Source organism: Caenorhabditis remanei, chromosome V (assembly GCF_010183535.1).
Source record: "Caenorhabditis remanei strain PX506 chromosome V, whole genome shotgun sequence".
Classification (NCBI taxonomy): Eukaryota; Metazoa; Nematoda; class Chromadorea; order Rhabditida; family Rhabditidae; genus Caenorhabditis; species Caenorhabditis remanei.
The window spans coordinates 17,551,445-17,612,392 of NC_071332.1; the positions used below are offsets into that span (position 1 = coordinate 17,551,445).

Here is a 60,948-nt window from a genome sequence, read left to right on the forward strand (position 1 = left end):
GTGGCGAAAATGTTGGGTGGATACCATAAACTAGACGGAGGCAACCCGACATCAGCGTTCAAATATCTCACAGGTTTGGTCTATGAATATTAAAATGAATTTCACATACTTCTAGGAGCCAGTTGCCTAGACATTGCGCTGAATAAAGACACCGATTTGGACAAGTTGTGGACAAAATTGAAAGAATATCAGTTAGTTTTTCTTCAGCATATAACACACTATTCACACTGTCTGTTATTAAAGATCCTCTGGGTTCCTGATGGCAGTTGGCTCTCATAAAAAATATGAAGACTTTTCAAAGAAAGGTCTTGAAAATAATCACGCATACTCACTACTCGACACTTGTATTCATGATGATCATCGATTGGTTTTGATTGGAGCTACAAACTTCACTAATTGGAAGGGAAAGTGGTCGGAGTTGCCTGCATTCAATGAAGAAACTACGAGAACTTGGAGAAATTTTGAAAAAAAATCAGTTGAACAGAGATTCTCTTGGATGGAAATCAATGATTTGTGCCAGAGATTCGAGAGACTTGTAGTCTGTAGATATCATGAAGATTGGTTCGAGCTGAGAACCGAAGAAATTCAATTAGATTCTACCAAACCTGAAAAGTAGGAATTCGGTTTCTTTTGTTTTTCTAGGTGCTGCCACGATTCAGAACTACCCTAAAAAGAACCATTCGACCTAAAATTGACGGTTCTGAATTGTACCAGTTCTATTTAGAACAGTTCTGATTTGGGGCTGTCCCTTTTCTAAATAAAATTTTAAGAACTCTTCGTGTTACTCTGAAGAATCGATGCACATTAGTGATCAAGTTGAGTGATCAAAACAGACACAAAAGAAAATCCGACGCACCATTGGTAAGTTTTTTTGTTATCTATCAATTAACCAGTTTAATGGTGCTTTGTGGTCTGTTATGATATTTTGACATCATAATGTGTGCGTTTCGGCGAGTTCATTTTTATGTTTCAAGAATTTTTAAATTCGGCCCACAACACGCTGAAAGCGAGCGGCGGAAAGTTTGGTCAGTGAGAAAGTTATAGAAATTTCACTTTGGTAAAGTTGGTTTTTTTGCAATATCCTGCTATTTCTGCTGTTCTTTTCGATAGTTGTTTAGTGTTTTTCTATCAATATTCGCCGTATTCTATCAAAATAATTGAAAGAATACAACGAAAATGTTGAAAATACCGTAAAAATTCAAAAAAGCAACGCGGCCGAAATAGAATTTCCAGAAGGTTGCGCACCGAATCAAATTATCCTTAAAGTATGAAAATGAATCAAATTCGCTGAGACGCACACATTATGATGTGAAAATATCATAAAAGACCAGAAAACGCCTTTAATTCAATTTAAACTTATAGGTGGTCGGATTGATAAACATCCATGAAGCCACCAAAAATAATCAAATTGGAAAGCTTCTTCTGTCGTATACGGTTGATTTAGACTGGTTGTTTCAGGTATGACTTGAAATGTTTTGACGATGGCAAAGAAGTTGAAAAACTATTTTCAGGATCCAGAAATTGGATTAGTCGAGACTGATTCTTTTGATTTGGACCCGGGAAACTACTTTATTATCTTCACTTTCATATCAAAAAAACTCACTTTCGAATATGAATTAACCATAAAAAGGTACTAAACATTATCCGATAATTCTGACATATAAAATTTCAGCTCATCTCCAATCGACCATATTTCGTACGAGTTTGTGACTATCGAGAACAATTCAGCCTCTCATAAATCACTTTTGAAAATGATTGAATCTGAAAAATGTGGAATAGAGATACGAGAAGGATTAGTCCTTCATGAATATTCTCGTGATAACTTTCTGTTACTTATGGCTGAAAACAAAACAAAGGATCCAATTTGTATAAGGTAGGAGACCTTATATACGTACTACAGAAAACACAATGAATTACATTTAGTGTAATTGCAAAGTGTGATTTGAAACTTTGTTCGATTCATGGAATTGACACTGACGATCTTGTGAAAATCGTCAAAAACGTAATGGTCCTGCAGACTTATCCGCTATTTACCTCACCATCCCTGCCAAATCGAAATGTGTTATTGGAAGTGCATGGACTTTTTCTACTGGTATCAAACTGGAAAAGCAACCAAAGAAACCTGAAATCAATTGTAAATATTGGATTCGGGTAAGTCTCTTCTAAACTTTCGAATCGTTTGAAATCTTCAATTTTAGATTTTCGAAGAGGAAATGAAAAAGAAAACCAAACGGCAGATGATATTAATGAAATCAAAAGAACTGAAAAAATATATATACAGAAATACAATCTACAAACCAATTCCTATTGATTAAAAAGTTCATACAAACTATAGAATAAAAGTATTCGATGCAGTTTTCTCTGAATCAAAGAAAATTAATTATCAAGCACCGCCCACAAAACAGGGAAGGGACTAGTCTCTTCAAACTGTTAGTTTATTTTACTATAACAATTGCTGCAAAATCTGCAAGTTCAAGTTTTTTGAAAAAGCTAAGAGCAGATGTGAAACAGAGTTGAGCGGAATTCCGCCTTCCGCCTTCCGCCTTCCGCCTTCCGCCTTCCGCCTTCCGCTTTAAGCCAAAAATTTTCCTATTTCCGCTGTTTGAAGATATTTTCCTCAGCTTGAAAAATTTGATCACCTATTTCAATTTACTGATATTTTTGAGGTTTTTTGCAGCAAAGCTATCAGTGTTTATCGTATATAATTCCGCCGTCCGCCTTCCGCTTTCCGCCCAAAAATGTTCATTCCGCTTTCCGCCTTTCGCCTTCCGCCATTTCAAAAACCGCATTCCGCTCAACTCTGATGTGAAATCAATAAAATAGGAAATTAGGTCAATTGACTTTGTTTCAAAACGAGGCAGAATGTCGCGGAGCCATTGAAAAAAGTTTCATTACAAATACAGTTTTCACGTGAAATATCAAATTAGATACGAGTGGATAAGAGTTGCAATTTATTTCCATTTTCATATTCAATCGTATCGATGATGGTTTGTACCAATAAGCCATATAAGACAGGCCAAATTTGAAAATTTTTTTCCTCGAATCACAAGAAGATGGATTGCCGAAGGAATGCGAAGAATGGGTTCGACTATTCTTGAAGGATTTCGGGTATGTCATAATTGAGAGGTATCTTAAAGTTCACATAATTTTCAGCCCTGACGATATATTTTTTGATGCGGAATTCGAGTACAGCGATGGGAGCTTAAAATGGGATGAATATGGAACGGTTTTGAATTACAAGTGGTTGAAACGCCGGGCAATAAGTATTTATAATGATGCAATGCCATTTAATGTTTATCAAGGAAATATCGGAGACTGCTGGTTGATAGCTTCGTTGATGACAATTGCAAGAAGACAAAAGTTGTTGGAATGGATCATACCACCTAATGATTACTCTCTGGAACACGGAATTTTTCTTGTCAGGTTGACTGGTTTTCGGTGTAAAACTGACACAGTTGGAATTATTTTTAGATTATTCTTCTACGGAGAATGGCAGATCGTTGTTGTCGATGGTCATTTCCCTTGTAATGAACTGGGTTATGAAGAATTCGCATCTGTATTCTATGATAGACTGTGGCCCTGCTTAATCGAAAAAGCGGTGGCGAAGATGTTGGGCGGATACCATAAACTACATGGAGGATCCACAGCAAAAGCATTCGAATATCTCACAGGTATGATGCAAAACTATTCAGATAGATTTCAAGTATTTTTGAAGATTCCAGTTGTCTAGAGATCGCGCTAAATAAGGACACCGATTTTGACATGTTATGGACAAAATTGAAAGAATATCAGTTAGTTTTTTCCAGCATTGATAAAAATAGTCACAATGTCTGATATTATAGATCTTGTGGTTTCCTGATGACAATTGCAACACCCAAAGAATACAAAGACATTTCAAAGAAAGGTCTCGCAAAGAATCACGCATACTCACTACTCGACACTTGTATTCATGACGGTCATCGATTGGTTTTGATTGGAGCTCCGAATGAAACTGGTTGGAAAGGAAAGTGGTCGGACCTTCCTGTATTTAGTGAAGAAAGCACGAAAACTTGGAGAAATTTCAATAAAAAATTCGCTGAACTGAGATTTTCATGGATGGAAATCAATGATTTGTGCGAGAGATTTGAGAGACTTGTAGTCTGTAGATATCGTGAAGATTGGTTCAAACTGAGAACCGAAGAGGTTCAATTGAATTCTACCAAGCCTGAAAAGTAGGAACACCAACAGTGCCGACGATAATTCTAGCATCTTTGGCTGAAATTCGCCATCTTTGAGAGTGCGTCTAGGTTTTGCTGATCATCTCACTGAGTGAATTTTGTAAAGACTGAACAGATCAAAAGTAGCTCTTCATTTTTGAAGTTTAGTGCAAAAGTGTGAACACTATGGCAGGTTTATTTTCATTGACTGTAGCTGTTTGGAAAATGAGCCTGCAAAAAAATGGTAAACTGCCAAATTGAAGAGCTACTTTTAATCTGTTTAGTCTATACAAAATTCACTCTGTAGGTTAATCAGCAAAACCACGACGCACTCTCAAAGATGGCCAATTTCAACTGAAAACAGCCAAAGTCACGGGATCTGGGGGTGAGTACTGAAATCGAACGCGCTCCACTAGACATTGGCGGCAAATTCAAACCGTAATTTTCTCAACAGCGTAGCGCGTTTACTTGCAGTACTCACCCCAGTACCCCGTGCAAAGTTAGAAATATTATAATTATGATCAGCAGTGCACTTAGATTTATTTTTTCTAAATAAAGTTTTAAGAACTCTTCGTGTCACTCTGAAACGTCGATGCACATTACTGATCAAGTTGAGTGTTCAAAACAGGCTCAAAAGAAAATCCCACGCATCATTGGTAAGTTTTTCTGCTGACTTTCAATTCAGACACTTGATTCTATTTCAACTTATAGGTAGTCGGATTGATAAACATTCATCAAGTGACCAAAAGTAATCAAATTGCAAAGCTTATTATGTCGTATACGGTTGATTTACACTGGACAGATCAGGTATAACTAAACCTGTTTTGCCGATGGCAGAGAGGTTGAACAACTATTTTCAGAGTCCAGAATTCGTCGAGACAGATTCTTTTGAAATGGATCCGGGAAAATATTTTGTCATCTTCAATTTCATTTCAAAAAAACTCCCTTTTGAGTATGAATTCATTATAAAAAGGTACTAAGCGATGGCTGATAATACTGATTTATACAATTTCAGCTCATCTCCAATCGACCATATTTCGTATGACTTTGTGACTTTCGAGAACAATTTAGCCTCTCATAAATCAATTCTGGAAATGATTGAATCTGAAAAATGTGGAATAGAGATACGAAAAGGATTAGTCCTTCATGAATATTCTCGAGACAACTTTTTGGTTCTTATGGCTGAAAACAAAACAAAGGATCCAATTCGTATAAGGTAGGAAACATTATATATTTACTACAGAAAAATTAGTGTTATTGCAAAATGTGATTTGAAATTATGTTCGTTTCACGGAATTAACGCTGACTATCTTGTGAAAATCGTCCAAGAACTCAACGCGCCATCAGATCTATCCGCTATTTACCTCACCATCCCTGCCAAATCGAAATGTGTTATTGGAACTGTATGGACTATTTCTACTGGTGCCAAACTGGAAAAGCAACCAAAGAAAACTGAAGTCAGTTGTAAATATTGGATTCGGGTAAGTCTCTTTTTGAACTTTTGAATCACTTAAAGTCTTCAATTTTAGATTTTCGAAGAGGAAATGAAAAAGAAAACCAAATGGGAGATGGAATTAATGAAAACAAAAGAACGGAAAAAGTATATGAACAGAAATACAATCTACAAACCAATCCCAATTAAATGAAAAGATCATGCAAACTATAGAATGAAAATATTTTATGCAGTTTTCAGAATGAGATTGTTTATATTGTCAAATGAAAAAACCAAACATGCACCGCCCACAAAACAGAGAAGGGACTAGTCTCTTCAAACTGTTAGTATCGCTCTTATTCTGAAACAATTGCTGGAAAATCTACAAGTCTAAATAAGAAGCTGAGAAACCTATAAAATAGAAAATTAGATCAACTTTCATCTTTCCAAAACATGTTTTAAAGTTGCAAAACGCCCTAGTTACAATGTTGACAGTTGCAAAACGTCGCGGAGCCATTGAACAAAGTTTCATTACAAATACAGATTTCGTGTGAACTATCAAATTAGATACGGGTAGATAAGAGTTGCAATTTATTTCCATTTTCATATTCAATCGTATCGATGATGGTTTGTACCAATAAGCCATATAAGACAGGCCAAATTTGAAAATTTTTTTCCTCGACAGATTTCTCTTTGTATTTTGCGAAAATGTGAAAACTCATAATTGTTCAAATCTGGAGGATTTTTGAAAAGTATGTGATTTTTAACAGAGTTTCATAAATTCTTAGCTAGTCGAATTTTTCTGGAAAAGTTAACTCATAGCTGAAACTATCTCTTTATTAGGATTTGATTAACAACAAGTTAGTAAGACTGGAATAATGTTCGCACTGTGACGATTCTGTTTTCTTTTTCAATAAAAATGGCCGATTTTTTACGTAACTCTTTTTGAAATTGTTTCAAAAAACCAATTTGACAGCTGACTATAGTCAATTTCTGCAAACCAGTTGAGGAAAAGTTGTAATTTCGTAGAAATTTTCTTAAATTTTTCAGAAACTCTACAATTTTTCAGTTTTCTAACAATTTTGGGAGATTCATTCAATTTCCACATCAATTCTTGAAATTTCGCACCTCTCAATTTTTCGTGTGAAAACTCACAGGAAAGTTGAAAATTAATCAAATTGGAAATCTTATTATGTCGCACACGGTTAATTTACACTTTCTAGATCGGGTATGACTTGAAATGTTTTGACGATGGCAGAGAAGTCAAAAAACTATTTTCAGAGTCCAGAAAATGAATTCGTCGAGACTGATTCTTTTGATTTGGATCCGGGAAAATATTTTGTCATCTTCACTTTCATTTCAAACAAACTCCCTTTTGAGTATGAATTCATTATAAAAAGGTACTAAGCGATGGCTGATAATACTGACTTATACAATTTCAGCTCATCTCCAATCGACCATATTTCGTATGACTTTGTGACTTTCGAGAACAATTTAGCCTCTCATAAATCAATTCTGGAAATGATTGAATCTGAAAAATGTGGAATAGAGATACGAAAATCAACTAAATTTAGTGTTATTGCAAAAGTTTCGGAACTTTGTTTGTTTCATGGAATTGACACTGACTATCTTGTGAAAATCGTCCAAAAACGCAATGGTCCTTTACACGAATCCGCCGTTTACCTCACCATTCCTGCCAAATCGAAATGTGTTTTTGGAACTCTATGGACTTTTTCTGGTGAAATGAAACTAGAAAAGCAACCAAAAAAACCTGAAGTTAGTTGTAAATATTGGATTCGGGTAAGTCTCTTTTTGAACTTTTGAATCACTTAAAGTCCACAATTTTAGATTTTCGAAGAGGAAATGAAAAAGCTAACCGAATGGGAGATGGAATTAATGACATCAAAAGAATTGGAAAAGTATATATACAGAAATACAATCTACAAGCCGATTCCTATTGAATGAAAAGTTCGGCTCTATTCCAGTTTAGATGTCCTTTGAAAACTTGAACGTCCCAAAAAACGTTTAGACGTCCCTTGAAGTCCGAAAATTTGGTTTTAGATAAAAAAAATGTTTAGACGTCCCTTCAACACTAAAAGTCACTGAAAGTGTTCAAGGGACGTCTAAATCTTTTTTGGGACGTTTAAATGTTTTGTGGGACGTTTAAATGTTTTGTGGGACGTTTAAATGTTTTTTGGGACGTTTAAATCTTCAGAACTGTATTTTGGGACTTCAAGGGACGTCTAAACATTTTACGGGACTTTTAAACGTTTTTTGGGACGTCCAAACTTTTGAAAGGACGTTTAAAAAAATTAGAGTTTGTAAGGACGTTTAAGTGTTTCAAGGGACGTCTAAGTGTTTTAAGGGACGTTTAAGTGTTTTTTGGGACGTTTGAGTTTTTAAAGGACATCTAAACTGGAATAGAGCCAAAAGTTCATACAAACTATAGAATAAAAGAATTTGATGCAGTTTTCAGAATTATATTGTTTTTATTGTCGAATGAAAAAACCAAGCATGCTGCTTGCGTCTTCGAATAAAAAAAAATTCAAAATGTCGCGGAATCATAACTCGGGAAATGTCGCCAAGTGTAGGCCAAACTCTGCGGCTGTAAGTCTAGGCGCAACCTTTCACCAGTTTTGCCCCCCCCCCTGTTCTGTTTTAACCCATTGTTACGAGTTTTCAGTTTTCCCTTGTTACATTTATCATTCCAAACTTTGTTTCGGAAGTATTCAGATTTTTATGTTTTGAAACTGTAGAGAAACTCAGCCTAAGCAAAATGAATGTTTGGTGGGAATTTCAAGAGTAGGTCGTTTATATAGATTAGGAATAGTAGAGGACCTAAAACAGTTCCTTGTGGAACACCCGAGGGAATAGGGGAAATTTTTATCATTACAGATTTTGCAAAATATTAAAGAATTTAGCCAAAAAAGACACCCGGAACTTCCTGCCATCCCTCTCCTCACTTTTTTCACACATTCCTCTCCGTATTCACAGATATTCCCATTCATTCCACGTCATTGACTTCTCCTTCTCTCCCTCTCTCTCCCTTTTCCCTGTTGTGCCGCCCGTGTGGTGGAGTGATTCGATTTGCGGATCATTGAATGAATGTACTCCGTGTTATTGTCATTCAGCAGCCAGATTCCCTCTACTCTATTACAATGTTAGGAGGGGTTGCCAAGTGAGCAATTCCTAGGCCATCATTTTTTCGTCACGACTTTAACCCCCAGCACCTCTTGAACTCTAGATGAAAACTAGTTTGTTCTCCATATGTTTGACTGTAACAATGTGCAAACACAAATAACTAACAAGTGACATTGTGTGTCAACAAAAAAGTGAGCTCTGGCGGTTTTGTGCCTTGTTTCACTAGTTTTTTTTCAAAATTTTTGGGTCGAAAGTTATATGTATAGAAAGCTGAAGACGTGAGAATTCTGAATCTGTTTTTTAATTTGATGTACGTGGAAAACTCATTAAGATACGAGGATTGGAAGCCGGAGCTGAAGTTCCCAAGGTGAGTAAAGGAAACTACAACTTCAAAGTCTCGTATCTCAAAGAGTTTTTGACGTAAATCAATTCTGAAATCGGATTCAGAATCTTCACGTCTTCAGCTTTCAGATCATGTATTAAAGTTACGACAAAACTCTAAGTTTTAAAGGAGTCATGAGTCTTAATGCAACCCTAGGTAATCAAGATGGCCTAGAAACCCAAGTTAGGCCACCATTTTTTCCTCTGTGTATCTCTTATTTTCACACTATTTTCCCCATTTTTTTCATTTTTAACACCTCTATCTATTCCCCCTCTCTTCCAAAAGTCATGACTGTTTGCGCAGTGGTTACCACTACTAGACGAGATGAGAGGAATGGGAGGAGGTGACTGAGAACTAGTTATTAGCATATAAATAAAAATATAAAGTAAATACAAAAAGGAATCGGGAGGAGATTGTTGATGACAATGGGAAAATGGGATGGGAGAGAGGGAAGGAGACTTGACTTTTCATAAGATTATTTTTTTTGTATGGATTTTTCCTTTTTTTTTAATTAGATTTGATTTTAAAAACTTTCATTAATTTTAGTGGAATATCATTCTGTTTCAAGAACCCTCTTCTCGATGTCCAAATTTTTCAAGTTTAGAATGTTTACGTATATCAAATTCAGACCTCTATTTTTGTAGTTGACGGTTTTTATAGTGCGATCTTTCTCTGGTTTGTTATGAGCTTTTGAAGATAGTTATCCACATTTTTCCTCGTACGCGAGCTCAGAGACCTGTACCTCTAGGGAGAGTTTGTGCAAAAAAATAATTAACTACAAAATTTGAGAACTCGGAGTGCACTATTAGAAAATGTTAATTATGGAACTGTGACACAAATTTTGACACCGTGACAAGCTCTCGAAAACTTTCGTTTTCAACTCATGACCCCGGAATTACGTTTTTTTATCAAAATATCATATCGGGCTCAAAATTTTGTGGGTGTTTTAAAAGGGATGTTTATGACGAGTCGAGTTTAACTTTTTCTATAAATTTGACCATATATACTTTTGACTCTGAGAATTCCAAAACTGCAAGAAAAATCAACCAAATGCTCACGTGGACCAAATTATGAGTCGTGAAACTTTTACTACTAAAAAACTTTCTGTTAGGTTAATCTGATTCCATACGTACCATCTGAAATATCTCACAATTTTCTTAACGACGAATTGTGGGACCCTGGCAAGAATGTTTTTCATTATCAGAAACTTATCAATTCGGCTCTATTTACTGGTATACTCTCCATGGCCTCATATTTTTCTTTGTTGAGTTTTTCAGGCCACGACCGCCATATTTTTAAACTGTCGCTATTCTAACTGTGACCGTGTCAAGTACACGGACCTGTCTGCCCGTCTTGTGGTCTAGCTTCCCAATATTGAGATTTCTAGGCCATCGAACCAAGGCCACTTTGAAAAAAAACACTCCTTTTTTCTTGTTCAACCCTCCACTTGAACCCCAATTCGTCATCGATATGAGTTCTCATTCCAAATATATTCATATTCATTTCTTCTCCTCCTTCTAGGTGTCTTCTTCTTTTTCATCTTCCCTTCATTTTTCTGTGAGTCAGAAAGTAAACACAGCCGACACCACCGATAGGGGGAGAGGCACATAGATAGGCATAACTAGCACCTGCAAGAGAGAGAGAGAGAGAGTGAAAGAATATAATAAAATATATTTTAATCGAGAGGCAGGACGACACCCTCATTTCTTTCTCTATTTCATTTCAAAATCGATAGAGAATTTTTCCTTTTTTTCCAAAACTTTTAAATTTATCTTTTTCTACTTGAAATTCCAGTTATGATTTTCCCCAATGTTGTATGACGTCACCAATAAAGCGGGATTTGCAGGATCCGCCCAGTTTTTCTGCAATTTTGCCGCACACTTCAATTTGTGAATTTCTAGAAAAGTAATAGTCGCGGTATCCTTTATCCAATTGAAAATTAAGATTTCAAATTTCCAAACGCGGTCATCAATTAGTTTTTAGACAGTATGACTCATCAATGAAACCATAGTTGTCAAGTCCCGGCTTCAAAAAATTACCCTTTTTTCCAATATTTTTTTTTCGAAATTTTTTCAAGTTTTCTCCGAAAATGTGACCATTTTTGTTTATTTTTCAGAATTTCTTCTAATTCTGAGTGATAGTCAAAAATTTTACTATTTGGCGAAAAAATTCAAAAAATTTCAAAAAATTTGAAAATTCGACTTTCGCGCCAATTTACCCGGGCCGGGCCTGGACAACTATGAACTATGAAACATATCTTACAGACTCCACCCATTTTTTTCACAATTGTCCCGCACACTTTAATTTTGACATTCTGAACATCAGGATGGCATAAAGCTCGAAATTTTTTTCATCAACGCGTCAAAACTGTGCAAAAAAGGGCGGAGTCATGGCCTAAAAACGTATTTTTAGGAAGTTAGGCCACGGAGGAATTTCTTTGGCTGTCGGATTTCCAGGCCATGCATTCTAGTCCACCATTTCTGGATTTCTAGGCCACCATTGGCCTAGAAATGGCCTAGAAATGTAAGACCACCAGATTTTTTAGGTTTTCTTTCTTAAAAAATATTTCTCCCCACTTTCTTCATATTTTCTCTCGATGTTTTTCTCACCAGTTCCACTTCATTTTTCCTTCTGTATTCCAGCTCCAGTTTACCCTCTCAAAAATGTGGTCGGCATGGCTCATCGTGATCTACACCCTAATGTGTCTCGTCGTAATTTTCTTCCTTCTCTCCGTGGTCTACTTCATCAATGCCGATAGAAAACGAAGGAAGATGATTGAAGGTTGAATTCAATCCTTTTTAAATTGTTTTATTTGTGAAATTTGCAGAAACCATCGTGAATCCTCAGAAGGCGACGGAAGTTTGAGGACAGATGAGACGGTGACGACGACGAATAGTCAATTTATAAAAAGATCTGTGATTTGCCCAAAAGAAAATTATTACGGTTATGATATTTGAGAGAAATGAAGCGATTTATCGAAAAAAATTGTGAATGTTTATTTTTCCACAAAAATTTAAAATCTAACAAATACAAGAAAAAGGTCCAAATTTTTATAAGTGCACAGTCTCCCAGACTCCGAGTAAGAACTGCAAGAAAATTTTTGATCTACCCTCATGAAACCAAAAATTTGAGAAATTAGCAGGTCTAAAACGTTATTACTTTAATTTTTTTTTTTCAGTTTTAGAATTATTCTGAGAGCATTATCCATTCATTCAATTCAAAAAATCCTGGTTAAATATATTATTATAGGTCGAAAAGGCAATTTTTCATTTTGATTTTGGAAAAATCTACGGGATTTGTTCATTTCTCAATATTATCCAACGAATGATATCTCAAAACGTGCTCCGGAGATTTGTACACATTTCTGTAGGACGGTTTTTTAATTTGTTCATTAGTTTTCGAGAAAATAACAAAAAATTGAAAGAAATTCGGAATTTGATCGATTTCTCAAAAACTAATGAGCAAATTGAAAAACCGTCCTACAGAAATGTGTACAAATCTCCGGAGCACGTTTTGAGATATCATTCGTTGGATAATATTGAGAAATGAACAAATCCCGTAGATTTTTCCAAAATCAAAATGAAAAATTGCCTTTTCGACTTGAAATAATATATTTAACCAGGATTTTTTGAATTGAATGAATGGATAATGCTCTCAGAATAATTCTAAAACTGAAATTTTCTTAGTTCTGACCTTGAGCTTTACGCTAAAAATTAAAGTAATAACGTTTTAGACCTGCTAATTTCTCAAATTTTTGGTTTCATGAGGGTAGATCAAAAATTTTCTTGCAGTTCTTACTCGGAGTCTGGGAGACTGTGAAGTGCGTGATTTTATTTATCGTTATTTAGTGAGACTAAGCACATAGCGTTTTTAGAGCTTTTTCAAAACCAAAGAAACTGACAAAATCGACGTGTTTATCAGATCAACAATTCGGAGATCAAAGTTTAACAGATATGCATGAGAAATATATTAAAGAAACAAATTAGAACAATAACAGTAACCAAATCTACATTCCTAAACTGTTTCAGATTGGTGTTTCATCTTCAGAATCATCAGAATCATCAGAATCTCCATGTTTCATGATGATATTCTTATTTCTGATTTTCATGCCAATCTTCTTTCCGGCCGCCTCTTCCACCTGCCTCTTCGCACCCTTCGCAGTTACATATTCAGCATTCTTTGGATCCATCGTTTCGGCAAGTAACGACTGAATCAAGTTGGATGATTTGGCGGAGAACAGATGGCTTAGTTTGGCGGGAAATTTGAATTTTCCAGAATATTTTACATGAGTATAGAGAATGAATGCTTCGAAACTAGCTTCTCTCCGGTTAGTGTCAGCATTCCGTCTGCGTTTCAGTGGCCGAGGCTCCTGGAAGAATTGGTGGCATAGAGCTTTGAAAAAGTTAGTTCTTTTCTCCTTACCATGATCCACTCGGCAACTTTTTCATATTTCAAAAATTTCCGTGTCATACCGCTGACCAATGGGTTGGCGAGTTCGAATTCCAAAACTGCCTCGTAGCGACTTTGACCTAGAGAAAAGAGGTATTCGTATGTCAGGATGTCGACCACTAACCTTTGCCGACCGGCAGCTTATTCCAAACTTCCAGTCGTTTATAACTCCATAAAAGCAAATGGACTTTCACATTTAATCGGAAACTACGGAGGAGATGAGTGAATAGCTTTTCTTCCAAACTGTAAGGTAAGACTATACATTTTTCAAAGGAAACATGATCAAACCTCGCCATGATTAGGTGGAAAATTCGATGATTCAAATGATCGAACTCAGGCAGTTCGCAATAAAACCCAGTGATGCCGTGGGATTTCATTCTAAAAAAATGTATAATAACGGGTCGTATTATATCAAAGGCACCTCGTACATGCACAAAATTCATCACTACTCCTGAGCTATTTCCATGACTCTGATTAAAATCAGCGCGTGATTTTTAGTGATCTTTTAAGAGTCTCAAAAACCCTAACAATTCTCTTGGAATGGCAGTTGAAAAATATTACGGCATGCCGTTATAGTACAGTTTTTACGATAACTCTCTTGTGAATTTTTGAAGATCTATAGAATACTTACAACTCTTTCATTTGCGTGCTGCGTCTCAGTGTAAACTTTGTATCTTCGTTTCTTGTATTTTGGCAGAAAATCTCGATAGCTTTGTAGCATTGATGCCTATCGAGTTCTGGTTTTTTGGACACCTCGCGTATCGCTTCACTCCACGCCACGTCATCTATTGCTCCGCCTTTTTTGGATTCTCGAAACTTCTCAAGAATCATTTTCAAGACAATCCTCAACAACTCGAAGCATCGATCATTGGAAATGTGAAGATGAAAACTGAGTTCCTTGATTTTCACATGCTGTCGTAGATTGTCGAGTTGTGTTTCCTCGTCATTTACGACGTGTTCACGAATTTTATCAGGATTCAGACCGGAAGACGTGGCGGATTCTGAAACGAAAATAATCAGATCTAGCTCGCCGAGAGTATCAAAATTCACCATAAAACTTCTGAATCATCGTCGGATCGTCCCGTTTTTCGCATCTCTTCAATTTGTTCATAATTGCGGCAGCTTTTGTCGCCGTGGTACCCATAATGCGAGCCACATCAATCGGTCTGTGTTCACCGTCAAGAAACTTCTTCCACTTTTTCAGCTCTACATCATCATGACTATCGGGTTTATGGTACTTTTCTCGAATTTGGTCCTCGGGCCGCTCCCAGTCGAGAGTTTTCAAAAAGCTATCCGTTAGCACATTTTTAGCGCGGTATTTGATAGAATGACCTGAACGATGTGGAAGACCTTCGCCTGCAAAATACATTTCTTTTTTTGAAAGAAAACACCGGAATCAGGCTTGGCCGGAGTCGGAGAAATAATCGAAACTCCGCGGAGCCCAAACTCTGTTTTTGTAGTATATTTACTGGTAAAAGCTTTTAATGATGATTAAACATGTTTTGAAAGGGAGCATTCTAAAAAATTGGAAAAAAGTGCAAGCAAGCTTACATTGTCCCTGTTTTAAAAAAATCCGTTCCGATTTACCGATTTGAGAATTTTCACCGGCTCGCATACTCGCAAAGGGCCGAGCCGGGCCGATTTGAGAATATTCACCGACCCGCCCGGCCCGGTCGGCCCGGGTCACAGTACAAAAATTTGAAAATTTGAATTTTTTTTATTTTTTCGCAATAAAGTCGAATTTTTGACGTTTTTACATTTCGATACAACACAAGTTTACATAGGATTTTTGACTGTTTTTGATGAAAATTTTTAAAAATTTCGAAAAATTTTGTGTAAAACTAGTGCACATTTTTTGGCTCAGGGCCGACCGGGCCGATATTTTGCAAGTATGGTGATCACTACTTCTTTGCGTCAGAGCAAACTCCTGGTTTTTTTAGTTCCAACGGTTGTCTAAATGTTTCTTGGGACGTTTCAACGTGTCTTGGGACGTCTAAACATATTTGAGCACTTTTACAACACCAAAGGACGTTTTAGGACGTTTGTCTTTTCAAAGGAAACTTAATATTACCCATTGGCCGGTGGCTGACCACTTGCTTAAAGTTTGGGCCGGGGACGCAGAGTGGGTCACGATGCGACTATTCCGAGAGCCGTCTTAAATCGAAATTACGCAACGAGACCCACTCCGCGTCCCGGGCCGAACTTTAAGCAAGTGGTCAAACAGCGGCAAATAGAGGCCGAACGTGTGAACTCCTCATCCTGTCACAGTGCTCACTTACAAAGTTTAACCCAAAAATTGTGGGTGTCCCGATGCCAGACGATGTGCCTATCCTCTTTCTTGCTTGTCTCCATATATTTCAGCGCTTTATCAACTTCCAGTCCGTTCTCCTCCGCGTATTTTCGCCAGTTTTGGAAGACTCTCACAGTTTCTTCTAGTGAGAAGTTCTTTTTTGACCGTAAATTGATACCGTGCGCCTCCGTTCGCTCGAATTGATCTTTTGTCAAAGGAAAAACGTTGGCATGATAGAAAAGATGACCTTCTGGAGTGTAAAGACCCTCCTGGAATAGGACTTTCGAAAACTTCGAGAAAACATTTTAAATACCTCAGGCAAAAAATCCAAATCGTGCTCTTCCTCTCGTTTTGTCTTTTTTCGATACGAATCGTTGTCTGTCATCTGAAAATGAGATTTCCAAGTAAAAATGGCAGACTTCCAGCGGGCCGGGCTGGATTTCAGTACAAAAATTTTAAATTTTCTGCAAAAAATTTCGAATTTTCGACATGTTTTTATTAGCGGTCCACGCCTTCTTACAACTGCGCCCCGCCGTAAACGAGAGAGAGTATCGGCGAGAGACGCAGAGTTTTTTTTGGCGCGAAACAGATTTTCACAATTTTTGATCTATTTTTGCATAATTTTCTCTCGGTAATTGACAAATTTTAATTAAAACTTGTGAAAATAGATTTAAAAAAATTGTGAAACCTCTGCGTCTCTCGCCGACACTCTCTCGTTTGCGATGGAGCGCAGTTGTAACAAAATTGCTCCGCTAATAAATATCGATGAAAACTCAAGCGTATGAGAGATTTGTGACCATTTTTGATAAAAATTTCGAAAAGATTTTGCAAGTCTGAAAAATGGGAAAATTGAATGAAGAAAGAATGTTTGACAAGGAAAAAACCTGTGAATTTTTGTGATAATTATGGGGAAAAAAGTGGAAAAATAGATTTATCGATTGAAAAATAGCCACAACAGAACAATTAACAATAATAACCAAAAACTCTAAAAACTATTTAAAAATTTTAAAAATTGTTTTTCTTCGAAGGCATCATAAAAATTTCCGTCGCCATCTGAATCCCGATTTTTTCGTTTTTTCTTCTTTTCTTCATTCTTGACAGCGTGCTCCTCGACGTCTTCTGAATCTCCCACGCCTTCAGAATCCCGATGCTTCCGTTTCTTCTTCTTCTTCTTACCCACAGCTTCTGAATTCATCGTGAAATCTTCAGAATCTTCAAGAACGTCGTCTGAATTCAGATTCTCCCGTTTTTTCTTCTTTTTCTTAGCCACAGCTTCTGGATTTATCGGGACGTCTTCTAAATCCTCGCCGACCTCATCTGAATCCTTGACGACGCCTTCTGAATCCCGATTCTTCCGTTTCTTCTTCTTCTTCTTCTTAGCCACAGCTTCTGAATCCATCGTAAGGTCTTCTGAATCCTCAGGGACGTCTTCTGAATCCATGACGACGCCTTCTGAACTCTCAATACCTTCTCCGATGTCTTCTGAATCCCGATTCTTCCGTTTCATCTTCTTCTTCTTCTTAGCCACAGCTTCCGAATCTTCAGGGACGTCTTTTGACTTCACTGGCTCAGAATCTTCCTGGGATTCTGAAGGCATGACGTCTTCAGAATCCATTTTTCTCTGTTTTTTTCGTTTCGTAACATTCCTGAATTCAGAATCCTCCACGTCTTCTGGAGCTTCTGGAACTTCTAGAGCATCGTCAGGGGTTTCTGAATCCTTGACGTCGTCATCTGAATCAGAACTCGAATCCTCCTCCACAAATTCCTTCGAGCAGATTCTCCTCTCCTGCTCCGTCGTCAACGTCTTCTGATTCTTCGCCCTATCCAAAACCTTTTTCTGTCTGCGTATCTCCTTATCCAACACTATTTCCTCCACATTTTCCTCTTCTCGATTTCTGAATTTTTTTCGAATTTTCGCCGGATCCGCCTTCTCCAGAATATCCTCAACTTCTTGCTCCAAAATCTGGCTTCTGACCGCCCGTGAGTGCTCCAGAAGCCTCGTGACGTCTTCTGAATCTCCAGAATCGTCGTCAGAGTCTCCAGAATCCTCCTGCCTCATCACAATCGCTTTATTTCGAATTTTCACAGAAATCTTCTCCCCCGCCGCTGTTTCCACTTGATTTTTGATCTCTTTTATCGATAAGAATTCCGAATTTTCAGAATCCAAAATTATCGATTTAATTGTAGAGCACGTGGAGTTTTCGATGAGTGGGCGGAGTTTGGCGGGAAATTTGAAATTTTTTGAAAAATTTGAATTCCCGCGCGACGTGTACAGAATAAACGCCTCAACCGCGGCTTCCACTCTGCGAGTCGCCGCATTCCGTCGGTTTTTCGGTGGCCGAGGTTTCTGAAAAAAACGGTGGCCTAGAAATCCAAAAATCAAAATTCTAGTCCGCGGACTCCCCTACCATAATCCACTCAACAACTTTCTCATTTTTCAAAAATTTTCGCGTCATTTTGCTGACCAGCGGGTTGGCAAGCTCCGCCTCCAGCACCGTCTCATAGAGAGTTTTTTCTGGAAAAGAATTATCGATTTTTAATTGAAATTTATTTTTGATCTACCATTCGCCACGCCCATTTTCTGCCAGACCTCCAATCGCTTATAACTCCAAAGAAGGCAATGAAGTTTGAGTTGGAATCGGAATCCACGTCGCAAGTGTTGGAAGAGGTCTCTTTCCAGGCTGAAATTTTCAGACTAAAAATGTGGACATCCGGACATGCGGACATCTGGACAGACAGACTTACGGGGACATTAACTCGAGACAACAACGATAGTGGAGATACTTGAATTCGGGTTGATCGCATTGGAAATCCGTGATTCCGTGCGTTTTCATTCTGGAAAATTGGAGGAAATTTAATGAGGAAAAGGCCTAAATAGGCCTAGATGAGCCTGACACAGGGCTAAATTTTCCTAAAATAGGCCTAAAATATCCTAGGGTTGTTTTAGACCGTTTTAGGCTCATATTCAGGTGTTTTCAGGTTGAAAAAGGCCTAAAACTGGCCTACATCGGCCTGAAATTTCAAAGTTTTGAAAACAAGGTTTTAGGCCTTTTCAGGCTTCTTTCAGGTATTTTTGCCTGATTTTGACCATAGCCGGACCTGAAAGGGCCTGAAACGAGTCTATCACATTTTAAGGCCTTCTGAGGCTCATTTAGGCTGGTCATATGGAAAATTCAGGCAATTAGCCGATTTTCAAAGCTTTGAAAGGCCTAAAGTGGGCCTAAACGGGCCTGAAGATAGATTTGGTCCGATTTTTGAGGTCAGGCGTTTTCAGGCCTTTTTAGGCCTTTCCTTACCTCAAAACAAGCCTAAAAATGCCTAAAACCTAACGTTTTGTTGCATTTTCTTTAAACGCAATTTCAGGCGTTTCAGGCCTGTCTAGGTCTGTCAAATAGGCATTTCAGGTTAGTTTCGTATGTAAAAACAGATTTTGAGGCCTTTTCAGGCCCCAATTCCAGCCTAAAACCCACAATTTCGCCAGTCGACTATTCTGTCTCAACGTGGCACTCGTATCGTCTTTCTCCGCATTTTGACAGAAAATTTCCAGCGCTTTGTAGATTTGGTGCTCTTCAATTAGAGGTTTTGACGACATCTGGAAGTGAAAATTTGGGATTTTTAAGAAATTCTGGAAAAAGAATTCCTGAATTTTTTTTTCAAATTTTCACAGGTACCTCTCCCAGCGCCTTTTCCCACGCTACGTCATCAGTGTCCCCATCTGTTTTCGCCTCTCGAAACTTGTCTGAAATCATTTTCAGACACGTTTTCAGCAGCTCTCGACACCGAATTTCAGGCAAATGAAGATGGAAACTGAGCTCCGTGATTTGGACGTTTTGACGGAGACGATCGAGTTCGTAGTCGTCGTCGAGGATGACGTGGTGACGGATTCTGGAGACGTCGACGCCGAACGACGTGGCGGATTCTGGAGAAATTAGGGAATTTAGAGTTTTGATTGAGAACGAAATATCGGTAAACACGCTCTACCGAACTCTGGTTTTCACATTTTTCGGTAGAGCGCGTTTACCGTTTTTTTGTTGTTTTTTTACAGAAAAAATGTTTTAAAATTATGAAAATTTGTTAGAAATCGTCAAAATTTTAAAATAAACTAGATTATGTATTACTCGTGGACAAGGTAGGCAAATGCGCTCTACGGAAATATGAATAAATAACGGATTTCGGTAGAGCGCGTTTGCTGTATTGTTTTTTTTTATTTTAATTTTTCAGAAACAAATTCAAAAAAGTTCAAAAAACGTTAAACTTGATAAGAACAAGTTGAGCGAGTGCGCTCTACCGAAGAATTGTGAAACCAGGGTTCGGTAGAGCGCGTTTACCGAATTTTTAGCGGGTTTTAATGATTTTTCCAATTTTTTTTGGGAAATTCGTTAGAAATCGTCAAATTTTTTGCTTAACTTGAAAAAAATGTTTTTTTTTGAATTTTAAATTTTTTTCGAAATTCCAACGTGGTGTACTACTCGTGGACAAGTTAGGCAAGTGCGCTCTACCGAAAAATGCGAAAAACGGATTTCTGTTGAGCGCGTTTACTGCAACACTCAATTTTTCGGTTTTTATAATGTTCAAAAGCGTCTTCCACTTGTCCACGAGGAATACACGGCGAGCTCCGCCGTGTACTTCTCGTGGACAAATTTTCCGCGATTTTTGATAGTTTTTGTTCTAGTTTTGAGAAAATGATGAAAAATTAACAAATTTCGAACAAAAAACTGTCGTGTACTCCGCGTGGACAAGTTGGATATTGAAATTTGAAAAAAAATTGAATTTTGGACTGTTTTTGAGGATTTTTCTGCAATTTTAGTTTTAAAAATACTTCATTTTTACCCCAAAACTTGGAAATCATCGTCGGATCCTCTCTTCCCGCCAAATTCCTCAATTTCGCTGTAATATTCACCGCTTTCGAGGCGGGAACATTGAGAATATCGGCTGCATACGTGGAAGCGTACCCTCTCTCCATTAGTTTCTGCATTTTTTTCAGTGTCAACTCATCGTAAGCCTCGTATTTGTAGAATTTCAGTCGGATTTCTTCAGGGAGACGTTTCCAGTCAAGAGATTCGAGGAATTCATCAGTAAGCATGTTCATGGCACGTGCTTTTATCCGTTGACCGGCTCGGTGCGGGAGACCGGTGCCTGGAAATACAAAATTTGAAATTTGACCCGGCCGGGGATCGAACCCCTGACCCTCCGCGCGTCGTCTTTTTCTTCCTCGGATTTTGAAATTTTGAAAAATTTTGAAAATCCGGGGAAGAAGAAAGAGATTCTGTATCAAAAATTCTAGATTCTAGTTCAGTACAGCTATAAAAGTAAGATTATTCTCAAAAATCTCTTTTTCATTCTTCTTTTTTCTTCTCCGGATTTTAGGAAATCTGGGGAAGAAAAAAGATTTTTTGAATTTTGGAAATTTGGGGAAGAAAAAGGATTATGGATTAGAAGTTATAATTTCTGCAACCTTCTCTTCTTAAACCCATTAGGTATGGGGGGTGAATGTTTTGTAATTTGAAAAACGTTACAATTTTTTCATTTCTCACTAGCCAAAATGTCACGCTTTGTTGATCGTTAATAACTTTGTCCGTTTTTCACATTTTCACCTAATTTTTATTTGACTATTAGGAATAGGCTGTCCCGTCATTCCTGGAAAATTTGGGGTTGATACCATCATTGCTGACCGAGCTATGGGCCGTAGAGTGAAAGTCACTTTTTTTAGCTTGAAAAGTTTGTATTTTTAAATGTTTTTCAGTGAAAATACATTCGTGACCTTTCAATGACCAAGACCAAACCAGTGACAATAACAAATTTATTTCCATTCATTTCAATTAGGAGTAAGTAGGCGGCGATTCCCTCTTAAAATCCCGGGAAACATTTCTGACACAGGGCAACAGGGCCGAAGGCCCGGTTTTACTCTGGCTCAGGGCCGCAGGCCCTGGAACTCTTGAAGACCCGGGAAGCATAGCGGACCCCGCCGGCAGGCGGGTGACGCTAGTCTACTTTATTTTAGATGTGTTAGTTGGTCTAGAATCGGAAGTTTATTTTTTCGTTCTTTTTTTTTCTTCTCCGGATTTTCAAAATTCGGGGAAGAAAAAGGATTTTGAGTCTTTTTCGTATTCAGAATCTGAAAAAATTGTGAATAATGATGTCAGATAACTTGAATTTGACACCAGAATCTCTTTTCTTTTTTCTTCCCCAAATTTTGAGAAATCCGAAAATCCTTTTTCTTCCCCAAGTTTTCAAAATCCGGAGAAGAAAAAAGAAGAACTAAAAAGAGATTTTTGAGAATATCCTTATTTTTAGAGCTGAACTGAACTAGAATCTTGAATTTTTGATTCAGAATCTCTTTTTCTTCCCCAAATTTTGAGAAATCCGAAAATCCTTTTTCTTTCCCAAATTTTCGAATTCCGGAGAAGAAAAAAGAAGAATGAAAAAAAGATTTTTGAGAATATCCTTACTTTTATAGCTGAACTGAACTAGAATCCAGAACTTTTGATTCAGAATCTCATTTTCTTTCCCAGATTTTGAAAATCCGAAAATCCTTTTTTCTTCCCCAAATTTTCAAAATCTGGGTAAGAAAAAGAAGGATTTTTGGCTGCCGCTATTCAAAAACTCACACATCTTAACCCAAAAGTGGTTCTGCTCCTGATGTTGAGCCATCACTCTGTCATTTCTCTTCACATTAATATAATCTAACGCTTTATTCAACTGTATATTATTCTCCTCGGCGAATTTCCGCCAGTTTTGGAAGATTTGAACGGACTCTTCCAGTGTGAAGTTCTTTCTCGATCGGAGGTTTATTCCGTGCTCTTCGGCTCGTTTGTATTGAGATTTTGTCATTGGGGCGACCGAGGCGTGGTAGAAGAGATGACCATCTGTGTCGTAGAGACCGGTCTGAAAGGGAAAAATTCCGAATTTTTTCAAAAATTATAAAAAAAAACAGAAATTCACAAATTTAATTTCAGTTTGTGGCAAACGCGCTCTACGGGAATGTATTAAAACCGCCAGAAGTACAATTTCGGTAGAGCGAGTTTGCATTATTTCTAGTTTTTTCAAGCTAAACTCGGTTAAAACTGTTAAAAACTTTAAAAATATCAAAATTCCTACGTTTTGTACTACTCGTGGACAAGTTAGGCAAGTGCGCTCTACCGAAAAATGCGAAAAAAACGAATTTCAGTGGAGCGCGTTTACTGCAACACTCAATTTTTCGGTTTTTTTAATGTTCAAAAGCGTCTTCAACTTGTCCACGAGGAGTACACGAGACCCTCATCGTGTACTCCTCGTGGACAAGTTCAAATTTGGACTTTTTTAATTTTGGTAGTTTTCACGCGATTTTCTGGCACTTTTCTACAAAACAACCGAAAAAATCTATCAATAATGCAAACGCGCTCCACAGAAATGTACTAAAACTGCAAAACAGACAATTTCGAACGAGCGCGTTTGTATTATTCTGATTTTTTTCCGGTCATTTTGTAGAAAATTGCTCAGAAGTTACTAAATTATTAGTAAAAATGACCGAAAAATGTCCAGACTCAGGCAACTCAATATTAATCTAATGAGACGCCACACTAATCTAATCGCAATCTCATTAGATTAGCGGATTTTGCTTGCGCAAACTTCGTTCGCGCCATGGATCCAAGAATAAGTCAGTACAAAACGCGCAAAATTTCTTTCAATTTTTGTTTTAATGTTTTTTTCTAAGTTTTAATTCTTTATTTATGTCTCGAAAGTCTGAAATCGTTGCGAACTAATTTCGTTTTCGGTTTTATCGACTTTTTCACGATTTTCCATTATTAAAAATTGTATTTTTCGGTTTCTATGGCTCTTCAAGTCTTCAACTGCAGTCTTCACTCTTCCACAACTTCCATCCGGTTTGGAAGAAAAGGCAACATTGCGATGAAATCATGAATAAATTCTTAGGTAAGCAAATTGTTTCGCTTTCAATTAGCCGTGAATAATAGTTTTTTGCTCAGGGATAATCGTGTACTTCTTCAACATCAGCGCTCTCTACATAGCTTCGAAAGAAGATTTTTTTGTGAGTTCAGACATCAAACAGTTTTTTGGTATTAATTTCGTTCATTTTACAGTAAAATTCGCTGAGTGGACGACAACGGGAAGCAACAGGACAGAGGACAACTTGGATTTTTTCCACTTGCAATGGATATGCGACTAATTTCTAAATTTTTTTCTGTTATATTTTTTGTACATTTTGATTTTTTTGTTAGAACTCTTGTTTTTATTCGAATAAATTTACTATTTCTTATTTTACTTAAAGAATTTTCAAATGCTACAACTAATTACACAAGATTCCACGTCAATCTAATGAGACCGCGCGCCAATCTAACTAGACGGTACGCTAATCTAATTAGCTGCGGCGCTAATCTTATTATGCCAACATTGCAGCTAATCTAACTGACGCCGTAGCTCATTAGATTAATATCGAGTTGCCTGAGGAAAGGGAAAAAATCGGAGCCTCAAAAAAGTTGAACTTGTCCGCGAGGAGTACACGAGTCCTTTCACCGTGTACTCCTCTCGGAAAAGACGATTTTTTTCTAATTTTCGAAGATTTTTATGATTTTTTTCAACAAAATCGGAATTTTTTTCACGAATTTTGCAGATCCTACCGCCGGCAAAATATCGTCATCAAGCTCCTCCTCTTTCTCCCGTTTCCTCCGCAACTTTTTCTCTTCTTTTGTCTCGAAATCGTCCATCTGAAGCAGAGAAATTCTCAAATTTTCCGATTTTTTTTGAAATTTTAATGAATTATAGCAGGAAAAAACCGATTTTCGGGGAAAAAATCGAGAAAAATTGGGAAATGGGGGCAATAAATAGATTTTATAAACATATTTTGAGAGAAAAAGAGAAAAATAAGGCTCTTGGGACCCGAAAACAACACACAAAACAAGCGAGAAACAAGTAGAAATGGCGACTGTTAAGGATTTTTTTTTAAATTAATTAATTATTTCGTCTTTTTATCATCTGAAGTCGTCGTCGCAGAAGTAGAAGAATAGCAGCTCCGACACGTTTTCCAGGTCAAATTGAACAGATGAATCATGAGAAAAGCGAGGGCAAATCCAGAAACTTCGGCGAATTCTGGAACATAAAATTGAATTTTTTGAAGAAAAATTCGTATTTTTGGATGAAAAATGACGAAAAATAGCCTACTTTGGTCATTTTTGTCAATTTTTTAAGCGAAAATTCCCTAAATTACAAGAAAATTCTGATTTTTGAGCGAAAACTTTGTTATTTCATGCAAAAAATCGCGGTTTTACAACAATTTTGACATTTTTTAATTCAAAATAAGCTAAAAATCGTCAAAAATAGGCAAAAAACAGGAATTTTCAGCCCATTTTCTCTTGAAAAATGTCTTTTTTTTAACTGATTTTTGGCTTTTTTGAACATTTTTAGTCACATTTAAAATAAATTTTTAATCCATTTTCCCTCGAAAAATGGGAATTCTGGCAGCTGTTTTTTTAAACAATTTTTAGGACAACGGCATCAAAAATTAGCCAAAATTTCGTCATTTCAACTGAAAATCGCAATTTTTCAGCCAAAATAACAATTTTGAGTTGAAAAACGTTTAAAATATGGTGAAAGATCGTCGAAAACTTGAAATTTTTTCGAAACTGCTGAAAATACCTCAATTGCAGTCTTTTAAGCTGAAAATATGTGAATTTCTGACCGATTTTTGCTTGTTTAGGCTGAAAAATCACGAAAAACTACCGAAATTTTAGTTTTTGATTCGAAATTTGCTGATTATCCCAATAAATCGATCGAAAGCTTATTTTAAACAACAAAAATCCATGCTTTTCAGCATTTTTGACGGTTTTTCAATCTAGAAATTATGAAATTTGACTTCCACCGAGTTTCTAAAGGTTTCCACTGAAAAATGCGAATTTTGACTCATTTATGAACATTTTTTCGCTATTTTTCAATCTGGAAATGCTGAAAATCGATGAAACTTTTTTTTAGGTCAAAAATTAAGTTTTTTGTCATTTTTTAGACTGAAATGATTTTCGACTTAAAAATCGTATTTTTCAACAGAGAGAACAAATCGTTTAAAAAACCATTCTTTCTGTGTTTTTTTGCTGTTTTTAACAAAACTGGAAAATTTCTGGATGGCTGGCGCACCTCAGGCGCGTTGCGTGAACTTGGAAACCGAAACTTCCTGGGGTGCTTCAGGCGCGTTTTTGACGTTCTTGGCATGCCATTTTGGATTTTTTTCAAAAAGCTATAAATTCTCGTGATTTTTTATTTAAAAAAGACCGAAAATTCCGAATTTTTCGCAATTTCGAAAACTCACCTGTCGGACAAGTGTCATTTCCAAAAATCGCGGGGAATCTGACCAAAATATTGAATGGCCAAAAGATAGTATCCGGAATACAGTAAGCAGTTATTCCAGAGACATATCTCAACAACGCCAACGCCGAGAATTGCATCAAAACTCGCACAACTGTGTCGATTTTCAGATTTCTCGCGGTTTCAGACGAGTTTTCAGCTTCTAATTTCGTCAACTCCTCCGTCGCTTTATTCATTTCTCGATCTTTCTTGAAATAGCGCGCGAATTCTCCTGTCGGCGAAATTCCGTGCAATTCTCGCTTTAATTCGGCAATTTTTTGTTTTAAAGCAATGACTTTTGGGTTTGGAGCCGGTTTTGAGAGAGATTTTACCTAAAAATTAGATAAAAAAATGTAAATTTTCGAGGAATTTCAATGTTACCGCTCTGGAAATCGCCGTGACAACTTGTGTGCTATAAATTGCAAATGTTGCCGAGCAAATGACGGCGATAATGTTGAAAATTGAGATTTGTGTGGGTTTTTGAGTGTCTTCCATCTGAAAAATCTTTTTTTCTGTGGAAAAATTTTTTAACCCGATTTTTCACTATTTTCGGACGAAAACCTATCAAAAATATGTGAAAATATGGTATTTTTGTATCGAAAATCACGAATTTCAACTCGAAATCCACAAAAAACATCGAAAAACCTCAAAAATCGCGCAAATCGCTTAACAAAAATAAATAAATAATAAAAACAACGACACTCCAAAATCCCGCTTTGTGTCGGGGAGTGTTTGCGTACTTTGCATTTAATCTTACGACAACTCACACCAACTGCACATTTTTTCCAATAAATTCATCAAAACATCACTAAAAAACCTCAAAAAACCACCGAATTTTTCAGCGAAAAATGCTCGAACTTGGCGCCACATTCATCCCATTCGAACCAGATCGATCCGCGCATGACGGGAATATTACTCGCAATTTTTTCGACTGTTCCAGTCAACGTATCTGTACGATGCGGAACAACGGGGCGCTTGGACTCACTTCAAAGTCCCTTCAAAACGATAAAATCACAAATGTTCGAACAAAAGACCGCGGGGAACCTTCTACCGTAAAATTCTCGCCAGATGGGCGGCTTTGTGTGATGCAAAGGGCTCCCAACACAGCTGACATCATTTTTCTGGAAAAAACTGAAAATTCGTTGTGTTTAGAGCTAACAGTGAGCACAAAATCCAAGGAACCCTTGTTAGCAGTTGAATGGATCACTAATAATCAGGTTTTTATCGATTTTTCGACAGAAAAATAAATAAAAATCGATTTTCCAGCTTCTCCTAGTCAACAATCACAGTGCAGAGCTGCTATTTATAAATGAAGACAAAAAATCATCGAAATTGATTAAAGCGACAAATGTTAATGCTGCATGGGCCATTTATTATGTAATTTTTAAAATTTTTCGAGAAAAAGTTAAAAAAAAATTTTTTTTTGGAAATTTTTTTTTCGAAAATTTAAAATTTCTAGGCACCCAGCCAGCTCTTGCTCATCGCCAATGGTCAATCTTGCTCAAATTTACAACCGATTATTGTGGCGCACTCTCAGTTTACTAGAATGAAGAATTTCGAAGTGGATTTCGGAGGAAGTATATCGAAAGAGAACTTTTTGGAGAAGGATGCCGCGATTGCCACGATGTGAGAAGAAATACCGAGAAAATTGATAAAAATGCTGATTTTTGAGTGAAAAAATGGCAAAAACTGTTGAAAATCATCAAAAATGATTTAAAAATCAGATATTTTTCTCAAGAACTTGAAAAAATGGCTAATTTTCTAATTTTATAAGCCAAAAATACAGAAAAAAACTTAATTTTTAAAATATGAAATCGGAAAAGATTAATTTCTATCAGTTTGAGCTGAAAATCACAATTTTGGACCGAAATTTGCGAATTTTTTGCTCAAAACCCGGTCAAAAACCAGTTTTCAACTAAAAAATTACATTTTTTTTGAAACTTTTTCGAATTTTGATACTAAAAATCAAATTTTTCTCCATTTTTAGCTGATAACATTTGCAAAATCTTAGTGTTTGTAATTTTAAACTTAGTTTCCCAAATTGATCAAATTCTAAAATTTTTGACCCGAAATGATAAAAACAATCAATCAAAATCTGTATTCTGTCCGGTTTTTTTTCTAATTTGTGGTCACCGAAATCACGAAAAATCAGTCAAAATAGCATTTTTAGCTTAAGATTTCAACGAAAATCCGGATTTTCTGCAATTTTTTATGTCTAAAATCACGGGAGAACTCTAAAAAAAACCGGTCTCAATTTGATTTTTTAAACGAGCAGATTTCTAATTTTTAGCTAAAAATTTACGTTTTTCGAGTCAAAAATTACAATAAATTAATTAAAAAAACTCAAATTGCCGCTCAAAAAATCACAAAAAATCTGTCAAAATAGCATTTTTAGCTTGAAAGCCTAAAAAAATCAATTTTTAGCTCAAAATTAACGTTTTTAGAGTAAAAAATCCATTTAAAAAACTCAAATTTCTGCTCAAAAATCACTCAAATTCTCTCGTTTTTGCAGCTACGGAAAAGTGTACATAATGGTATTTCGATACAGTAATCGAAGTGCGACAATGCTCGATCTCTACGAGCTTCCATTCGACGCGTCGACGGCGCCCCAGTTCCGTCATTCTTTGATTCTCGGTTTTAATGGGGGTTGTGGAATACATGTGATTGATAATCTCGTGATTGTTCATCATCAATCATCTCAGAAATCAATGATTTTTGATATTAAAGTGAGCTCGCCGAGCAAAAGTCACTCTCCTCTCGTTACTACTACTATCGGTAAGAGTTTGAGAAGCGTCAAAGGCACGCCAGATTCACTCAAAACCTGCGAAAAGATAGTCGCGCCAAACGCGCGCCAGTCAGATGTCATTTTTCATAATTTTAGGCTGAAAAAATGCTGAAATTCTGCCACAAGCTACACGAGAGAGATGCAAACAGTAGAAGCGCCGGAGGCGCGCCAGATACATCTGGAAACACTAAAATTGCTAAAATTTGTCAAAAACACGCTGAAAATCTCATCTTTTGTGTATTTTTATTATAAAAAACACTTTTTCTAGTAGTTTTACTCCCAAAAACTGAAAAATTCAGTTTGAAAGCAGTTTTTACAAGTTTTACAAAAAAATCTGATAAAAAAACACGTCAAAGGCGCCCCCGACATGGTATTTTCGGACAAAAAAACATTTAAATTTTGCGCCTAAGACGCGCCAGACACACAATTTTTTAAAAAAATGTTCATTAAAAATTCTGAAAATTATCCCAATTTTTCGCTGGAAATTTCCGAAATGACAACTCAAAAACGCGCCGAAGGCGCCCCAGCCATTTCAAATTTTTCTGAATTTTTCATTATAAGTCAGTACTTTTTTGTATTTTTCGCAAAAACGGCATCCCAGAAACGTTCAAAACGCTCCTGAGGCGCGCCAGCCATACAATTTTAAACCATTTTCAACGTAAAATCCAGAATTTTTTCAATTTTTTTGGATTTTTTCTAAAACCGTTTGAAAATGACAAAACGCGCCAAAGGCGCCCCAGCGATTTTTTATTTTTGGACATCCGGACATTCAGACAAAGCAAATTATCATGTTGACTGAAAAACGTCTGAAAATTTTCAGATTTTTTTAAAAACGCGCCGAAGGCGCCCCACACATCACATTTTCTCAGTTTTCTCTATAGAAAACAGAAAAAACGCCTACGACGCGCCAGCCATTTCCAATTTTTTCCCAATTTTCCAGAACCGCACCCCCAACACCAACCACCACCGGCGCTCTACACAAACTTCTGGTTCACATTCCTTCCCGACGTTGTCATCGACTCAGCAGGCGGTGTCATGTACTCAATTCGTCTAAAAAACGAGAAATCTCAACTGGAAATCGCTGAGAAACACACAATGTTAGAGTATCTCGCCCGGCGACGGCACGAGAAAAAACTGTTCATCGTCTCGTTTCTCTCGTGTCTCCGCGCGCGTGCTCTCTCGCTTCGACAAATTCGAAAAATTTTCGCAATGTTGAGTGGAGGCGTGAAACCATCGAAATCTGCTGAAAATTCGGCTGAAAATGGTGCTGGAAGTGCCCTGAAAGCTGTGATGACGTGTGAGAAATACTCGAGTCTTGTGGTGACTCAACACGAGATGCAAAGTGCTGTGTTGATTCCGTTGAGGGTGAGCTAATTGACAATGAAAATCTGTGAAAATGTGGGCGGAGTCTGAAAAATCTCGAGGAAAATGGCGGAAAATTGGTCAGAAAATGACAAAAATAGGAAAAAAGTGGGCGGAGCCTCATTTCGAAAGAGCTACAGAAATGGGCGGAGCCTAGTTAGTTTTATCAACATTTTCAAAGTAGGCGGAGTCAAAGAAGTTGCAAAAAGTGGGCGGAGTCTAGTTGAATTTATCGAATTTTTCATCTTGAGTTTGAACAAGTGGGCGGAGCTTGATTTGGCACCGCCCTTTTTTTCTAGCTATTTTTTAAATTTTTGTCCAAAACCATACTTGCAACCGGGCCGAGTCCGGGCCGTGAGCAGGCCTTAGAATAACTCGCTTCAAAATGAAAATCAGGAGTCGATCAACCTGTCAAATTGTAGATCTCGATGAGATCTACTCAAATCTATTTTCATTTTCACTGTAAGTTTAGTGAGAGCCGCAGTACAAGCCATTAAGTAGCCGGGCCGTGAACAGCCGGGCCTTGAATCACGGCCCGGCCACTTAATGGCTTGTACTGCGGCTCTCACTAAACTTACAGTGAAAATGAAAGTAGATTTGAGTAGATCTCATCGAGATCTACAATTTGACAGGTTGATCGACTCCTGATTTTCATTTTGAAGCGAGTTATTCTAACGCCCGCTCACGGCCCGGTTGCAAGTATGTCCAAAACGACCTCAAGCTTAACAAAAATTCGACAGAAATCACAAAAAGTGGACGGAGCCGGAATTGACTCCGCCCCATTTGAAGGAAATCAATAGAAATGGGCGGAGCCAAATTGATTTTTCCGAAAATTTCCACCTAAAATTTGAAAAGGGCTCCGCCCACTTTTTCCCATACATTTTAGAAATTGCATATTCAGACTCCGCCCACTATTCTCAATTCAAGAACGAAAACTGATACATTTACTGTAGCAGTTACCTTTAACTCCGCCCATTTCATCTTTACTAAAAGTGGGCGGGGCCTAGTGAGAATCCGCCCACTTTTGTACTTTGCGTCGTTTTTCTGGAAAAATCATCAAAAATTGCGAATTTTCAGATTTTTTCAGCCAAAAAAAACAGGAAAGCTTTTTTTTTCAAATTAAAATCAGAAAAATAAAATTTATTCGTCAATTTTCGCCAAACACAGCTGAAAATGGGCGGAGCATCACCACCAAAAACGAAATTCCAGGAAGACGCCTCCCTGCCGGAATCCTACGTGGCCAACATAATGCTACAGTACCTCCGATCACTATTCGACGCTTCAATTACTCCAGAAGCGTATCTTATTGAAATGGTTGTTGAGACACTTGCAGAGGCAGGCGAAATGTCGAAATTACAGCAAATTGTCACTTATCGAGTGAGTTTTTGGAGGGAAATAGGCTGGAAATGGTCAAAAATAGACCAAAAATGAGTGAAAAATCACATTTTTCGGTGCAAAATATGCTTGGAATGGTAAAAATTTGTGAAAATTGGCTAAAAATGATTTTAAAAAATAGGCGGAAAATGTACAAAAATTCTATTTTTCGAGGCGAAAATAGCTGAAAATTCTCAAAAATATGTTTAAAATGACCAAAGAATTACATTTTTCTTGGAAATGTGCTGAAAATCGGTCAAAAATGACATTTTTCGGTCGAAAACGTGCTGAAAATTGCTAAAAATGGCCAGAAATCTGTTGGAAAATGGCAGAAAGCGGCTGAAAATCTCATTTTTTGGACGAAAAGTGTGGAAAAAATGTCATTTTTGACTGATTTTTGGTCATTTTTTGCCATTTTCAGTCTATTTTCCCTTGAAAAATGGGAAGAGTGTGCTGAAAATGGCCAAAAATAGCCGAAAACACGCAGAAAAAGGTCTGAAAACGTCCAAAAATGACGAAAAATTGAGAATTTTGGCGATGGCTGGAGTGTCGGAGGCGCTTTTTCTGCTTTGTGTCTGAAAAATTTTGGCATATTTTTGGCCATTTTAAGCTAATTTTCAGCTGTTTTCCTATCAAAAAATTGAATTTTTATACATTTTCCGCCTGTTTTTGGCTATTTTCAGCACATTTTCTACAAAAAATGTCAAATTTTACAGAATTTTTGGAATTTAAGCCTTTTTCAGCCTAAAATTATGAAAAATGACATCTGACTGGCGCGCCTTTGGCGCATTTTTTCGGAGGTTTTGAGTGAATCTGGCGCGCCTTTGACGCTTCTCAAACTCTTACCGATAGTAGTAGTAACGAGAGGAGAGTGACTTTTGCTCGACGAGCTCACTTTAATATCGAAAATCATTGATTTCTGAGCTGATTGATGATGATTTTCAGTCATTTCTCGACATTTTTTCAAACCGATTTTTATTTTTTCAGGTAATAAACGACTCAAAACCGTTGGCATTCCTTCTCCTATCGTATGAGGCTCGTTGCTCGACACTTTTCCAGTCGGGTGTCGATATTCTTGCGAGAAATAAAGCAAGCGACGAGATAGTCGAAGTGATGTTGGAGAAGAAGCAAATCGTCGACGCATTCCGATTTATTGACGTCCGAAATCTGAATGAGGCGTTGATTCCGAAAGTTGTCGAGGCGGCGAATCAACATTGCTCACGGCAGACGAGATACGCCATTAGGGAACATTTGATTGAGAAAAAGGCAAAAGGTAGGGAAATGCGCTGCATTGACAATTTTGTCAGCAGAGCGCACTTGCTCTCCAACTGAATCCACACAGGCGTTACTGTAGTAAAATGAGATGTGGCAAAATGCGCTCTTATTATAATCGTTTGGAAAATTACAGTTTTTTTTTCCTTGAAAAACTAACATTTTCAAAAGATTATAATAAGAGCCCATTTAGTCACGCGTAGGGGGAACCTATGCCCAAATTTTTCCCGAAATTCCGAACAGAAAACTTGCGCTCCATTGAGAATCGAAGCATTTCAATGGAGCGCGTTTGCTGTCAACATTTTTTGAAAGGGTGTCAGAGAAAGAAGAAGTGCGCTCTATTGAGATGCGGACATTCGAACTGACAGATAGACAATTTTGTGTAATTTAGCTGTAGAGCGCACTTACTTCGTTCCCGAGAGACTGAGCAAGTATGCACCAGTCTTGCGAAAAGGGGCGTGGCCCTACTTGTGGGTGGAGCCTGAATTGAAATAATTGAAAGATGCGGATACACATCATCTGGACACTGGGACAGACAGACAGCGATAGCGGTGATTTTCTGAGTTTTCTCAACAGAGCACACTTGCTTTTTGTAAATTTGCAGTAGAGCGCGGTTGCAAGCTAGCAGCTCCGACCACTTTTAGATCACGCGTTTAGCAAATGCGCTCCCCTGAACACTATAGAGCGCGATTCCTGTTTTTCCCAGAATTAGAGCAAGTGCGCTCTACGGAGAAAATTCACAAAATCATCGCCTATCGCTTTCTGTCTGTGCGAGTGTCCAGATGTCCGCGTCTCATGTAGAGCCACGCCCCTTTTCGCAAGACTGGTGCATACTTGCTCAGTCTCTCGGGAACGAAGCAAGTGCGCTCTACAGCTAAATTACACAAAATTGTCTATCTGTCAGTTCGAATGTCCGTATCTCAATAGAGCGCACTTCCTCTTCATCTGACACCCTTTAAAAAACTGTTGACAACGCAAACACGCGCTCCATTGATAAAATTCTCAATAGAGCGTGATTTCGAAAAAAAAAATTCAAAAAGTGGGCGGAGCTTATCTCATATTTTCAGCGTCTCTCTACAAATCGATTGGCGACGACCTCTACACGGAAGCAGAAATCAAAGAGGCCGCCAACGAACAAGCCACGTGCACCCTCTTCGAAATTTAATTATTTAATTAGTCCTAATTTCCTCTAATTTTCTGTAAATACCGCCCCCATAATTATGTAACTGTGATCCCCCCTACTCAACTACTTCAATTTTGCCATGGTGCTTGTCTGAAAATTTGAAATTTTTATTTGAAAATTTTAAAGAATTTTAATTAAATCTGGCAATTCGAATAACCCAACTTGAGAATTTCCAGTCCAAAATATTGCAAATGGTCCTGAAATTCAAAAAGTAAGCCCCGCCTCCTTTTCTACAGTAATCCTACCTCAAAACTCAAATCCACCGCATTCGCATTAGAGCATCTTTGCCCCTCGTCCTCTTCACAAATTTCCCATCCCGTCATTTTTTGATTGTAGAAAACTTCCGATTTGTGATGCCAATACCCGCCGTGATGCCCCTTACCGGGTACATGGGGTACCGGATCGTGAGAATGTGTGATACGGTAGGCGTTGTCTACGAGCGTGTCCACGCTTTGAGCGTAGATCAAATTTCCGGTCCGCGGTTGACCGAATGTGACGAGCAATAAGTTTTCTGAGGAGACCAGACGGTTGAATCGAAGGTAGCTGGCTGCCAATGAGGCCATGGCACCGCCCAGGGAGTGACCGGTGACCTGGAAGAGTTTCAGATGGCCTAGGAAATTCTTAGGCCACTCAGCGGTACTCACCCAAACCTGATAGCCGGGGTACTTGGAGATGAGACCGTTGAAGTCATCCTTCATTCCTGATGACCAGATTTTGAAGAAGCCGTCGCTGAAGTACTTGGAGACAAAGCCGCCTGATGGCCAGGCGGTCTGAAATTCCCAGACTGCAAATTAGGGTTTCCGGATGTCCAGGTGTGAACGGACACAGACCTGGTTCTCACAAATTGCAAAAAAAAAAGTTTTTTTGAAATTTTTGAAAAATTGCACATTTTGAGAGCCCGTCTTAAAGTCTTTCCTGGTCCAATAGTCCTAACCTTAATATTACTCAAAAGAGCAAGTTCTGAGCTCTATTTTTTTAGTTGACCACTTTTTGGTACGTGCCGTCCCTGGTGAGATAGGGCGCCCTGAAATAAGTTAACATTCCGCGTCACTTCGTCGACGTGAATGGTACGCTGACTTTGACGGGCTGTAATTCGCTAGTGATGGCTCGTACGGGAAAGATGTCAACAGCAAAAATGAAGTTTTAGACGTGTTCTTTATAACCATACCAATTTCTAGAATATTGGACAAAAAAATTAAATTTTGACGGGCTCTCAAACTTTATAAAATGTTTTTAAAAAATTTCGCAATTAAAAAAAAAATTTTTTGAGAGCCCATCATGGGCTCAGAAGTAGTCTTATAGTTCCCAATTTTTATATGATTGGAAAGAGCATGTCACGGGCTCTATTTTTGTAGTTGACCACTTTTTTGTACGGACCGTCCGTAGGGAGATAGGGCGCCTTGAAGTGAGGGAGTCACCTCGTCGTAGTTGTGCGGATGCCCGACTTCAACGGGCGACGACTCGCTAGGGAGTTTTCGTACAAAAAAGCTCTTTACTAGTAAAACGAAGCTCTTGATTTTTTTTTGGACAACATTGAAAATTTCAAAAATTTCAAAAAAAATTTTTTTTGAAAATTTCAAAAATTTCAAAAAAAAATTTTTTTGAAAATTTTGGAAAAAATTTTTTCGAAATTTTTTTGTATTTTCCGTCTGTGCGTCTGTCTCCTCCACACCCATCCGGATGACCCCACTCACCTGACTCCCAAACACAGTCTCCGCCCCCTCCACAACCAACTGCTCGGTACTCGTCGTCCCTCTGAACACCACCAAAATCGCCTCGTCCTCATGACTAATAGCCGTAAACCCGGAACAAGTGTCTCCAGAATCTACCGTATCACAAGATACAGTAATCTGTCGTTTGATCTCGGCGGTGCCATTGAATCCTCTATCCATACAGTATCGGGGTACTGTACCGTACGCAGCGATCGCGGCGTAGATCAATTTGTGGCGGGAAAGTTGATCGGAATACGGGATGGAATGAGTGTAGATCGAAGGGATAAGGAGGTAGATCAAAAATATTTTTGGCGGCATTTTCTGAAAATTGGAGGATTCTAGAACGTTTTAAAGTAAAAATTTCGGAAATTCTGCTTGAAAATGTGATTTTGTTCATTTTTTCATTTTTTGAATGGGGTCATGTTGACATTTCCGATTATTTCTTGCCCGGCCGCTTGCCAGGAGCAAATTAACAGGTTTTTGTCATTGAGTGATGTCAGCGGCAAGGCTGGGGTGCCTTTGGCGCGTAGGTGACGCATTTTCGAAGAGAAACGAGACTTCCCAAGACTTTGGTACGAGACCGGCGGTACTGAAAAGCGAGACACCACGAGACCTAGAGAACGAGATTCAACGAGAATTTTTCTCGAGACTAAACGAGACTCGAGACTCCATGATAGTTCGGAATCGAGACTTCACCAGAAATTGGGATCGATACTCCACGAGACTCGAGACTAGAAGAGAACGAGACTCCACGAGACTTGCAAACAAAACTCAACAAGAATTTGGAATCGAGACTCCACGAGACATGGGCAGCACGACCCAACGAGACTTCACGTGAAATTGTGATCGAGACTAGGCGAGACTCCACGATACTTTGGTCCAAGACCCAACGAGAAACGGGGATCGGGAGTCCACGAGATTTATAAATCGAGACCTCATGAGGAATTGGGATCGAGACCAAACGAGAATCCACGAGACTCGAGACTAAACGAGACCTGGATACTAGACGAGAACGAGAATTTGCAATCGAGACTTAACGAGAAAACGGTCTCGAGAATACACGGGACTTGCGAACGAGACCCAACGAGACTTCAGAACCGAGACTTCACGAGACCAAGAAATTTTGAACTTTTTATTCCGAATCAATTTAAGCCTTAACATTAGCACAGTTCGAGTATCCCAAATCGCTGACATTGATTTCGAAATAGTTGAGATGGTCCTGAAACGAAAGTTCTCCTTTTTTTATATCAAAAAGTATTACTGTACCTTGATAGAAGTGTCTGGAATGATTTGTCCATTGGAGCAGAACTCGCTCTCATCGACATCGTCACAAATGTTGTATTTGGTCATTTTCTCCTTGTAGAACACCTCTGCTTTGTGATGAGTGAACCCTTGCATATTCTCTTTTGGAAGATGTGGCACCGGGTCGTGAGCATGTGTCACACGGAACTTATTGGTGACGTCACGATCGACGGCGTGTGCATAGGCGGCGTCTCCGACACGTGGCTGACCGTAGGTGACGAGTTGGAGTTTGGAGGCGTCGTACAACTTGTTGTAAGTGATGTAGGAGGCGGCGAGAGAGGCCATGGCACCTCCGAGAGAGTGTCCTGTTACCTGTAATTTCAGATTTTTAAGTTTTTAGGCCATTCTTGGGCTCTTAAATTGCAAAAAACTGCAATTTTTGAGAAACCACTCTTTTTGAGAGCCCGTCATGTACTCAGAAATAGTCCCACAACTCCCAGATTTTATACACTTGAAAAGAGCAAGTCCCGGACTCCATTTTTGTAGTTGACCACTTTTTAGTACCGACCATCCCTAGGGAGATAGGGCGCCTTGAAGTTAGGTGTTTCGAAATTGTAATTTTTTTTTGAAATTTTCCAAAACTTTCCATTTTCAGAGTCTGTGACCCTGTCTGGATTAAGTAACTTGGGCTAAATTTACATTCAATATGTAGATCAAACTTAGACATGTATTTTCGTAGTTTACCACTTTTTTGTACGAACCGTCCCTGAGGAGATACGGAGCCTAGAAAATTGGAAGGTCCAATTTTAGTCCAGTGACTTCAAACGGTCATATCTTAATGGAGATGACTTGTACGAAAAAGCGGTCAACTACAAAAATGAAGCCCTAGATTTGATCTACAAGATGAATATAATTAATCTGTGCAAAACTCATTTCCGGGTACCGTGACCGTGTCTCGAAAAGGGCAACATTTTTTAACTTTTTGAATAAAGTAACATTTTTGGAATTATGTATTCAAGTTGGTTAGTTTATCTGTCCATCTGTCTGTCTGTTTGTCCGAATGACAAAATTTTTGATCTCAAATAACAAAAGCTATCTCAGATGAAAGGAAAAGAATTTTCTGTTACCGGGATCACAAAATTAGGAAAAAAATTTCAAAAAACTTTTCATTTTCAGTGTCTGCCACGCTGTCGATATACAGTAACTCGATGTAAATTTGTATTGTGTACGTAGATCAAACCTAGACCTTCGTTTTTCTAGTTGACAACTTTCTTGTAGAACCCTTCCATAGGAAGTTATATTGAAGTTTGATAACATAAAGCCATATCTCTTCAGGGAAAGCTCCCACGAAAAAGTTGTCAACTACAAAAATGTAGTTCTAGATTTGATCTACATAACCATATAACTTTGATCAACAAGATACCCTGCTACACGCTCTCAAAGTACACCTGTTCGCTGCTAGACTAGAGTGTTTTCTGATTCCGATACATTTCCGATAAGAGAAGACTAGACTCTTCCATGATTTTTGATTTTCGATCACTAACCCAAACTTGGTATCCTGGATACTTGGCAGCCAGCGCGTTGAAGTCATCCTTAAGTCCCGCATTCCAAATGTTTAAGAATCCGTCGTTGAAGTATTGGGAGACGACACCGCCGGCGGCCCATGGTGTCTGAAATTCAGGAAATAAGCCTAAGTTTTAAAATAAGCCTAAGCCTAAGCCTACGCCTAAGACTTACATGATACTCGAAGACAGTCTCGAGACCCTCCAAAATGAGTTGCACATTGTTATTGGTACCACGGAACACCACAATAATCGCCTTGTCATTCGGACTGACTGCAGTGTATCCGAGACACTTGTCAGCTGGATTCACGTCGCAACGAGCCTCGACAACACGTCGGACGGTCGCCCCGGTGAACACCTTGTCCAGACACTTTTGTGGTTGAGTACCGTACGCGGCACCGGCGGCGAACAGAATCTGCTTACGGGCGGTCGCGTCGTTGTAGGGAATGGTGAAGACGTCACGGTTTTCTGGATGGGGGAGTGAGGATTCGGGAAGGACGAAGGCGGCGGCCAACGGCAGCAGAGCTGCAAGGAGCACGAAGGCTTGCATACTGAAAATATACTTTCTTAAGTTTGAGATTTGAGAGTTTTTCAAAGTTTTTCAAAAAAGTTCAATTTAAAAATTCCAACATTTTCAAAAATTTGCAACATTTGAGAGCCCGTCACAACCCCATTCTTTTTTCAATAATCTAGAAATTAATATGGTTGAAAAGAGCATGTTTAGATCTCTATTTTTGTTGTTGACCATTTTCTAATGCAGGCCGTCCCTAGGGAGATAGGGCGCCTTGAAATAAGGTACCACTCCGCGTCACTTTGCAACCTTTTAAAAACTGGACATTTTGAGAGCTTGTCATGGCCTCAAAACAAGTCGAATAGTCCTAACGTTTATATTATTAGAAAGAGCAAGTCACGAGCTCCATTTTCATGGTTGAGTACTTTTTGGCACAGGCGGTCCCTAGGGAGATAGGGCGCTCTGAAAATAGGTCCGCGTCACGGGCGGTGCGCCTGACTTTGACGGGCAATAACTCCTCAAGGTGGGCTGATACGGAAAAGTTGTGAACTACAAAAAAAGAGAGCAAGACTTGCTCTTTTCAACGAATGCAGAAATATTAATCTCTAAAGCCATGTGATACCATGATTGGGTTTCAAAAATGTGGAAAATTCTCAAAAAACGAATAAAATTTGTTACACATTTTTTGATTTTTTCCAAATTTTGAGAGCCTGCCACATTTGATTGTAGCGAATTTAAATTTATTTTGTAGATCAAATCTTGATCTCCATTTTTACAGTTGGCAACTTTTTTGTTCAGGCCGTTCCTGGATAGTTACGACACTGGTGGAGCGACGACGGCAGCTCTCTTTGTAATTTTTTTGGTAGTGTCCGTATAAAAAGTTGTTGTCAACTACAAAAATGGAGATCTAGGTTTGATCTACAAGATGAATATAAATTGTGTGTGCAAACATCATTTCCAGTTACCGTGACAGTGTATCAAAAACCGCTAATTTTCGAAAAATGTGAAAAAAAAAATCATTTTTTGGTTTGAGGCTATACTAACTTTCAATGTATATTCAAGTTTGTTTGTTTTTCTGTCCATTTATATGTCTATCTGTTTTATCCGGATGTCCTAGTTTCCAGATGACTTAGATAGATTACAGCCACTAATTACAGGGCCAATCTCAATGTCAGATGAGAGGAAAAAATTTCCTCAAAAAATGATCTGAAGTTTTTTCACTTTGAAAACCTGGTTATCTAGAATCTCAATATAGTTGTGAATATCTAAGACTACTACAACAGACAAACACACAGATAGACAAAAATTGACGAAATGAAAAAAAAATATTCCCGAACATTTTCGGCGGCGAAAAAGTGACACGAGAGGTTGAGTGAAGTGACACTTCCCCAGCGTTAGGTACCGTCATTTATTAAATTTCCGTTTCGTTATCACCACCTTATTCCGTTTTCGAAATTGCTGATAAGGTCGATGGAGCAGGCAAATTGTGCTCTTATCACACACTTTCGCGCCACTTTTTTCAGCTCCAAACCGGATTATTTTCACAATTTCTTTAATTTCCTGTTTAATTTCTCTAGTGATCGTTTGATTTCCAGACTTTTCTGGAAAATCTTTCTGCAAAAAAATCAAGAAAAAATTATCGACTGATTTATGTAGGTCAAACAGGAAATAGTCAATGAAAAATGAGAAAAAGTGAAAGAGAGAAAGAGAGATCACCCGTAGTTTTTGGACTGGAACGGCAGAATTGAGGAAGAAAAAATCAGGAAAACAAAAAGGGAAAAAATGAATAACAAGACTAGAAAAATTACAATTAGGGAGGCTGGCCGGACGGCTTTTCATCAACCGGATCCTCGTTCTTGTGGTATCGTTTTCAGTTCGGTTGAGTCGTCTGGAAGAGAAAAATTTGGGAAAAATTTGGTGTCGGTCTCGTTGAGTCTCGAATGATTGGTCTCGTTGAGTCTCGAGTCTTGTCACGGAGTCTCGTGCACCGGTCTCGATGAGTCTCGAGAGTTATCTAGTCTCGAGAATTGTCACGGAGTCTCGTAGACCGGTCTCGACTACTCTAGTATAATCGTTTTCTCTTACAAACAGTCTCGCGGTCTCGTGGAGTCTCGTTGAGTCTCGTCGGGTCTAGTCTCGCACACTTATATAATCGGTCTTGTCTAGTCTCGCTGAGTCTCGTGAGGTCCGTTTCGCCGAGTCTCGCCGAGTCTCGCCGAGATTTGTCTCGTTTAGACTCGTTCTTGTCAAGGCCCATCTTATTGGCGCAAAATACAACATTTATCGAACTTTTAAACTTTTTTTTCAATTTTTCATCGAAAATATGAAAATTTTTTGAAGACTTTTCAGAATTTCTTCTAATTCTGAATGATAGTCGAAAATTTGACTTTTCCGCAAAAAAAATTCGAAAAACTCGAAAAAATTTTGAATTTTGAATTTTGGCGTCAAACTTCCAATGTTTACGAATTTTTTATTTTTTGCGAAAAAATTCAGAATTTCTTTTGATTTTGAATGGTAGTCACGTTTTTGCGAAAAAAAAATCAAAAAATTTTTCGACAATTGTTCAAAACTAGACAAAGCTCTAAAGAATTATCATTTTTGTTTTTTTTAAATCGCGAAAATTTGAAATTTGAAATTTGGCGATAATTATTAGCACGGCACGCTGTTTACAATCGCGCTCTACCGAAATTTTTTTGTGAGATATGTCTCTTTTTCTCTGAGTCTCTCAATTTCGCACACAATTTTCTTCGGTTTCGGTAGAGCGCGGTTGTAAGAAGCGTGTCGTGCTAATATCCGGGACTTGGTCTCGCGGAGTCTCGTGAAGTTGGTCTCGTTGAGTCTCGGTCAAAGTCTCGCCTGGTCTCGCTCTCACCTTTTTTGACTAGAGCAGTCTCACTATTCGTGCTGGAAAAACTGGAAGTTTGTGATATCTCTCCAAGTTTATCCGTCTTCTTCTCCGGAGCCACATTGTCGGAAGCACCAAATAGACGGTTTAGATCACCGGACTGCAAAAAAATAATTGTTGGAAATTTTGTAGAAAGGTCTTACTGTAAGAAGGAGTGCGGGCAAGAAGATAATTCCATGGAGTATACCAAGAAGGGTAACCAAAAGTATCGTTTTCACAAATACCCAAATCATATAACTCGTATTAAACATCAACGGGAACACACAGAGTACTGTAGAACTCGCCGCTTGGATCATCGGCCATCCGATGGATTTCAATGCGTCTGCTAGGCGCTCGTCGGTCGTCCAACTCGTCGGGTTACGGTAGTAATGATATGAGATATGGGCGGTGAAGTCGACTGAGAACCCGATTGACATCAAAGTGGTACACATTGTGATCGGATCCAAATTCACTTTCCAAATCGATAGCAGACCGAAGACGCCGACATTGATGGAAGCCATTGCTATGGTAGATGTCAGGATTGAGTTGATACCGGGGATCATTAGAAGACACGCGAGATCCATTGTGATCGCTGCCCAGACCACGGTAGACATGGTTGTGCCGCCGATCGAGTCGAGTTGGTCGATGTAGAACGAGTAGCTCTGGAATGTACAGTTCAAAATTGTTGAAATTTATAATCATTGTGTAGATCATGTTTTTATCTTTAGTTTTGCAGTTGATCACTTTTTTGTACGAACACTAACTGAGGAGTTACAGAAGATTGACGCAGGTCAGGGGTTACCAGACTTTGATAGACTATAACTCCTCAGGGAGAGCTCGCACAAAAAAGTAATTAACTACAAAAATAGAGATCCAGATTTGATCTACATGATCATATAAAAATATTCGGAAAACAACTTAATTGTAGACATGCTTCTTAACTTTGACTAAATTCCGTATTTTTCAAAATTTTTTAAAATTCCATACTTTGAAGCCATGTCGTGGTGTCAGATTTCATCCAACTTCAATAAAATTATAATCATTGTGTAGATCAAATCCAGATCTCTATGTTTGTAATTGATTGTTTTTTAGTACGGTCCCTCCCTGAATAGTTATAGCGGCTTGACGTAAGACAACCCGCGTCACCTTGTCGCAGTAGTACGGACTTCGACGGTCCATAACATCATTGTGAGGCTTCGTACAAAAAAGTGATTAACTACAAAAATAGAGATCTAGATTTGATCTACATGATAATATAAAAATATTTAAAAAACAACTTATGTGTGTTACAGGACATGCTTCCTAACCTTGACTAAGTTCCGCATTTTTCAAAATTTTACAATTTTTTTGAAATTGTTTAACAATGCCACATTTTGAAGCAATGTTGTGGGGTCAGATTACATCCAATTTCAATAAAATTATAATCATTGTGTAGATCAAATCCAGATCTCTATTTTTGTAATTAATTGTTTTTCAGTACGGACCGTCCCTGGATAGTTATACCGCCTTGAAAGGAGACACAACCCGCGTCATCTTGTCGCAGTAGTGCGGACTTCGACGGTCCATAACTTCATTGTGAGAACTCGTATAAAAAATGTTCAACTACAAAATTGGAGATCTAGATTTGACCTACACAGTCATATAAAGTTTAGTACATTAAGATCAATATTGGCAGCGTTACACACTTTCCAAAATCATCTTTTTTTCAAAATTTCAACAAATTTTTTTTCAACTAGACACCCAAATCCCAACAAGAACGTACCTGAAAAACAGTTACATTGAAGTGTGCATACTCATGTGCCACACCTCTCCACTGCTTCTGCAACCTCTCTCTCGTCGCCCAATTCGCGTCGTCTCCCATCGCACACGCCGTGGCGAACATGAACTTATTCACGCCCAAAATCGTTCCATTCTCCGCTTTTTTCAGCCGTAACATGTCATTCCACCGGGCTCCGCCTCCCTCCGTATCGTCGAGCCACTCTTGAAGAAGACCGTTGAACCCTTTGATGTTGTGGTATAAGGAGCTTTGGTAGAGGAAGGATCGGAGCCAAATCGACGTGGAATTCTTGCCCATCGAGTAGGGAAGGGTCTCGAAGCGATTGACAAGCTCTAGCACTTCATGTTGGTTTTGTTCATTGGAAAGATCAGGAGGGTTATTCACAAACACCAGTACCAATTGTCCCTCACTCCACAGAAATCTCTCATAGATCCATGCAATATTATTCAATGGGGAGTCCTTCATAATCAGATTAGTGGTATCCATTTTTATCTCCATTGTCTTACACCCATAGTACGAAGCCGTCCAGTACCCACAAAGAATCAGAAGGAGTGTCACGCGAGTCCTCCAGTCTTTGAGGAATCTACAGTATCTGCTTACGATACCATTTGGATTCGCTGGTGGGGGATGGGCGCCGGCGCAAGATCTGATAGAGTTCTGCACGGAGAGTATTTGCTTTGGCCTCGGGGTTTCCAGATCCACTTTCTCTCTTTTTTCCTCCTTCCTCATTTTTTCCAGACGCTTCTCCTCATAGACCAGGACCGCCACAAAAAACGTTAGCTGGTACACAAAATCCACTGCGACCGCAATACAGGTGTACAGACAGAATAGGGAAATGGCAGGGGTTGGTGTGGCGATTCCAATGGCAAAGGAAAGACAATTGGTGGCAGAGGTTACGGTAATCGAGGGACCCGCCTCCTCCATCGTCTCGGCTATCTGGTCTTCGAGACTCTCGGTTTTATCGGTTTTCCGCATTGCGTGGATTATGATGAAGACGTCGTCACATCCGACGCCGATGATTAGGAAGGGCATGACCAGAGTGATAGAATTGAAGGGGACACCAAATAGGAATAAGAATCCGAATGTTGTCCCTGTAGCCATCAACGGGCCAGCGATTCCCAGAATCGCCATGACGACATTATGAGAGAACACGAAGTGCTCTCGACTATTCGTAGCGAATATGAAAATGACCACAGCGGCTACAGAGAAGGAGAAGAAGGGGACGCACGTGAGACCGTTGGTTCTCACTTCTCTCGCTATCATGGCATCTGAGTTGACGGTCATGTTGAGTGTCGGGTGCTCGAAGTGCTCCACGTAATCGAAGAGACTGCGTTCCCACTCGTTGATGACAGAGGAGATTTCGGGGGTTTGACGGTCGGTGCGGAAGTAGAGAACCACTACTTTTACGCGGGAGATTCTGGAAAAATCATATTTTATTCAGAACGTTGGCCACGTCCACTAGCTATATCTTTTTGGGCGGAACATTCAGATGAGCTGATTTTTTTTTTCAAAAAATCCGCCACCTCAAAGGGGCGTGGCTAAAAAAAATTATCGTTAGAATGTGTGGAAATGTCTAGAATCATGTTTTTAGGTGCTTCAAGACATGCTGATTCCAAAAATCGCAAAAGTTTTTCACAGAAATTTTCAGAAATTAACAATATAAGACATTTCAATTCGAAAATCAACTTTTGCAGGGCTGGGTCCCACAGGGGCTAAAATTCAGGTTGTGAGAATCTTTGAGATTTCAAAGTTACATTTTCAGGTACTTAAAGACACGCTAATTCCGAAAAGCGTAATAGTTCTTCATTTAAACTTTCAGAAATTCGAAAATTTTCAGATCAAAAATACATTTCTGCAGGATGTCACAGCAGGCCCCACAGGAGGCGGAGCTAAAATAAAATTTGTGAGGATCTGGGATTTTCTAGAACTATTTTTTACGTACTTAAAGACTTGCTGATTTCGGAAATCACAATAATTTTTCACAGGAAATGTTCAGAAGTTGAGATTTTCAGCTTCAGAGCGAAGTACGCGTCATTTTTCAGCATTTTCAGACCAGAACAACTGAATTTCTAGAAGTTTCTTTCAAAATGCTATTTTCAGAATCCCAAAAGTCCAAAGGTTGCCGAATATCCCTTGATGGCCGAATTTGGAAATCTAGGCCACCCCATGGTCTTATTTTCTAACAAAAAAAACTCACACATTAGTATTCGGATCAATTTTGACTCCTGCAAAGTGCTCGCCGACATAATACTCATCGTTATAGAGATGCATGGTAGGGTAGGTCAGTCGGAAGTTTGGATGAAGACGTGATGACGCGTTACGGTAGATCAAATTGAATAGCGGGATGACCTGGAAATTTATTTTTATGGTGAAAACAACAGAAAAATTGGGAATAAAAACATTTTGAGTGAAAAAAATTAGAAAATTATTTTTCCAAAATTCTAATTTTTTAAATGTTGGTCTTGCCTAGTTTTTGACACAGAAAAAATTTGAAAACTGATTGAGGAACCTGTAGAGACTTAAGACCCCTACCTGATTATCATTACACTGTCCCGAACACAAATCCGAGAACGAGCACTCCACTTTGTTCTCGCCCTTGACTCCGTTGCATGGTACGGTGAAGTTATACTGTAGGAATTCTGCAAGGGAGTCCACACCGTCTAGATAGTCACGTCGCAGCAGGTTGTCCATGTCTTTAGCGGTTATTGTTACCTGAAATATGTGAGAGATCAATTTTGGGAAGACTGTGCCACATTAGATACGAAACCTAAAACTCGTGAATCTCGGTCAGTTTTTGACTTACAGAAATTTTGAGAACAGATTTAGAATCCTTATAAAGTTAGCTTCTAGAATATGTAAAAACAATTTTAGATAATTGAAATATTCAGAAAGAAAACTGCTTCAAAGTAGGAGGATGCTCATGATTGCCGGCATGTCTGTCTGTGTGTGGGTCTGTAAGTCCAGATGTCGTAACTGATAGTTTTTAAGTTTAAAGCTGATAGCAATGAATACCTGAATGCCTTTTGTTAAGTTACGCTTCCAAACAATTTGAATTTTGAAAAAAAGAGTTTGAAAACTTTTTATCTTTTTATTTTTGGAACCCTGACCACTATACCACAGTCACTTTAATTATATCAAATTTATATTTTTTGTGTAGATCACATCAAGATCTATATTTTTGCAGGTAGCCATTTTTTAGTACGTGCCGTCCCCGGAAAATTATAGCGCCTTGAAGTAAAACACCGCCACTCGCCACCAGGTGTGCGGGCGCCAGACTTCGACAGGCTATAACTCCTCAGGGAGTGCCCGTACAAAAAAGTTGTCAACTACAAAAATGGAAATCTAGGTTGGATCTAAAAATAAACATAATTTTTCAAAAATTGGGTCAGAAATAATAGCAGTACACCGTAACAAGGTTGGGAAATTTTCAAACAACGTTAAAAAAAAATTTTTTGGAACACCTGTAAAACTTTTTTTGTAGCTTTTTCTGAGATTCCTACTTCCAAAGACAAAATCATAGTCAGTAGCCCCCAGAGCGTCACCGACACGCCAGCCTCCACATCTTCCGAAACAAAGTGACATACACCAAAAATCATATCGATTCTTGCCATCTTTCATCTTTTTTCCATTCGATTTCTACACGGCAACCTGCCAACTGAAGCGCTAAGAACCGTTCGTGTGTTAACCGGTCTTTTTCTCAAACATTCTCTCTTTTAAAAACCAACGAAACGTCTGGACACATCGAGTGAATCGAAATAACGAAAATCAGGGAAAGGATGTATAATGTAATAATTGGGACAGTACTTGAGAGGGAAAGTTGGGGGATGATGGTGTTGAAGATTGTGTCAAAATGTGATGGATTTTCAGATTTTCAGATAAGCTAGGGCCACCGAGGGATTTACTAACTTGGCCAAAGAAAGGCTAAAATTTTTATGATCACTGTAAAAAAAACGTTTACAGTAACCAAATTTTTTGACAGTGTAACTGCAAATGACGGACAAACCGGCAGTCAGCCAGATTAAAATCCTGTTTAAAATCAATTAAAGGAGGACTGAAGTCATATTTTTTATTTCAGATTTTGATACTTCAGAAAATTCTGAGCAACTTTCATCATTGGAGCATATGCTAAAAATCGCTCTAAATGCCCTAAATTCACGTTTTCCCGGCTGAAATTGAGCTTTCGTGGAAGAGTTTTCCCAGTTTTTGAGTTTTTCCCCGAGAATTTTTGGCCCCGTGTAGTCCTCTCGGACAAAATTATTTCTTTTTATTTCTCGATTTCTCGTTTTCTTGCTTTTTTCAACAATTTTTTTGTTTTTTCTTCTTTTTTTACGATATAAATTGAAAAAACACGAAATTTTGTTGAAAAAAAGCAAGAAAACGAAAAATCGAGAAATTTAAATAAATAATATTGTCCGAGAGGACTACACGGGGGCAAAAAATCGCGTGGGAAAACTCTTCCACAAAAGCTCAATTTGAGCCGGGAAAACGTGAATTTAGGGTGTTTAGAGCGATTTTTAGCACATGCTCCAATGATGAAAGTTTCTTAGAATTTTCTGAAGTATCAGAATCTGAAATAAAAAATATGACTTCAGTCCTCCTTTAATTGATTTTAAACAGGATTTTAATCTGGCTGACTGCCGGTTTGTCCGTCATTTGCAGTTACACTGTCAAAAAATTTGGTTACTGTAAACGTTTTTTTTTTACAGTGACCATAAAAATTTTAGCCTTTCTTTGGCCAAGTTAGTAAATCCCTCGGTGGCCCTAGCTTATCTGAAAATCTGAAAATCCATCACATTTTGACACAATCTTCAACACCATCATCACCAACTTTCCCTCTCAAGTCACTTTCCCTCTCGGAGTCTGAAATAAAAAAATATAACTTCAGTCCTCCTTTAATACTTTTTTAAAAATTAGGAAATCGGTAGGGTACCGAAATGGTGGTCTAAGAATTTCCAGGTTGGGAAAAAATGTCCGAAAAATATTTTACACTGACCAACATTTTTTGGTCACTGTAATTTTTGTCATTGTAACTCCGGGCTATAACTTCCTTGGACCCGCCTGCACAAAAAAGTTGTCAACAACAACAAAAAATTCAGCACAATTTTTCTCTAATTAAACGGCACTATCTAGCTAGCAAAAAATCTGAAGATAGCGGTCCGAAGAAAGCATCTGCTTAAAAATTTGGGATTTAAAATTTTTATCAACTTCTAACTACTTCTTAAAAAAATTTTCTAAAAAAAATTTTGAGTCTCTATTTTTCTACCTTGCATAAGTATATACTGTATACTAGCTAAAAACCAGCCATCATCATCATTTAAGACTTTGAACCATATATGCAGATTAGCATCCCCCCCCCCTCTTACGCTTCACTTCAGATTAGTTCTGGTCATTTTCTCCATTCTCTGACGTCATCATCATTATAGACATACCTTCAGTACCCCATACCAAACAGTTAGTTACAGTAAGTTTCGTCATTTTCTCTGCGTCTCTCACTATCTCCCATCCAGGAATATCGTCCAGGGCAGGACAGGTTGGACGGGGTTGTGTTGCGCAAGCCGGGATTTATCAAGTTTTTTTTTGCGCGCGGCGCAGTGCGGCGTGCGTCGCTTCAGGTAGATCATGTAATAGGCCAAAGAGTGATTGGAGGATTAGACGGGGTGGAATTTTTTTTGTCTGATTCACAAATTTATCAATTTTTGTGACTTTGGTCTAGTCAGAGATCATGAGGCAACCGGGTTTTTCGCGGTGGCTGGCGCGCCTCCGACGCGCGTATCGAAGACATAGTCAAAGTCAACGAAGCATTGAAACCCGACTAACTGGTCTCTCCGCCGCTTTTCGTTACCATTTCATTTCGTTTTTTTTTTCGCTTTTTTTTTGACAAAAGAGATATGTGAATTGAGATGATGGTGGAGAAAACGGATCTGTTATACCGTTTCAATAGTTTTTTTGGTGATGGATTCTTGTCTTGCTAGATGATGGTTAGGTGGCAAGTGAAATGAATGGGGTGGCCTAAGAATTTTGAAATGTGAAAAAATCACAGAAAAAAATCCAATTTTTTTTTTTTACAGTAACCAAAATTTTTTGGTCGCTGTAAGTTTTTTGTCATTGTAAGCACTAAAAACTGATTTCTTTTCTAAGAAACGAGTCTGTTTTCTGCTTGTATTTCACTGAAGATTCAAATAACTTTAAAATAGAAAAAAGAAATTCACAATAAAAAAATGTTCAAAAAAAAATTTTTGTCAGTGTGAAAAGTTTTGTCAGTGTAAGTTTTTTTTTCCATTTTTGCACATTGGGACAAACTGATGGACAGACAAAAAAACTAACAACTTATAGTTAAAAATTTGAAAAAGTGACTGTCAGAAACCCAGTTTATCCAAAAATTAAAAAAAATTTATATGAATTTTTTGGAAAATTTACCAACTTTGATACGATGTCCTGCTTTTATTTCTGAACTAATTTCTAAAAAAATTATATTTATTTTTAAATCAAACCTAGTACTACATTTTTTTAGTTGACAACTTTTTTGTACGGGCACTCCCTGGAAAGTTATAGCCACGCAAAACCAGGCAATTTTTTTCAGGAAAATTTTTGGGTGTCATCCCTTTGAAGCGCTGTATCTCCCTAGGCGCCGTCCGTACAACAATTTTATCAACTACAAAAATGGAGGTCTGGGTTTGATCTACAAAATCAATATAAATTTAAAGTAAAAAATTTAAAGGTGGAACAAAATTTAGCAGCGTGTGGTGTGGTCCAATGGTAAAAAGTTGAAAAATCTTAACATTTCAAAATTTGAAAAAAAACCTCAACCGATACTAAATTAACCTAAACTGATCTTGGTGGCCTAGAAAACCAAAACCATGGCCTATAATCTACTATTTTTGGGATTCTAGGCCACCAACTATATTTTTTTGCACTATTCATCGCCCCCCAGTCTTGTTTCCCCCCTTTTTCCTCTATCAATGTCATGTATTACACAATGTGATAAATCCCTGTTGTCCTTCCATCCTTTTCCTATTCTTATCCAATAGTCACCCCTCAACAGATACATACAAAAAACCAGCTTATCTGCTTAAACATTTGGGAAGAGACTAGGAGACGTGGGGGGAGTGATGAAGCAGGTATTGATGCAATTCGTTTCCAAAATAATGGATGGAATGATAAAATGATGATGAGTGGAAGATTGGAATAGACGAGGAAATTTGGAATTCCAATCAATCAATAAAATTGTAGATCACAAAAAATGATGACTCACCTCCAACCAGAACTTGCCGCCACGATCGTTGAAGAACTCATTGGCGACGGCGTGCTCGAAGTGGGAATCCGCTTTTTCGGGGCTGAAAATAAAAAATTAGGTTTTGGAACAAAAAATAAAACTTTTTTTTTCGAAATGTTTTAAAAATTTGGTAGTTTTTAACTGAGTGCCACGCGGCCTGGAGTAAGCCAAATTTTTAGAAATTTATATATTTTAGTTGATCTAGTCTAGATCTTCATTTTTGTAGTTGACAACTTTTTTGTACCGCCTTTCCCTAGCGAGTCAGTCAAAGAACGAGCCCGCAAAATTTCACGGTCCGCCTCGCCTTTCGTCTTTCTCCGCGCTATAGCTTCTAAGGAACCGCCCGTACAAAAAAGTTGTCAACTACAAAAATGTGGATCTAAATTTGATCTTCAAAATTAACCAAAATTTAAAAAAATAGAGCAAAATTTAAGGCCACAGCACTTTGTCCAAAGTTGACAAAAAAAATGTTGTTTTTTTTTCATTTTTTTTGTATCACTGGGTTATATTTTTTTTATGTTTAAAATTGATTTTATTAGTTTTTTAATAATCAGTTTGACTGCTGGTTTGTCAAAATGTCCAAAAATTCTTTTTTTTAAGTTACACTGACAAAAAATTTGGTCATTGTAAATTTTTTTACAATGACCAAAATATAATTTTTATTTTTTTAATATTTTCTACTATTTTTTTCACAATTCTTACCTATACAAATACCATATCCGATTCTCCTCATAAAACCGTAAGAGTCCCAAGACGGCGAGAAACGAGAGTGTCACTGGAATCCAGAAGAACGGTGCGGGATGGCTGAAATTCTTTCATTTTATTTTAATTTATTTTGATTTTTTGCTGATTTCTTGATCTTTTTGTGTAGTTTTTGTGTAGTATGACCGGGGATTCCCGCCAAATAAATGAGGTGAGAATTTGCATAATGTGTGTGTACTTACCGATACACTTGGACACCTGTCCACCGGAAGAATTGTCGAATGTAGAGTGATATCACCGCTCCCGGTGACTTCATCTCTCTGCTTGGGAGACTGGAATTTAAAATATAAAAATGGAATCAAGATGGCCTAAGATGGGGATTCTAGGCCACCGAGACTTATCAAAGATGTGTAGGGTAAGGGAAGTTCGCTCTAATGATAATAAAGAATAGAGAGGGAGTGGAGGAGAGACGCAGAGATAAACGGAGAATGTTCCTACAGTAATCCGATTACTGTAGGAAACACTATAATGCCAGTCGTAAAAGAAAGTTGGAAATCGTCAAAAATATTGAATTTCCCACCATATGGCTGTGGGGGAAACGTAATTCTATTCGGTAGATAAAATCTTATAAATAAGAAATATCACCCGAAAAAAGTGAAAAAACGGTGGAAAAACAGTGAAATTTTACAGGAGGAATCTTGGAAATTAAAAATTATTTAATTACAAAAAAAAACAAATAATAGTTTGTCACGGTAACTTTTTACAATGGCCAAAAACTTACAGTGACCAAGAAGTTTGGTCAGTGTAAGTTACAGTGACAAACTTATTTTTGGCAGCTTTTTCAAAACAAAGTGGCATGATATAAACCCTGAAAATATAAGAATTCTGAATCAATTTTCAAATTTTTTGTATGTCAAAAACTGGGTGAGATACAAGGGTTTCAACTTTGAGCAGATGCACCATAACTAGAACAACTGGTTAGAACTTGCCCTAAAGTCAAACGAAATTTAAATTCAGAATTTTCATGAATATGGTTGGAAAGCTGAAGACGTGAGGATTCTGAATCTGTTTTTAGATTTGGAAAATGTTGAGAACTGATAAAGTTATGGGACGTTGAAAACGACTTTTCAAAAAAACATTTTTGGGTCTTTGAGGAAATGAAATGCTCAAAGGGCTTGACCTGGGAAACAAAAAAAAACTGAAACAAAAAAAAGATCTGCCTATCCAACAATTGTTTGATACACACACACAACGCAGTCAAGTGGTTGGCGGTGGTGGTCATAGACACATACATACATGAGAATGTGATCAACATGGTCAAAAGCCGCCCATAGGCTTCTCCTTCTGGCCTGGCTAGCTAGCCTAATACTGAAATAGTGTATGGATCGGAGAGACGGGCGGGGGACGGTCAAATCGTGGAGACGAAAGAAGCAGAGATATTGTCGCCCCCTTACGTTACGCGTACATTACGTATATCTTTTCTTTGCTATTTGAAAAGGAGGCGGGGCGCCAGGAGACGCCATCATGCCAAGACGATTAGGTACGGAACGAGAATTGAATGGCAAAGGGAGGGATTTTGAGGAAAGGAAAAGTCTATAGAAGACAAGTGGAGGAGATGAAAGTTTTTCGAGGGGGGGGAGGAGAACGTTTGGGTGTGTAATAGGAAGGGGGAATGGTTTGGTGGTGTGGTGTAATTTGTGAATTGGCAGAAAGAACAAAAAATGGTAAGTCCACTTTCCCTTGAGAAGTGTCACTTTTTGGTAGAACAGGGATTTGGACATTTGGACAAACAGAGGGACGGGCGAGTTACAATAGGTTGCGGTATACTTGTCAACCGGTGATTGGATTACTGTAGAGAGATGACAAACAATTTTTTGTTCACTGTAAATTTTTTGTCACTGTAAAAAGTTTGGTCACTGTAAGTGTGACTAGACCATTTTTCCATTTTTAGACATTGGGACAAGCTGATAAATGGACAAACAGTCAGAAAAACTGACAACTTAATTTTGAAAATTGATAACTGTCAGAAACCCCCGTTTATCCAAAAAATCAACAAAAAAAATTTAGAAAATTTTTTGAAAGTTTTCCAAATTTGACACGGTGTCCAGCTCTTATTTCTGATCCAATTTTTTGCAAATTGTATAAATTTTTATATGAAACCTAGAGCTACATTTTTGTAGTTCACAACTTTTTTATACGGGCACTCCCTGAAAAGTTTTAGCCCCCCAAGGCCAATTTTCGGAAATTGTTTTGAAAGCCCTCACTTCGAAGCGCTGTATCTCCCTAGGCGCCGTCCGTACAACAAGGCTATCAACAACAAGAATGGAGATCAGGGTTTGATCTACCAAATAAATGTAAGTTTGTCAAGATTGGATAAAAACTGACAATCTTGCACAGTTTGTCATTTTTTCAAAAATTCCGAAAAAATAGCAAAATTTCAGATTTTTTTTCTTTTTTTTACAATATATAATTAATCTGTTTTAATTTTAGAACTAATCCATATTTCTGTCTACATGTCTGTTTGTCCAGTTGTCCACTTCCATTTTCTTTGTTTTCAGGTTTTCCTCCTGGTACAACTCAATCAGAAAAACAATAATTTGAATCCCCGAGGGTGCAGAAAAATTGGGTCAACTAGTAAAGAAACGAGAGGAAAAAATATATAAAACCGGCTATATTCTTCAGAGCTTCAATTGTTGGAGTTATTATTTTTGGAGTTTCGAATCCAAATTCCTCTTTCTCTGAAAATTGTTTCGATTTTTCGAAATTTGCATGAGTAGAAAGCAGATAATATTAGGATTCTGAATCTATTTTCAAATTTTTCGTAAGTCAAAAACTGACTTCAACTTCGAGCAGATGCACCATAACACTAAAAAAGGCGGTTAGAGTTTGCTCTAAACGAAATTTACATTCAGAATTTTCATGAATATGGTTTGAAAGCTGAAACCGTGGGGATTCTGAATCTGTTTTTAGATTTGGAAAATGCTGAGAACTGATAAAGTTATGGCACGTTGAAAATGACTTTAAAAAAACATTTTTGGTTCTTAAAAGAAATGCTTAAAGAACCCGATGTATCTCGGTCAGTTTTTGACATACAAGAAATTTGAAAATAGATTCAGAATCCTTATCATTTCAGATTTTTAATGGTATACGATATTATAGTGTTTGGTTATGTAAAACATTGTAAAAAATGTTTGAAATTTTTTTTTGAAAAAGTCATTTTCAACGTGCCATAACTTTATCAGTTCTCAACATTTTCTAAATCAAAAAACAGATTCAGAATGCCCACGTCTTCACCTTTTTAACCATATCTAGCTGAAGACGTTGGGATTCTGAAACTAATTTAAACTTTTTGTACTCAGAAAGCCACAAAGATTTGAATGTGTCCGTGGTGCATTTGTTCAAAGTTGAAACCATTGTATCTCGGCGAGTTTTCGAGCTAAAAAAATTTTAAAAACAGATTCAGAATCCTTATATTCTTAGCGTTTCAATGGTATACAACATTATAATGTTTGGTTTTGAAAAAACGTTGAAATTTTTTGAGTCATAACTTTACCAATTTTCAACATTTTCCAAATCTAAAAACATATTCAGAATCCCCACGTCTTCAGCTTTCAGATGCTTCTCACCAGAGCCTCCTCCCTACTCCAACTCGTCACCTGGAGCTGCTCCATCCCGTCCCTTATCCTCAACATCCTTCTTATTCTCGCAATCCGCCGTGAGCGTCGAACTGACAACCGCTTCCGATGGTTCAACTCAATTTTCCTCTATTCCGTCTACAGTAACACATTGTTATCGACTTTCTTCCCTTTGTTTCACCCGACGTTTGTGCCCGCCAAGGGTTTGATCTACATTGTTTTTATCGGACCGTTGGCGGGTGTCATGCCGATGGTATTGGTAAGAATCGCGTATTCCTTGCTGATTGGTCTCATCACGTATCAAGCGTGTATCTCGCCGATCACTCTGGTAATAAGATGGCTGGTAGCGCGGAAGTGAGTTCTCAAACTGCGTAGCGACTCAGAAGATACGACACTTTCCAGACACCTCTGCTGCACCGCCCTTTACTATAAAAACGTGAGAATTCTTTTCGCGGTGACCGCCATCCCCGTTCCAGTGGCAATTGAATTATATATGAATCTGGTGGAAAAAAGTGAGAAATTGAACTTTTATACCGAGAAATCTCATGAGAATGCTGTCTGGAAACTGACGAAAGGAAGTTATCCGTATATGGTTATTGATTGGGTGGGTTATCAGGGTTACTGTAGTTTTTTTTTCTGATTTGAATTGATGTGGATTTTATAAAAACTGTACTTGCAGGTACGTAACTCACTTCAAACTCAATAATATGTGTTGAAAAATTTACCAAAATGTAGATCTCGTCGAGTTCTATGTCTGTGACCTACTACGGGCTGAATGGCTAGTCGTTAATTCACCAAGAGCCTGGTTTTCTGCTTTTCTCAGTATTTTGCCTAGTTATCAGCGCGTTCTCAACCAATTTTACACATTTTTATACCAAAAAATAGCTCTTGAAATTCTCTACAATTCCCTGTTAAACATCTGAAAAATTGGTAAAAATGTCAGCTAAATAGACACTAAAATCTAGTTTTCAGAGGTAAAGTTGATTAATTTCAGTTTTCTCGGTGCTCCTCGGAGGCTAACAAACCGATTTTTTTTTCATTTTTATACCAAAAGATAGCTTTGAAATTCTCCTGCGAATAATCTTTCTAAAATTGTAAAAATAAAGAAAAGTAAAAAAAACAAGTTTTATTATAAGTTTTCAGCTATATGAATAGCTATGAAATTCTTTAATTTCAGTTTTCTCGGCGGCTAGCGATCCGATTTTTTTCATTTTTATACCAAAAAATAGCTCTTGAAATTCTCTACAATTCATGTTAAACAAAATTTGAAATTTTCAGCTAATTAGAGACAAAAACTAGTTTTCAGAGGTAAAATTGATTAATTTCAGTTTTCGCGGAGGCTGGCGAACCGATTTTTCTCATTTTTATACCAAAAGATAGATTTTGAAATTCTCTACACAATTGATACAACCATTTTCAACTAAAATCCAATTTGAGAGCTGAAAATCAAGTATTTCCAGAACTTTCTCTACGTAATGCTTACATTCACCATTCCCTACCTAATATTCTTTGTGATCTCTCTATTATTCCATCGTTTCTATATGAAATCGATTCGAAACGTGCCGAATGATTCAATCGATATGGGATATAATGATGCGTCGACAATTAATCAATCGCTTCTTTCAATGGCTCTTCAGAATTTCGTTTTAATTTCTCTTCCCCATTTATTTCTAGACATTTCCGTTTTTATCCGCTGGGAGCTCGGAGTCCGTGCTCTTCCAGTCACTTTCGGTTGCGTTTTAGTGTCTCTTACCAATGCAGCCACTCTTTTTATCCATTTTAGAGCTTATAGGTAAGTTCGAATCTGAAAATATCTTTAAATCTCAAAAATAATTTTCAGACGCCAAGTGGGTTTCCTATTCATCGAATTCCTTCGACACAACAATGTCAATATTCCACTATTCGTCATCAATCAGCAACAACAGTCAACACATTTCCAAATGTCGGTGATTGGGGGGGATGCCTAATGTTTGAAGTCTTAAATTTAATTTTCAGAAAAATAAATTTATTGTTTTGGTTTTGAGAGAGGAAGGGGGGCTCCCTTAGTTCACATCTTAACGATAACGAACTACACAAAGGGGGGTTGATGCCTTAGAAAAATGAAAAGAGAAGCGAGAGAGGACAATCGAGATAAAAATTGTTTGAATTTTCAGAGATTAAAGAGACGGGATGGAGAGAGGGAGCATTGGGAAAAAAACGGAATTAAATAATTAAAGATTTCTTTTGGTTTTGTGTTTTTTACGGGGAGAAAGAAGAAATTGAAATTGGGTTTTTAGGAATTTTTCATCGCGATGAGAGAGAGAGAGAGCGGGTTTTGGGAAGAAAGCAGGGGGAAAATCATTTTTTTGAAAAAGAAAAAGGTGCAAAGGGTTCACTAGGCGCCAAAATTTTTGTCACTGCTCGCTAAAGAGGGGACAATGACAAATAATTTTAGTTACAATTTTCAGAAAATTCGAGGAAGTGGCCCGTGTGACGGTGTGTGGGTGGGGGTGCAAGAGAGGGTTTTCTACACTTTCTATTGGGGGAAACAATGGACAGAGAAAGATTTTCGAGTTTGGAATACATTTTGGAAAGGAAGGGAAGGAAGAGTTTACATTTGAAAAGAACAATAGAGAATCGTGGAACTGAAAGCCGGGGTTTTTGGGGGGAATTTTTTCGTTTTTTTGTGGGTTTTACGGGTTGGTAACTATTTTTTCACGAAACAGTGACACTGGGCTTATAACGAACTGAATCGTTTAGCGCCTTGTCTGCGTTCGAGTAAGGGTTTTTTTGGAGGATCATTTTGGCCGGGACTTTTTAGAATACAGGGGAAGCAATGGGTGGGGGGAAACGGAAACTCAATCAAATCTTCGGGGGGAAGTCGATCCATCCGAGGGGGGGGAAACTATACTAAATTGAAGAGATGACAAATAAATGAGTGTTCCGAGAAAAAAGAAGAAGAAAAAACAAAAAGCTGCATCGAAAAACTGTACAAAATGAAACTAGAATATTTAAGTGATTAAAATACATCATTTATATCAATTTTTGGACGGCTTGTCGAGTGAAGGGAGTATATGACTTTTTTTGGGGCTCGTCAAGCGACTTCACAATCTATAAGGGGACAGAGAAAAGAATTTGCGGGGGGAAAAATAGGAAGAAACGATAGAGGTGTGTGTGGTGGTGATTGTGAATGAATTGTCGCTCGACGATACGGCTTCAGTTCCCGATTATTGAATTACTTGGTGGTCATCATGGTGACGAACTCTGGAAATTTCAGAATTGAATACATAAAGGAGCTGAAAATGATGAATATACCTTCATAGTTGACTTGTCCATCTCCATCGATATCAGCCTCACGGATCATCTCGTCGACCTCTTCGTCCGTCAGCTTCTCTCCCAAGTTGGTCATGACGTGGCGGAGTTCAGCAGCAGAGATGAATCCATTACCGTCCTTGTCGAATACCTAGAAATTAAAATTTCCAGAAATTTTGATCTTCCGAATAGTAAAACTCACTCGGAACGCTTCACGAATCTCCTCCTCACTGTCAGTGTCCTTCATCTTACGGGCCATCATTGTCAAGAATTCTGGGAAGTCGATAGTTCCGTTTCCGTCGGCGTCAACCTCGTTTATCATATCCTGAAGTTCGGCTTCAGTTGGATTCTGCCCGAGCGATCGCATAACGGTTCCCAATTCTTTTGTTGTGATCGTACCGTCACCATCCTTGTCGAACAGACTGAACGCCTCCTTGAACTCTGCAAATTTGGGGGAATTTTGATTCAAAATTTTACTTTTTTCATCAATTTGTAGGCATCTGGATCCGTTCCACATCTGCAGTCTGGGAGCTGGGAGATGCTCAAAAATCTAAATCTCGCAGAGCCAGTCAGTGGCGGGGCGAAGAAGCTAATGTTTCATCCATTAAATTTAAATTTTTATCCATCCCAACCCGGCCGCGGAGGAAACCCCTTCCCCCTCTCCACGGGAAAGAAGAAATGAGAGAAGATCGAATTTCGAATCTCCCAGTGTCCATCAAAAATTTGTTCTTCTCGAAATATATATATATATTTTCTTACCGGCAATTTGCTCCTCGGTCAACTGATCGGCCATCTTGTTGTTGTTGAGTGAAGCTGGGGGTGGCTAGATTAACAAACCCTGTAAAAATGAATAAATAATTTTTTAAAAATGATGTAATTGTGTATTGATCGGATTGATTAAAAGAGAGAGAGAGAGAAAGATCGATCGGAAAAGGGAAAAGTGGGTGAACGATTCGATATATATATATTTGCGAACATTTGCACGTAAACAATGATGTATATAGCGAGAGAGAGATCGGAGAGGTTAGAAGGCAAAAGTTGGATGGAAAAAGAGGGGGAATCGGAGAAGAAACGAAAGAAATGAAGAAAAAAGACGAATCGAAGCGATGAGAGAAGAAGAAGAAAGAACCCAGAGAACTCAACTGATAAGCGGTATAAAATATTTCTACATTTTTGGGAGAGGCGGAGGGAGAGGAGAGGAGAGATAACGATTAAAGTGAAGAAAAAAGTTTAAAGGTTGATTTTGGCAAATTCGTGAAAAGAATCAAAACAAAATCAGAAGACACCGAAATTTCGAAATTCTGATGATTCAGATGACCAATAGTTCAACTTTTCGCTGAATTTTTAAATTCATCACAATCAGTTTCAGCGAAAATATCGAATCCCCTCGACCAGGTCAAAGATCCCAGGTCAAATCATCGGGCGCCCAATCGCACACACACACAATTTTATTACACAAACTGATTAGAGTGTAGTAGGGGAAGGCATCACAACCAGTGGCGACGAATGAAAACGGATAAAAAAACTCTAATCGGTAGTGGCGGGTCTCGTCTCATTGGGTTGAGTGGAGGAAGGGACACGACGACACAATCAGTCAGTCCAAAGCGCTACTAGAGATGAAGTAGAAAAAGAAGAAGACGTCGACGACGACGACGGAAGGAAGGAAACAACAAAGAAGGAAAAGAGATACTACGGGGTCAACGTCTTCGTGTGTTCTGGTTATCGAATTATCCCCCTATCCACTTCTCCTCTCAACTAACTACACCAATTTCCTCTTGTTTTTGCATGCACGCAAGACAAAAAGTGGGCAAAAAATAGAGAAAGAAGAAGTTGATGTTAACGTCTTCTATTTCGACAAAAAAAAGAGAACGGGAGACGTTGTTCGTCCATGTCCGGCGAAGTCGGTCGACGTCGACGCCGTCGCCGCTTGTGATGAAGAGAGGAGGCAAGAAGAAGAAGGATAGCCAAGAGAAGAAAAAAACTAGTTCTTCCTCTTCGGTTTCTCCTCTTCATAGAACGAAACAAACGTCCGCCTCCCATCAACAACAAAACCGCTCCCCCAATTCTCAGCGGAGCGCGTTTGGGGCTCGTCCATCAAACAACAAAAATGTTTGAAACAGACAGTTTCTCTGTACAAGGGGATTATAAGGAAGGGAGAGGAACG

The 60,948-nt window shown here is 38.2% G+C and overlaps 9 protein-coding genes across 9 annotated transcripts; 2 read left to right on the forward strand and 7 right to left on the reverse strand.

Annotated features, from left to right (window-relative positions):
• Positions 1-13,175: 13,175 nt before the first annotated feature.
• On the reverse strand, positions 13,176-24,592 carry GCK72_020853 (uncharacterized protein; the record flags this gene model as incomplete). Its single annotated transcript, XM_053733843.1, has 17 exons — positions 13,176-13,520; positions 13,574-13,680; positions 13,725-13,843; positions 13,889-13,978; positions 14,232-14,601; positions 14,651-14,956; positions 15,880-16,159; positions 16,204-16,275; positions 16,990-18,237; positions 18,299-18,405; positions 18,453-18,571; positions 18,636-18,725; positions 19,361-19,482; positions 19,562-19,809; positions 20,721-21,026; positions 22,499-22,775; positions 24,506-24,592. 17 exons carry the CDS (start codon positions 24,590-24,592, stop codon positions 13,176-13,178), a joined length of 4,293 nt encoding a protein of 1,430 aa, XP_053582756.1.
• A 248-nt stretch (positions 24,593-24,840) lies between these two features.
• On the reverse strand, positions 24,841-26,714 carry GCK72_020854 (uncharacterized protein; the record flags this gene model as incomplete). The annotated part of the gene is made up of 3 exons (XM_053733844.1): positions 24,841-24,974; positions 26,185-26,551; positions 26,601-26,714. The coding sequence occupies 3 exons, from the start codon at positions 26,712-26,714 to the stop codon at positions 24,841-24,843; spliced, it is 615 nt and encodes a 204-aa protein (XP_053582757.1).
• A 353-nt stretch (positions 26,715-27,067) lies between these two features.
• Positions 27,068-34,177, forward strand: GCK72_020855 (uncharacterized protein; the record flags this gene model as incomplete). Its single annotated transcript, XM_003106531.2, has 8 exons — positions 27,068-27,436; positions 27,486-27,596; positions 27,679-27,845; positions 28,732-28,994; positions 29,945-30,369; positions 31,576-31,743; positions 32,728-33,013; positions 34,080-34,177. The coding sequence occupies 8 exons, from the start codon at positions 27,068-27,070 to the stop codon at positions 34,175-34,177; spliced, it is 1,887 nt and encodes a 628-aa protein (XP_003106579.2).
• An 81-nt stretch (positions 34,178-34,258) lies between these two features.
• GCK72_020856 (uncharacterized protein) lies at positions 34,259-36,225 on the reverse strand (the record flags this gene model as incomplete). Its single annotated transcript, XM_003106429.2, has 4 exons — positions 34,259-34,285; positions 34,441-34,785; positions 34,840-34,965; positions 35,890-36,225. The coding sequence occupies 4 exons, from the start codon at positions 36,223-36,225 to the stop codon at positions 34,259-34,261; spliced, it is 834 nt and encodes a 277-aa protein (XP_003106477.2).
• An 829-nt stretch (positions 36,226-37,054) lies between these two features.
• GCK72_020857 (uncharacterized protein) lies at positions 37,055-39,261 on the reverse strand (the record flags this gene model as incomplete). The annotated part of the gene is made up of 4 exons (XM_003106504.2): positions 37,055-37,126; positions 37,174-37,521; positions 38,694-38,819; positions 38,887-39,261. The coding sequence occupies 4 exons, from the start codon at positions 39,259-39,261 to the stop codon at positions 37,055-37,057; spliced, it is 921 nt and encodes a 306-aa protein (XP_003106552.2).
• Positions 39,262-41,060: 1,799 nt separating this feature from the next.
• On the reverse strand, positions 41,061-41,479 carry GCK72_020858 (uncharacterized protein; the record flags this gene model as incomplete). The annotated part of the gene is made up of 2 exons (XM_053733845.1): positions 41,061-41,110; positions 41,308-41,479. 2 exons carry the CDS (start codon positions 41,477-41,479, stop codon positions 41,061-41,063), a joined length of 222 nt encoding a protein of 73 aa, XP_053582758.1.
• A 529-nt stretch (positions 41,480-42,008) lies between these two features.
• GCK72_020859 (uncharacterized protein) lies at positions 42,009-52,174 on the reverse strand (the record flags this gene model as incomplete). Its single annotated transcript, XM_053733846.1, has 8 exons — positions 42,009-42,227; positions 42,271-42,768; positions 43,869-45,300; positions 46,081-46,232; positions 46,416-46,595; positions 51,136-51,217; positions 51,859-51,960; positions 52,101-52,174. 8 exons carry the CDS (start codon positions 52,172-52,174, stop codon positions 42,009-42,011), a joined length of 2,739 nt encoding a protein of 912 aa, XP_053582759.1.
• A 3,299-nt stretch (positions 52,175-55,473) lies between these two features.
• Positions 55,474-57,460, forward strand: GCK72_020860 (uncharacterized protein; the record flags this gene model as incomplete). Its single annotated transcript, XM_053733847.1, has 4 exons — positions 55,474-55,847; positions 55,896-56,097; positions 56,954-57,285; positions 57,334-57,460. 4 exons carry the CDS (start codon positions 55,474-55,476, stop codon positions 57,458-57,460), a joined length of 1,035 nt encoding a protein of 344 aa, XP_053582760.1.
• Positions 57,461-58,707: 1,247 nt separating this feature from the next.
• Positions 58,708-59,577, reverse strand: GCK72_020861 (uncharacterized protein; the record flags this gene model as incomplete). The annotated part of the gene is made up of 4 exons (XM_003106315.2): positions 58,708-58,736; positions 58,788-58,935; positions 58,987-59,225; positions 59,544-59,577. The coding sequence occupies 4 exons, from the start codon at positions 59,575-59,577 to the stop codon at positions 58,708-58,710; spliced, it is 450 nt and encodes a 149-aa protein (XP_003106363.1).
• Positions 59,578-60,948: the final 1,371 nt, after the last annotated feature.